The 72,089-nt window shown below is 33.1% G+C and overlaps 3 protein-coding genes and 1 non-coding gene across 5 annotated transcripts; 2 read left to right on the top strand and 2 right to left on the bottom strand.

Annotated features, from left to right (window-relative positions):
- Positions 1–32,964: 32,964 nt before the first annotated feature.
- Positions 32,965–33,507, bottom strand: LOC133310608 (FBD-associated F-box protein At4g10400-like). The gene has a single exon (XM_061511570.1). It carries the CDS (start codon positions 33,505–33,507, stop codon positions 32,965–32,967), a length of 543 nt encoding a protein of 180 aa, XP_061367554.1.
- Positions 33,508–39,826: 6,319 nt separating this feature from the next.
- On the bottom strand, positions 39,827–45,941 carry LOC133310571 (casein kinase 1-like protein HD16). 2 transcript variants are annotated; one of them, XM_061511518.1, is made up of 16 exons: positions 45,157–45,941; positions 43,367–43,498; positions 43,190–43,263; positions 43,029–43,098; positions 42,837–42,892; positions 42,662–42,733; positions 42,342–42,436; positions 42,177–42,243; positions 41,943–42,077; positions 41,656–41,878; positions 41,430–41,563; positions 40,936–41,110; positions 40,683–40,773; positions 40,445–40,602; positions 40,153–40,341; positions 39,827–40,067 (listed from the first exon to the last, which is right to left on the bottom strand). In XM_061511518.1, the coding sequence occupies exons 1-16, from the start codon at positions 45,550–45,552 to the stop codon at positions 40,008–40,010; spliced, it is 2,127 nt and encodes a 708-aa protein (XP_061367502.1). In that variant the 5' UTR covers positions 45,553–45,941; the 3' UTR covers positions 39,827–40,007. The 2 variants fall into 2 exon arrangements, with proteins under 2 accessions (XP_061367502.1, XP_061367501.1); XM_061511517.1 differs by having other exon boundaries at positions 41,656–41,874; positions 41,948–42,077.
- Positions 45,942–48,675: 2,734 nt separating this feature from the next.
- LOC133310607 (uncharacterized) lies at positions 48,676–51,696 on the top strand. The gene is made up of 6 exons (XM_061511569.1): positions 48,676–48,977; positions 49,118–49,316; positions 49,440–49,681; positions 49,796–50,105; positions 50,202–50,369; positions 50,512–51,696. Exons 1-6 carry the CDS (start codon positions 48,676–48,678, stop codon positions 51,694–51,696), a joined length of 2,406 nt encoding a protein of 801 aa, XP_061367553.1.
- Positions 51,697–55,739: 4,043 nt separating this feature from the next.
- On the top strand, positions 55,740–55,812 carry TRNAK-CUU (transfer RNA lysine (anticodon CUU)). Its single transcript has one exon. It is a non-coding gene; the product is annotated as a tRNA-Lys (tRNA).
- The last annotated feature ends 16,277 nt before the right edge of the window (positions 55,813–72,089 follow it).

Here is a 72,089-nt window from a genome sequence, read left to right as displayed (position 1 = left end):
AAAAAAAAATTCCGCCACATTGCACTTTTTTTCCAAAAATGGCAAAATGTTGTACCCACTTAGGTACAACAGTAGTACCAAAGATTTATCCGGTCGATTGGTGGTAATGGCTTACTCTTATACTCCCAGCAAAGTTCTAAAGAGAAAAATATAGGGCTACATTTGGAATGTAATGGATATGATATTTGTTATCTTATTATGTTCATTCCTAACTTGAGTCATTCCTTATGATAGCTTATTCTGTTGTGGACAGGATAAAATAAGCTAAGGGGATAAGCTTATCATATCCTAGTGGTTGCCCAAACAACGGATAAGAGTAAGATATAATAGCCTATCATATATTGTCCTCTTTATCTTGACCACCCCTAAGAATAAAAGGATAGAATAGGAAATTCACTTCATTCTCATTTCAAATATAGTTACATGATTTGTTTTTAAGAACTTTGATGGGTATGTAAGTGTCCCTTGCCACCAACCAGCCATAATCTTCGTAGTCCATTAGCTTTATAACCTATTATCACCGCCATCAGCTATCATACAATCACATGCCTTTATTATGAGCTACCAGTCACAACCGTAGTCACTGGTTACCATCACCCCGACCATTGGGCACAAAACATTGTCGCTTTCAATTAGCCCCTGCAATTACCAGCAATCACCTTCGATGTCGTAACCACTAGCCACCTTCACTTGCCACCTCTACACCAACCACAACCACTAGTAAGTTACAACTATTGACTCGTCACCATTAGACACCACCACCACTATGATATGTGAATATTATTATGCCTGTAATTATCCACATATATTACCCAACTTTTAGTTGAATGGAATGCTTTTTTTTTTGGACAAACGAGTGAAATAAAAATGTTATTTTAATACTAAAATTAATATAATAAAATCAACAAAACAAAAAAAACTAATTAAAATTATAATATCTAACTCAATTAAAAAAATAGTCTAAATATAATTCAAATCTTAATTATAAAGCATAAGAAATATGTAATTATATTTATTTTAATACTAAAATTGAAAATCGGGTTCAACTGCTAATTACAATTTACAAGTTTCACCTTACAACTGCCACCATGCCAATGCTTGCTTGTATTAATAAAGTATTAATTATAATATATAAATATTATATGGGTTTTATAAGAGTTATGTTGTAGGAAAAGTGATTGTGTAATGTTATAGAGATTCCTTTTGCGTGCCTTAATTTTTTATTTATTTTTTTGTTTTAAAAAGTATATTGTGAGAGTAGGAAAGTTTGTTATGTTATGTTAAAGGATAAAACGAAAACCCATATTATATATATTCAATTTGACCGGTTAAACTAATAACTCATTAGGTTTAATAACATTGATACAAACATCCTAGACAAGCATCTATATCCAGAAGTCTTAATGCATAACTATTTGTGTTGGGATCCAGGATTGCCCGATCCAATTGTCGTGCTTATCAAAATATCAGTAAAATTCATTTAAAAACACAAACGACTTATATAATCTAATTCATTCAAGATTATTATCATTGTTATATACTTATATATCAATCTACATTGGTAATTAACCCACCCTTGAGTTTATTTTAATGAGGAAAAGGAGTTAACGAACTCAATACAAAACAACCACATAGTACGTCTATCACTCTCGATCGAAGCCTGAAACAGAGCAACAGGGAGAGCAACCTCAAAATCAAATTAAATCTGATCAAAATCCCGAGACTACTTTGAAACAATAATGCTCCATAAAGGAAATCAAATTCATAGGATAAATATATGCAGCATACTCCTGCTTGCGCCTCAAATCTTAGCTACAATATAAATCGAATAATTCAAAAGGATTCTTTAGGCCCAATGGCGGTTTGGACCCACTTAGCCACTGAGTCGGAGTCCGTAAAGAAAAGACACAAGAGTCGAAACCCTCGAATATCATAACCCTTTCGGATAGCTAGAACCCTATTTACGAAAACAGTAAAATGCTTGAATCCCTCCCATGAATATTTGTGGCAAAAGTCAAGGACTTGAAGATCCTTCCAGGTATGGCGCCACCTACGAGACAAAGTGCTCGTAGTCACGCAGTCTTTAGTTGGAAGGAATGATAGGATGTGGCACAAGACTGCATCAGGCAGATCACTGATCCTGTCCCTGACGACAGCATTTTCTTCTGCTTTCTGCGGCTTTGAGGTTGGTTTATCCATCTTCAGGAGTCGTGGAATGCTGTCTACAACAAATAATGCATTAATATGATACAAAAATCTGCGTATTTACAGAGTTGTTTAGTATTTGACTATTTGTTATTTTTAATAAGGTTTGTTAAATTTTTAATATTTATTTTGCGGAGTATTGTATTTTTTATTTTTGTGGTTGGTGGGTGTTCCTGACAAAAAAAGACGACAAGAGGTAATGAACCTTAAAAAAAAAAAAATGCAGAACCAAACCCTAAAATGATTTTTCTACCTGTGTCACCTCAGACGCGAAAAAAACGGGTGCATTGTAAATGTCTCACTGAGATGAACAAAAAAACCCTAAAATATGATAATGCTGTAAATAGAAAATAAGAAATAGAGCCAAACCTTAAAATGTTTTTTCTACCTCTTTCTCACCTTAAAAGCGAAAAAGCAGGTGCACTCTGAACGTTTTACTGTCAACCCAAAACCCTAAAATTTGAGAATGCAAAGAAAAAATGGGGTGGATGCCACTTTATTCGATCTTATTAACTTATTCATTTCTATCATATATTATGTCCATCAAATGGACCTTAAACCCTGACTTCCATTAGATAATTTATCATTTCGTGAGCCAACAATATAAATTTATCTTTTTATTAGAATTGGACATAATAGTCTATCTCATCCTTTATACATATATATATTTTTTTCTGATTCAAGCTAAATGTAAAAGTAATTATGAAAATTGATAGTCAAATAACTCTTGGTCTCTTCAGTTTTCCCCTTTCTTTCACATTTCTCTTCAACCGTTTGGATAGGCTTTAGAGAAAATGACTTTTTATGGCTTGCTTTTTATTATGAACTTTTTTAAAATTGTTATTTTATGTTTTGATGAACCACAAAAAAATGCTATTAAATAAAAAAGTTATTTAGATGTCAACTTAATAAGTAATTTTTATATATAAAACTACTGAATATGTGATATTAAAGGGGTGGAGTGGTTTGAGTGGGATTGGGGTAAAATCAGATTTTTAAAAAAATATTTAACTTTTTATTTTTGCTTTTTCTATAAGCAATGAATCCTGAATTTTCAAAAAAAATAAATACCATTTTAACTTTTTTTTTAAATTTTATTTTTTAAAAAGTTGTTATCCAAACATATAAAATTCTTCAAAAGGATTTATTTATTTATTTTTTGAAAAAAGCTACTTCTCTAAAAAGATATAATGTCATGATATGATATAAATAGAAAATATATTTCCATAAGATGAACTTAATGTATCTCTTTTGCAACACTTGGTCACTGAGCACAACTTAATATAATTTAATCTCCAAAATAAAATTCATTAGCAAAAATAATAAATATATGGTCGAACCTGCTAATTCTTGACTGATCCATGAACATCACAAATTTACTTGTCTCAAAGAGACGGTAACACTAAAAGTTAGATTGAGCGCAAATGCCAGAAAGATGTGGCCTATTTTCTTCTTCTTTTCATGAACTCTGGAAAAATATCTGTAAATCAAGATAATATTTTTTATTATTTTAGATTTTTTAGAACATAAAACTCATGAAAACAACGTAAACCATTATAATAGAAAGACAGTGCTTCACACCAACGGTAGTGTTATTCTTCAAAGTAAACACCAAAGCCCCCAAAATAAACAAATATTTAGGAGCAATAATAACAAAAATAAACAGTAGAAAATGGGAGTGAATCCTTTCATATTAAAAGATTCAAATGACTTGGTTAAATACAATTTTTTTTTTGTCTATCTCTCTCTTTACATGTATTAAATAGATGGGAAATTAACATTAACGAAGAGATAGACAAATTTTTTTACATGACCAGGTCGTTTAAAATTTTAACACGAGAGAATCTATTCCCGTAAATAATAAAGTTAATTATAATAAGTGGCATGAAATCTCAAAGTTTTTCCTTCAATTTTAGTGAGCAAGTAAATGTGTCATTTTCTTTAATCTTCAAGCTATAAATCAAATACAACCCCTACTATCAAATGGTGGTAGCTCAGTTGGTGCATGGGAGCTGAGCAGGTGGGGAGAGAGCATGTGTTCGAATCCTCCCAGTACCACCTTTGGGAGGGGTTTAAAGCCTTAATCCTAAACCCGCCCCGAATCGGATTAGTTGCGAAGCGATGAACCGATTGGAATATTTCCAAAAAAAGAAGAAGAAAGATACAACCCCTACTAAGGCGAAGGTAGGAAATAATTCATAGGATTAAACTTTTTTTACAATTGCATAATCAGTTATGCTCAAATGCTGACTCAGCAAAATGTGCAGACAATTCTATAACGTAAAATGGTTGTGAAGGAAGCGTTCATTAAAAAAGGGAAAGCATGATAAAAGAAAAAGCAGCTGCGGGGAGAGCCGGATCCCGGAGAGAACATTTTATTGGGATTTGAAGACTTTGGACCGGGAGAGACCAGAAGTTCTCTGATCCTTTGTGGTTAATGTTAGGATTAAAAATTTTCAAAACAGAAAAATTAAAATTGTGCTAAATCTTGTGCTAACAAACACAGTAGTATATACATCAAGAATGATAAGGATCGTTCTCTAGGAATAAGAATTTTAGTTTCTTTTCTATAATCTGTCCTAGTTTCTTGAATCGCAAGAAAACAACTTTTTAAAGCTGGAAATTAAACTAACTAAATTTTCAAACAGAAAAGATTCAACATCTGAAGCACTTATTGGAGTTTTCCAGTTCCAACATCTGAAGCACAGAAATATCGGTTTTCTCACAGAAATTCAACATCTGAATTGCAAGAAATATCGGTTTCACAGAAATATCGGTTTCCTCCCTTCATCCAAACTGCTATATCGGTTTTCTCACAGAAATTCAACATCTGAAGCACTTATTGGAATTGTCCAAACCAAATCAAATCTTTTTCCAAGGTATTTAAATCAGATCTTTAATGTCTAATGATGAATTTCCACTCTGCAGGTTTCAATCAACAAAATATCACAACCCTTATTTTCCAATTACAAAATCATGAAAAAAATGGTTCAAGGTCCACTCCCATGACTTCTTGAACTAAGAATTTTGTTAACCGAATTGCAAGAATCATACATAGTAATATTCTAAAATAAAGGATACTTTCTAATCATTTAGATCCTCAGCTAGGAATTTAGAAATCCATAGCTACAGTGAATGGAAAATAAAATTTGAAACTGAAATTATTGTGCATTAAAACCTGATTCGAAGGTAAAGAGTATTAGAGTACAGACCATAAACTTCAAAATATAAAGGTTCAGAAATGAAAAAAAATGCTTGCAAAGTGGTACTGAAATCACAAACTGCACTTGAGAAAATGGTCTTCTTGAATGCTTCCAAGAAGTTCTCTTATGATGTTCTTGCTTTCAAAGAAAAACACTAAAAATTAAAGACTAAAATTTCTCTAAAACTGGAAAAAAAATGAAAAACTAAAAAGACTCTCTGTGTGACTTCAGCAAAAAATCTATTTAACATGTTGAAAATTCCAAGTCTCTTCTACTTTGCTGTCCATCCAATTAAACTTTCATCCAATGGTCCATAATTCGCCACGTCAGCAATTCCTCACTATTTTTGCTTCCCTGTTATCAAATTGCATAGAAAAATATCAAAAAATTTACAAGTCTGCCAGTATTTACTCAATCACCTTAATGGGCCTATTTTATACACTTCTGTACCTTTTTCACCTGCATGTGAACCATTAACAGCCAAAGAAAACTTAAAATACAATTGCTAAACCATGCAATCGCTACTATCAGTTACTACTTGTTATTCAGTTTTTCGTTCTATTTTCTTTTAACATCCTAAGGAAATTGTCCATGAGACATTGCTGAGAAATGGTATGGGTTATGACAATATTTATCGCAAGGTTAATCAGTTCAGTAGCTCTCATACTCTTAAAAAAGTCTATATTGATGTTATTAAGCAAATTGATAAAAAGCTTAAAGATTCTCTTCAAGCTTATTGTATTTCCAATAGCATAAGAAGCAACTTTGCAAAAATGGAAGAGGAGCGCACAAAGGTCTAATTAATTGTTGTGGAGTATCATGCTCAAATAATTTTCCTTAATACAAGAGCTTTCAAACAGTGGGATCCAGGAGGAGGGTATATGGTGCCTAAACACTTTTACCCAAACCAGTTGGGATCGACAGTCAATGAACTCCAAAAAAAATAAAAAATAAAAAAAGATTTCGGAAAAGGAAAGAAAAAAACAAACAAAATACTGATAATGGTAGTAATAAAAAAATAAAATAAAACTAAACTAAAAAATATAAGAGAAAATTGTTGCAGGACCAAAAACTATAATATTTTTTTTTGGAGGGGGGCAATACTATATTAGGCATTGTCAGAACATAATTTTATCAAAGAAAATTTAGGAACTTTGGGGACATGGAATTATGTAATTCCACCCCAATATAGTTATAAACTTATAAAATGTGGTGATATACATATAAGAACAAAGATACATGTATTTGTGCAAAATAAACCAAATTCTAGTGATCTTTGATTCATTAAGAATCAGAGTTTGGTAAGAAGGAGGGAGAGAGAGAGAGAGAGAGAGAAGAGATCTGAGAGATAACCATTGTATTTACTGTATATTCTGATGTACAATCTAATACACAAAGGCTCTATTTATAGAGCAAGAGCAAGATAAAGACACAGATCTGAGTCAGCAAGTTACAAATAGACTAACTAACTAACAGACTAGAAAACAGAAAAGAACATTTGTGATCTAATACATACAGAAGTACAGTAACATCAACAAAACTAAAGCTAAGTGAACTATATCACTAATAGTAAGCCACTTAGAAGGAGATGTTGAGAGTTCATACCTTAGTAGTGACATTCACCACATGAAAAATTAAGTTGGCACACGCCAGAGCCCCGTGGTATATCATATAATGATTTTCTATGAATATTATGCCACTTTTCCCCAAAGTCCAACAATCTGTCGGTATAAATGTTCATTGCCTTCAAAACAAATCCATATCGTAAAACATAATCAGCAAATTCTAGCTCATCTTCAAGTCCTTGATATCCTTCAAACTGAACAGAGGTCAGGTGTGATCGAAGACAATTAGGAACCGTTGTTGGCTGCGCCCAACTTTGTAAACGTAATGGTTTCGGATTCTGGCGGCAAAAAGGAAAAACAAACACTAATAAATGGAAGCGAAGATTATATTTAATATAGGTCAAAACTTTAAACTTGAAAGCTCAACAAACCCTCGAGTTATGAACTGTAAGAACTTGAAGTACATGACATTTCTGAAGCAAGTTTATCAGAAAACTCGATTTGAAACATGGAAAAGTGATCTCTAGACTACGTAAGTGGCGAAAATTCGGTAAATCTAAAATAGGGGGACAAAGTAGGATCTGCAAGACAGCAAGAAGTTATATAATATATAATATTCATAAAAAAAGAATAAGAAGAATAGTGATAATAAAACTTGACCTCTGTTGATAAAGAACCCAATTTTAGAGATTTTGTTCCGGACAGAGCTCGGATAAGCTTGTGAAAACTGTTGACAGATGCTTTGTCCATTGCTTCCGTATTAAGATTTGCATGCATCATATGCTGTAAATTAGTAACCTTAAAATGAAAGGAGCTATCCATATAGAAGATATTAAGGTACTCAAGACCTGGCGCATCTATATCCAGGTAAGATTCACAACCAGTAGAAAAAACTTGTAACAACAATCTCTTCAAGGAAGAAGGGACGCGGACTTTGGTCAAGCATTCGGGATAAATAGTCAAAGTCAGAGTTTCGAGGGCAGGGCACCCAGAGAGGAGGGTTTCAATAACATCCACGTCTACATCCTCTACACTAAGCACCTTTAGGGATGGCAAACAAACGACTGGAGGCTTTTCTATGCGGATTCCGTAGGACAAAGTCAGTGACACGAGCCTGCTGCAAGTGAAGAGGGTGTGAGGCACCACAAAACCCAATCCATAATGCAGTTCAAGCTGCAGTTCCTCCAGGTTAGGCCCAATGGCGGTTTGGACCCACTTAGCCACTGAGTCGGAGTCTGTGTTGGAGAAATAACGGCAGAGTCGAAACACTCGAATATCATAACCCTTTCGCATAGCTAGAACCCTATTTACTAAAACAGCTAAATGCTCGAATCCCTCGCAATAATGGTCGCAAAAGTCAAGGACTTGAATATCCTTCCAGATATGGCGCCACCTACGAGACAAAATGCTCGTAGTCACGCAGATTTTAATTGGAAGGAATGAGAGGACGTGGCACAAGACTGCATCAGGCAGATCACTGATCCTGTCCCTGCTGACATCATTTTCTTCTGCTTTCTGCCGCATTGAGGTTGGTTTATCCATCTTCAGGAGTCTTGGAATGCTATCTACAATACAATGAATAATGCATTAATATAAATACAAAAATCTGCGAATTTACAGGCTTGTTTAGTATTTGACTATTTGTTAATTTTAATAAGGGCTTTATGTGTACTTTTTTTTTAGTTCAGACACAAAAATCAGGTGTAAAAAAATAATGCTGGAGAAAAATTCCTTCTGCCACGCCAACATGAGACTATGTTCCTGTTTGAATACTGTTTGTAAAAATAGATTTTTGGTTTTCATAAAAAAAAAAAAAAAACTTAATTTAAGGTAGATAAGTTATTTAGTATCATTTCTCAAAACAACTCATTTTATATTCAAAGATTAAAAAATTATTTTTTATTATAATTCTAAAATAAATTATAATTACAAAAAATATCTTGATTTTCGCTTTAAAATGACATCATTTTATTTCAAGATAGATAACTTATCTACATTGACAGTTATAGTAAAAACAAACGAAGAATTTTTTTTTTAGTGAGACCTGTTTTGTAAACAAAAATAAAATTCAAAATTTCCACTATTTTTTATTTTTAAAATCAAATTTAAAAAATATTTTTGAATTGTTTTTGTTTTATATTTTGACTTTTAACTTTATAAAAAAATAAAAAAACCATATATTTTCATAATTATTGTACAAAATAATTTAAAAAAAAAACATAACACGATGAAATAGACACTATATTTTTCATTTTAATAATGTTTGTTAAATTTTTAATATTTGCTTTGGGGAAGAGTGTGAGTGGTTGGTGGGTGTTCTCGACAAAAAAAAAAAAGAGATAATGGAACTTTAAAAAAAAATGCAGAACCAAACCCTAAAATGATTTTTCTACCTGTTTGTCACCTCAGACGCCAAAAAACAGGTGCACTTTCAACGTCTCACTGTGGCAAACGAAAAAACCCTAAAAAAATGAGAATGCTAAAAATAGAAAATGAGAAACAGAGCCAAACCTTAAAAAAAATTAAACTCTTTCTCACCTCAAAAGCGAAAAGCTGGTGCACTTTGAACGTTTCAAAGACCTGAACCCAAAACTCTAAAATTTGAGGATGCTAAGAAAAAAATAGGGTTGATGTCACTTATCATTGTGTATTTGGATGGGCTTTTTCTCTAAAAAATGCACTTTTTCAGAGAAAAATAAAATAAAAACCTCTTGGAAAATTTTATGTATTTTGGAAAGGGTTTGATGTTGGTATTTTTAAAGCACAAAGAGTTGTGTCATTTTAAGAGAGAGAAAGACACAAGTAATGGAAAGTATAGGAGAGAAAATGAGTGTATTTTTAAAAAAAATTAAAAATATTAGTTTGTGTATTTCTTGCACTTAAAATAGGGGAAGGATATTGTAACAACCAAGTTGAGTTACTATCATGTTACTACCAATCAATCTCACCGTAAGATCGATTATGTGAATCAACGATTATATTTATTTCTATCTTTGTATGGTCATGATTTCCCATATTTAAAATGAAAGCATTAAATATGGAAAATCATAATCATACAAAGGTATAAATAAATATAAAGTATTAAATATGGAGAATCATGACCATACAAAGATGGAAATAAATATAACCGTTGGATCAACATAATCGATCTAATTGTGAGATTGATTGGTAGTAACACAAATTGGTTGTCACAATATCCTTCGCCTTATTATTAACTAGTTGATTAAGAAAAAAAATCGGTTTGTTTGTCCCGTAAACGAATTAATAAGAAAATCGGTTTGTTCGTATGACATAAACGTGTAACTTTTAAGGTAGGAACAAAAAAAAATTAATCAAATTTTAATTATTCGATTTAAAGATTAAAATTCGATTTTTAAAAGAATTTATTTTCCCACCATCCATATTTAAATTCAAAATTTTAAACCATTTCAAATTTTGAATTTCAGATCAGACGTCCAATTCCAACATAAAAAGAAATTAAAACACTTGATTATCCAATTAAAATTTCGAATTTCAAAATCATATTTCTTAATTAATTATTCTTTTATATCTGCCACCACAAACGGTCATTTAATTATTCAATTTAAAAATAAAAATTCGATTTTTAAAAGAAATTCTTTTTCCACCATCCATATTTAAATTCAAAATTTTAAACCATTTCAAATTTCGAATTTCAGATCAGACGACCAATTCCAACATATAAAGCAATTAAAACACCTGATTATCTAATTTATTTTATCTGTCAGCTCTCTTGATTCTTGATTGTCATGATATTTGAATCAAATATATAACAAAGATAATGTCTTTGTTATGTCATTATTGTGTATATATTATTTCAAAAATATCCATAACGGAATTGTGAATTGAATGACAATCAGGTCATCCACAATTGTGAAATTTGTTTTTGTTTCTATTGATCTCCATGAATAGAGATCGTGAATGCATGTCCGTGAAAAGAGTTTTCTTTTTATTGAATTTAAAATTTTGAATTTCAGATTGTGCAAAATAAATACATAATTTTGAAATTTAATTGATAAACCATTTAAAATTTCGAATTTCAGATGAGATGACCAATTCGAACATAAAAAGCAATTAAAACAGCTGCTTTCTTTTTGGATACCAATGTGATGGGCAGTGGGACATTAAATTCCTTGACTGCCACCACAAATGGTCATTAAATTATTCGATTTAATTATTAAAATTCGATTTTTAAAAGATATTCTTTTCCCACCATCCATATTTAAATTAAAAATTTTAAACCATTTCAAATTTCGAATTTCAGATCAGACAACCAATTCCAACATAAAAAGCAATTAAAACACCTGATTATCCAATTAAAATTTCGAATTTCAAAACCATATTTATTAATTAATTATTCTTTTATGTCTCCCACCACAAATGGTCATTTAATTATTCGATTTAAAAATTAGAATTTGATTTTTAAAAGAATTTTTTTTCCAACCATCCATATTTAAATTCAAAATTTTAAACCATTTCAAATTTTGAATTTTAGATCAGATGACTAATTTCAACATAAAAAGCAATTAAAACAGCTGATTTCTTTTTGGATACCAATGTGATGGGCAGTGGGACATTCAATGCCTTGTCTGCCACCACAAATGGTCATTAAATTATTCGATTTAAAAAATAAGAATTTGATTTTTAGAAGAAATTTTTTTCCCACCATCCATATTTAAATTCAAAATTTTAAACCATTTCAAATTTCGAATTTTAGATCAGATGACGCATTCCAACATAAAAAGCAATTAAATCAGCTGATTATACAATTAAAATTTCGAATTTTGAAACTTATTAAACAGCTGATTATCCAATTACCGGATTAACCACATATTTATCATTCCAATAACACAATTGAAAATATTGTGGAAAATAACTAATGACAAACAGATAAACTTGTATTCCAGAATATGCATAAACATTACTTTGTCTATAGGAACGCTCCTATTTGAAGTTAAACACGGAGGAAGTGATTACCAAAACACAGCAATAAAAAACTACAATTATATTGTTCAATCCCAAACAATCTCCAAAACAAAAAACAAAAAACTTTCAAGTGACGTTGTTCCAGCTTCCAAGTGACATTGGTCCAGCTACGCGTCTTTCAGAACAGCATCAAATCTAAACAGAAACAAAAAAATAACGACGTATTAATAGACACATCACACTCACGATTATAAATAAAAAAAGCTACACAAAGAAAAAAATAATGGGTAAGTACTCAACTCTTTCTCTAGCTTAATCTTCTTAGGAGGACGGACAACTGATGAATTAAAATCGTCTTGAAGGGGATCATTAGGATTCATTAACGGCGTCAGCATTTATAGCGAAATATCACCAACGTCTGCACTATCACACGTCTGACTTTCCACATCCTTGTCAGAAACAAATATTGTTTGAAATTAACTTATGTTTTGCAATAAAACTGCATGCAACATTTTTTTGATTAATTCATAAGCAATAATTTCGAGATATCGTAGCTCTTTTCGGTTCTGCTGATGCAACGACACTGTCGCAAGCCTTGTCAAATAATCCTTCATCCTGTATTTAAAACAAATATTTTGAAAAAAATCAAATCCATTGAAACGCAGAATGAGAACAGCAAAACCTAAATAGAAACAATAATGTTAATAAAAAAATAACTCACATTCGTATCCACAACAGTCTTAAGGAAGGATGTGATTACAGGTTCGCTTATACATACTTTAGAAATCTGATACCTAGGCTCACTGTATGAGTCCAAATTATTTTTTTTCACATTCACTTTAAACAACATGAATTTATCAATAAGAACATTAAGTTCCTTAGGATAGTGCTCGAAATCATCACCCTGCAAAAAAAATATTAATGAAATTTTAATAAGAACTTTAAATGAATAAAAAAATGAGTGGAATAAGAACACAAACCCTTTTGAAATGCTGCTCACGTAAATCCGCAGCACTCATGCCCAACAAAGCAACACAGTCTCTATCAAACAGAATGAAAGATGCAGAATCAGTGTGATCCACGACTCTCAACTGCACACAAAATCTGCAACACATGACCACCGATTGTGTTATTTATAAATAAAATGAACGATCTAATAATAACAACAACAAAAATAGATATAAAATCTTACTTTGGATAATAATCATCAAAATGTTTTTGGTAGTTTTTACAATACCATCTCTCGAAATCTTCATAAACAGAATATGGACATTTATTACAGGACTTGTACCACCATTTATATTTGCTCTCAATCGATTTTATGGTTCCATAAGTAATGCAAGTAGTTACCTCACTGCAATTCTTAACATCACTGATACACTTCCTTTCCGTCTCTTTCAGGAAATCATTCTCAAAAGAATATGAAGACTGACTTGATAACTGAGACACGTGTAACCGCTGTCAATGACATCAGACGAAAGCCTAAAAAACAATAACATTACAAATAATCAGCGTTCAATAATAAAGAAAAGAGCAGACTAATGGAATAACAACAGCTCGCACCTTTTTTTGAAGTCGACAATCTCTGGTACACTGGGACCGATAATTATCCTCGTCGTATACTTTGTATTTGTTATTCCGATTTTTCCTTTAAAATTTATTATTAATTTCAAAACCATAAGGAGGGAAATAAACTAAAACATTCCATTATGAAATCATAATCAGATATTTATGTGAACTCACCCCTGAAACCCTTTATTTTAGCAAGCTGAACTATCATCACGTTTGGAGGAGATTGATTACTCCCCAAAATTTGTTGCACCTGGTCCACGTAGTCCTCCCAGAGAGTGCACTTGAGCTTGTGACCCCTACTTGCACAGTTTTTGCAACAAATCACAAAATAGAATTTTATATCAAATGAACATAACACATAACAAATAACCAATAGATACCTGAGGTTATCAAGCTCCACGACAACCATTTTTGTCTTCCTACCGGAGATAATATGCTCACGAACTTCCCCTATTCCAGAAACTAAACCGATGACATCTACACATTAAGGATAGTTAGACAGATGATATTGTCACACAAACAACAAAAGCATGACTTAGTGGACAGTTCAAAATCTACAAACCTACTAAATAAGGGGAATCAGAAGACTCTTTCTCTATAACGTCAAAATCTACAAAATCAAATCCATTGGTGGGAATAGCAGAATCAATAGTGGATTTTACATCAGTCCTCAAGTTGAAGGACAAACGATAATCATGCTTAGTTGGCCTGAAACTCCCACTATTCAAACCAACTCCAAAAATTTTTATGAAATAAACTTCTCCTTCGTGAATTTTGTTACGGATATTTAAAGAACCCTTGATAGCAGCGTGGACCCTTCCACCCTACAAAACACATGCATAGATTAGTACATTTTAAAAACATGGACCGCAAACCAACAGTAATATCAAAAATAAAACAAAAACAAATACCTTTTCATCAAACAGAATCATCTCTACGTTGTCGTCAAAAAAATTTTGCTGAAAATTAGGAACTGTAACACCCCGTATATATCTGGGTAATGATATCATTCTATCGTATTAAGCAGCGCTTAATTAAAATGCGGAATATCTTTTTCTTTTCAATTATGATGTCATTCACATTACCAACTTTCTTATTAATCAATTAATAAAACATCGCCTGTATGGAATTGCAATAAAACAGCTAACTGAAATACCTCATAATATAGATAATAAAAGTGTGGCTCTAGTCACGGAACTACAACAACGTAGACCGGACCATCTAACAGTTTATACAACTCCAATCTAAAAGTACTAACATAAAGTGTAATGGACAATCCCCATGCTCACTCAAATAAGGCAACACGCCCAACATCAGTCTCAACAACAACATAATCATAAATAGCGGAAAACATAAACAGCATCCAAATCCAGTCATGGCAGCAATACAACATAATATCATAATCAGCTAAGCTCTGGCCTCCTGCCGCCAGAGGCATCAGTCACCATACTACCTGAACCTGAAATAAGCATTCCCCAAACGTGGGGTGAGATCTCTAAACAAGAAATCTCAGTAAGACAAGGGGTCCTCAAGGATCTTCCACCCCAAGCTCACTTACATGTGCAATATAAGTTCAAAAGCAGTTTATCATCCTCAGTTCTAAAATAGTGCTATGCAGCAGATAATCATGTCATGTGTGTCAATTCTATTCTACTGGCCAGAGAAATGCAGGATTTATATACGCCAAATACCCACACTAGTGCAAGACGCCACTTGCATTCACCCCGGATCACCATATCGTATGACGCCACATACTCAGGCTTATCGTCAATTTGAAACCACACATGCATATTAAAATCCATTACACATAAAGCTCAATAGCATTTCAAATATTCAAGCATGTAACACAGCATGCATATAACCACACCCTTAAGGGACATGGTGGAACCACAACATGGCTAAACCGAGGACACAAAAGCTTACCTTGCAAGCTAACACCCAAAGCCAAGAGTCCACAGCTCAAAGTCCAAACACAGCAGATTCACAATCTGTTATGGACCAATACTATATCAATAATATTGAACCACAAGCATATAACTTAAAGACATCGCCTTTCCTTTACGTTTTACGTCTTAAGGCTCCATACCAAGCCATAAGCCCTCAATCACTTGATTCTGACTTAGTTCATTAATTACAGAAGCTCAACTTCATCAAACTAGGGTCCACAAACCTCCAATAGCCTACTGTACACACAACACAGCTACTGTTCTTCGAAATCCCAGAATATCCGGATATTCCACGGGACATATCCGGATATGCAATATCCGGATATCTCACTGTCCATATCCGGATATCCAGATTCCCATATCCGGATATCCAATATCCGGATATCCAAATCCCATATCCAGATATCACATATCCGGATATTTCTCGAGCAGATATCCGGATATTTCACGACAGAATGCAGAAACTGCATTTCGTGAAGATATCCTTCCAAGGTTGGGTTTTTACTGATTCTAGACACTTAAACATGCATTTCTAGGTGTGCTTGACCAACCCCAACGTTAAGTTATCATCTTTCACTACAAAAAAATGTGTAATTTGTGGAGGTTATTTTGTGGAGGTTTATAAAACCCCCAATAATTATGTAGATTATGATATTTTTAGAAAACGCCACATTCTATTTTTAGTTTTAGTTTTTAGTTTTTATAATTTTATGGCCAGTTTTGACCCCCACAATATTTATACTCTCTAAATTTTTGAACATTTTCTGAGGGATGGCCGTTATAAATTTTTTTTAACAGATAATAAAATTCCCAAAGTTCCCAACAACGAATGGTTGCATCGTCTCTACTTCTTCTTCACACAATGCCTCCTCCTCCTTCGCTTTCTACTCCAATGTAACCTTAACCAAGCTCACACACTCTCTCGTTCGTTCGTGCGTCTGTTATCTTCGTTTTAATCTTCACTCTGTTTTTGCGAATTTGTTGCTTTGAAGGTTCAATTCTGATCCCAACGATCCGGTTCTAGAGAGAAGCAGTAGCTAGAGTTTCAGAGAGAGCTCTGTTTCCAGCGCTTCCAATACTCTTCCTCGCTCACCAATGGAGACAGTGATTCATCGGAGGATGATGAGAGATCAGATCGGGTAGCGTATAGTTCTCTGCAGTTGCTCGTTACCATCAGATGAAGTTCAAGGTTCCTTTTATATATCTTCTCATCGATTCTCTTTTAGAATTTTTCCTTCTTCATTATCTGGAATAATTTGTGGAAGGCTACGAGGGGGTGTTGAATCTCGGATGATGTATGAGATTGAATCAACAATTGATATAGAACTGGTAATTTCACTTGATTTACCATTATGAAACAAAAAATGGTCAAGGTAATCTTCTGAAACAAAACATGTAAAATGTAGATTTATTTAATTAGTCAGGTAATGGATATTCTTATTAGGAAGGCATTGATTGTTTCTATCCCGTTTTCCTTAGCGTTGAATCTGATACAGTTTATGTTAATTGGAGGAAGGAAGTTCAATTTAATTATTAAGCTATTTTGCACTTTTTACTCAAGTTGGCTGGGTTTGTTATTTTACTCATCTCTCTGTCAAACTCTATAGCATTGGATTGAATCATTCAACTTAGTTCAGCTGTGTGTTTAGATTTCGTCAGAGAGTGGGAGAGGTGGGCCATAGGCAGAGACTAGGAGTGTGATTGAAGCAATAGGAGTGTAGACAACAAGGAATGGGTTAAGAACAATTTCACTTATAAATACCGATTTGAAAACTTCTTTCGTGAAGAGACCAAATTAAAAATTAGTGTAATGTATAGGGATAAACTATTTAATTTAACATAACTAGTCAAACACAAGCTAGAGTTACATCATAGTCTATTAGCCACGTAGGAGTAGTTCAAGGAGTTATGACTATCGTAAACATGGGGACTTATGAGATTTTTTTTTTTTCATTTAGGGACCGGAAGAAATTCTGTATACAGATGAGATTTAAAGTGAACGTCAAATATAAGGATACAAATTTTAATTTAACCTTTATTTTTTTTCCTATTTATTTTATTCAAGTTTTATTACTTTTTTTTTACCTTTGTTTAATAAGAGAAACCTTGTTTTATGAGCTTATGATTAACCATAATTATATTTGTATTTGCACTCGTATGTATATATGCAATTGTATGTGTGGTTACTTTGTTAGTAATATTACTTAAAATATTCCAGCATGTATCCCACTCTCTTCATTCTAAATAATATCTCTGCTTTCAATTATCACATATACATATATTAAAAAAACTAATGACAGCATGCATCATTTTGGGCCTATAATGTTTTTATTTTGTCTTAATAGTGTCTTGCACATGCCATTTTGGGTCATGATTACCTCTGTATTCTACTTAAAAGAGATTACTAGCTATAACTAGATGTGCTATTTATCTTGCTATTTATTTTTTATTTTTACTTTTTTGCAGTGTCTGGTCACATTTGGAAGTGAGGACATCCATATATTACATGTATGTATGATGTTGCGTGCACATTCAATGTTGTTATCCCATCAAGAAGGCACTGGCACTCCAGGAATATGTATAAAAGTAGGCCTTACAGTTACAGGTGATCTAAGATTTCACATAACAAGAGGGTTTCAATATCCTCCTAGTGTGGTAGTGCTCAAAGTAATGTACACCACCAGAAAGCCAACACCCTTGCGCTTATTAAGACCTTATAGACTTTCTTGTAGTTTGTGGCGGCAACACCACGAAGGGAAAGTAGATTCTTCTTCCACTCCCTAAAAGTATATCACGGGTAAGTAACTGCTAGTGAGTTAGTTCCTCCAACTTCATTGTTAATACAATCATACTTACCCCTTGTGTGAAAAAATGAAAACTTTGTTCCTACAACAACACCTTTCTGTCCAATGTTTATTCTCTGAGTTTACCCCTTGTTTGACTACAACAGGTATTCGAATTTGCGGTCGGCAGAATGCCTCGTTTTTCTCAAATATTGGAGTTATTTACGCATCATGAAAATAGCTAGTATTTTGGTATGCATTTTAATGATCATTCCATCAGCTAATGCTGTTGACGCTGTCAAAACTTGTGCTTGCTTGCTTAAGGAATGCAGGTATACCATCTTTCTCTCTTTTCATTTTTCTGCCATAATAAAAAGTAATTCAATAGGCCTCCAATTTCTTAATTTTTTTTATCTATGCAGGATAGAACTGGCTAGGTGTCTTTCAAACCCATCATGTGCTGCCAATTATTGAACAGGCATGTACTATATGGAGTGTGTCATTTTCTTTTTCTTTTTCAAACTTTTTATGCAAATCAAATATAGTTATCTACTATCAATGAGTTATGTAAAAAATATAGTTATCTACTCGATGAGTTATGTAAAAAATAAATATTATAATTATGCAAATCTGCTATCGAGAGTGATCAATATTATGCAAATCAAATATAGTTATCTACTCGATGAGTTATGTAAAAAATAAATACGCCACAATAGACTATGTTAAAATGAGGATGGATAAAAAAAGAAAAATGCATACAACTTATTGCTAACTATAACAGCACTAATAAAATCAAGGTAACAAACAGACTAAGCAAATATAGAATTAAAAGATCAGCTTGTACCTATAATAAAAAAACACTATTAATTCAGTGTCATTCTGTAGCAATCATTGGAGGAATGAGTTCAACACATATCAAACATGTGATTTCCTATGTTTATGCATTACCAGGGACATCCTCTTCTACTATCATATTTATGCCTACGATACAAAGTGCAAATACTCATTAAATAAATTACGTTAATATGTTAACACCCAGAAGTAATAATCTAGGAAAAAAAATGAGTTATTTTTTTTTAGAAACCAAAAAGCGTTGTCTGAAAGGGATTTGATTACAAATTAACCAAATAATCATGTATGAGTCATATTTTTTGCTTACATTGGAACAAATGTGTCTAAACAGCATCAAATCAATACACATGCTAAAAACTTGTAACAATATAAAGAACCCGCAATGATAAATTTTTAAAAAACAACAACATACATTTGGGTCCACCAAAGACTTAAAGAATGAGGTGACAATAGCTTCGCTGCTTCAAACAATTGAAATTTAATATCTTGGCTCATTATATGACTCCAAATTATTTTTTTTACGTTGACCTTAAATAACATGGAATTTTCATTAAGAACGTTAAGTTTTCCTGGATAATGATCCAAATCAGAACCCTACATAAAAAAACTCCTTCAAAATTAAGTATAACTCGTGCGATGCACGGGAAAAAAGAAATCTGTTTGCCTGTCTCGTAAAAGTTAATGTAAATCATAAAAATATATCTCTGCATTTTATTTAAACAAATATTGTTAGCTACCTAACTCCAACTTTTTATACATATAGAGTTGGCAAATTTTTGAGTTATTATGTTTAATATAAAATAAGAACAGCAAAATTTTAATTCAATTACAAAAAATTATAGGCGGGTCAGTCCTCCAGACTGACTCCACTTTGCAACCTCTAATTGTCAGCATTATATACCAGCATGTAATAAATTTTTATATTATCCACACGTAAAATTTCTTATATTTGCATCTAAGTTTTTATATTTTATCTTAGAGATGGACTTTCGTTTATTACAATCAGATTTAAAAAAAATAATTATTATTATTTTTTGCAAGGATTTGCGCCGTTTGTATTTGAAATTTTACAAATTTGTATTTACAAAAATTAAAATCACATTTAAGAATTTAATTATAAAAGAAGAAGGATGAAATTTTAATTTAATTATGAAAATGTTTGGTAGGCCGGCCCTCCGGGCCGAGCCCAGTTTGCCACCTATAACTATTAGCATGTAATAGGTTTTTATATTTATTCACAAAAAAACTCTTATTCACAAAAAATAATAAATAGTTATTTTTTTGTAAGAATTTATGTCGTTAATATTTGGAATTTTATAAATTTGTATTTACAAAAATTGAAATATGAATTAGGAATTTAATTATAAAAGAAGAATAGTGGAATTTTAATTTAATTATAAAAATGTGTTGGCAGGCAGGGCGGGCAGGCCCTCTGGGCCAAGTCCAGTTTGCAACATTTAACCATCAACATTTTATGTAAATAATTATTTTTTGCAAGGATTTGCGTCGTTTGTATTTGAAAATTTACAAATTTGTATTTACAAAAATTAAAAACAGATTTAATAATTTAATTATAAAAGAAGAAAAATGAAATTTTAATTTAATTATAAAAATGTTTGGTAGGCCGGCCCTCCGGGCCGAACCCAGTTTGTCACATATAACTATTAGCATGTAATAGGTTTTTATATTTATTCACAAAAAAGGCTCTTATTCCCAAAAAATAATAAATAGTCATTTTTTGTAAGGATTTGTGTCGTTAATATTTAAAATTTTATAAATTTGTATTTACATCCTCATTGAAATATGAATTTAATTATAAAAGAAGAATAGTGAATTTTTAATTTAATTATAAAAATGTGTTGGCAGGCTGGGCGGGCAGGCCCTCTGGGCCAAGTCCAGTTTGCAACCTTTAACCATCAGCATTTTATGTAAATAATTATTTTTTGCAAGGATTTGCGTCGTTTGTATTTGAAATTTTTCAAATTTGTATTTACAAAAATTAAAATCAGATTTAAGTTGTCTCCCATTAGAATATGTTAAATTCTTTTTCCACCAATATCAATTTCAAAATTCAAAATTTAAAAAAGGAGTGGGATATTAATGCACATGTCTGCCACTAACTATTGCTGAACTCTTTTCTTTAGGTCTTTTGGTTTTTCGATAAATATGGAAAAAAACATTCAATGTTTTTCAAAATGAGGGTTAACAATTCCCATGTAGAAAATAGTGAGAATTTAATTTATTTTGTCTATCAGCTCTCTTGATTCTTGATTGTTATGATATTTGAATCATTATATAACAAAGATAATGTCTTTGTTATATCATTATTGTGTATATATTTTTTTAAAAATAACCATAACGAAATTGTGAATTGAATGACGATCTGGTCTTCAGCAATTGTGAAATTTGTTTTTTTTGCTATTGATCTCCATGAATAGAATCGTGAATGCATGTCCGTGAAAAGAGTTTTTTTTTATTGAATTTAAAATTTCGAATTTCAGATTGTGCAAAATAAATACATAATTTCGAAATTTAATTGATAAACCATTTAAAAATTTCAAAAATTCAATTTTTAAAAGAATATTGGTATGATAGTTTATGTGATAGAGTTTTCTTTTTATTGAATTTAAAATTTCGAATTTCAGATTGTGCAAAATAAATACATAATTTCGAAATTTAATTGATAAACCATCTAAAATTTCAAATTTAAGATGAGATAACTAATTCCAACATAAAAAGCAATTAAAACAGCTGCTTTTTTTTTGGATACCAATGTGATGGGCAGTGGGACATTCAATGCCTTGTCTACAACTATTATTCGATTTAAAAATTAAAATTCAATTTTTAAAAGAGTTTTTTTTTCAATTTACCCAATAAAGAAAGTTTGTATATAACCAAATTGTAGAATTAACCAGGGAGTGAAACTTGGCAAAACTTTCCAGCAATGAACTCTCCTTTATATATATATACTAGTGAATTACCCGTGCGATGCCCGGGGAAAAAAGAACAAAATATTTATCGTCCGTCGTGGTTGGTTAATCGCACTGCAAACCTTATACTTACAAAAACCTGTGTTGTTATCTTATTCTATATTTCAGGTGGAAAAAATTACAACATTGATACAGAACTTTGCAAATATCAATCATAAACAAAAATCTGGTATCGAGAGTGATCAATATTATGCAAATCAAATATAGTTATCTACTCCATGAGTTATGTAAAAAATAAATACGCCACAATAGACTATGTTAAAATGAGGATAGATAAAAAAAGAAAAATGCATACAACTTATTGCTAACTATAACAGCACTAATAAAATCAAGGTAACAAACAGACCAAGCAAATATAGAATTAAAAGATCAGCTTGTACCTATAATAAGAAAACACTATTAATTCAGTGTCATTTTGTAGCAATCATTGGAAGAATGAGTTCAACACATATCAAACATGTGATTTCCTATGTTTATGCATTACCAAGGACATCCTCTTCTACTATCATATTTATGCCTACGATACAAAGTACAAATACTCATTAAATAAATTACGTTAATATGTTAACACCCAGAAGTAATAATCTCAGAAAAAAATGAGTTATTTTTTTTTAGAACCCAAAAAACGTTGTCTGAAGGGATTTGAAAGTAAATTAACCAAATAATCATGTATGAGTCATATTTTTTGCTTACATTGGAACAAATGTGTCTAAACAGCATCAAATCAATACACATGCTAAAAAATTGTAACAATATAAAGAACCCACAATGATAAATTTTTAAAAAACAACAACATACATTTGGTTCCACCAAAGACTTAAAGAATGAGGTGACAATAGCTTCCCTGCTTCATGTAAGAACCCACACCGTTAATTAAGGGATTTAATTAATTAATTATGTGAAATTAGGAAATAATTCCATAATTGACCCTAATAATTATTATGAGGCTTTAATAATTATAATTACTGAGTAAGAATGCTGAAAGTCGCTTTTCGGAAGAAAAGTGCAGATACCGGTTCTGCTAGTCGGTATAAATGCACACTGAAAAAGTATCCCAGAAAATTATAATAAGTGCATGATAATTACTAGAATAATATATAGGACTTGTAAAACGAGTTTCAAGTCCAAATAATGAGAACTGGTGCTAGAAACCTGTACTGGCTTTGAAAAGCGCGTACCGGAAAGGTGCTCAGAAAATTATAAGAAAAATATGATAATTCTTGGAAAATTGTGTAGTTTCAGATTGCAAAGTTTGGAATTAAAATGCTAAGCGTAGCAATTAAAGTTAATATTGTGTGTTAATTGGGTAAGTGGTTATAAATACTCTAATCATTAGGCACAAAACCCTAGATCAGATTTCCTACGTGCCTCCATTTTCTGAAACACCTCCAGCCACCCTTTTCCACCTTCTTCTCCTTTGTGGTGAGCCAAGGAGCTTCCTTTCTCTTGGTTTCTTCTCCTCAACACTTGTGGTGAGTGAGAGTGGTCTTTGGGAGTGTGTTGGTGGCATTTTTCTGAGTTGAGGGTGCTGACCTTGGTGGGTGGAGCTGCTGTTTTGGGTTGTTTAGGAGGTTAGAGTCTTGTTCTTGGCTTGTGAGGCTCCAAGTGGTCATCCTTGTGAAGAAAGGAACCACCTTGTTGTGCATTTTCATGCACTCTTCCAAGTCAGAGTTTGGGAGCTGGTTGTGAACTCCAAGAGCAACCCTTGCCTCTGTTTTGAGGCTTGGTGAGTTGTACCTACCTTGAGCTTGTGTTTTAATGGGTTAAAGGTGTGATCTTTGCATGTTTAATGGGTTAATCAAGTAACCAACTGGGGTGTGGACCTTAAGCAGTATAAAGATGCATGCTTTAACGTATTTAAGTGTTAAAAATGGAACCTTGGAAGGATATCTTCACGAAATGCAGTTTCTGCATTCTGTCGTGAAATATCCAGATATGTGCCCGAACAATATCCGGATATGGGTTTTGAGTATCGGGATATTAGATATCCGGATATGGGATTCTGGATATCCGGATATTGTATATCCGGATATGTCCAGTGAGATATCCGGATGTTGCATATCCGGATATGGTCCCGAGGAATATCCGGATATTCTGGGATTTCGTGGAACAGTAGTTGTGCTATGTGTACAGTAGGCTATTGGGGGTTTGTGGACCCTAGTTTGATGAAGTTGAACTTCTGTAATTAATTAACTAAGTCAGAATCGTTGTGATTAAGGACTTATGGCTTGGTATGGAGCTTTAAGACGTAAAACGTAAGGAAAGGCGTTGTCTTTAATTTATATGCTTGTGTTGCATTGTTATTGATATAATATTGGTCCATAACAGATTGTGAATCTGCTCTGTTTGGACTTTGAGCTTTGGACTCTTGGCTTTTGGAGTTAGCTTGCAAGGTAAGCTTTCGTGTCCTCGGTTTAGCCATGTTGTGGTTCCACCATGTCCCGTGGGGGTATGGTTTATGCATGCTGTGTACATGCTTTTGAATATTTGATATGTTGATTGAACTCTACATGTGATGGCTTTTAATATGCATGTGTTGTTTCATCTTGACCGGAAGCCTGAGTATGTAGCGCCATACAAGACGGTGTACCGGGGTGAATGCAAGTGGTACTTGCACGGTGTGTAGGTGATAGACGTATACCTGCACTGTCTCTGGCCAGTAGATTAGTATTAACACACATGGCATGATTATCTGCTGCATTGCACTGTTTTAGAAATGATAAATGATAAATTGCTTTTGAACTTATATTGCACATGTAAGTGAGCTTGGGGTGGAAGATCCTTGAGGACCCCTTGTCTTACTGAGATTTCTTGTTTAGAGATCTCACCCCACGTTTGGGGAATGCTTATTTCAGGTTCAGGTATCATGGTGACTGATGCCTCTGGCGGCAGGAGGCCAGAGCTTAGCTAATTATGATATTATGCTGTATTGCTGCCATGACTGGATTTGGATGTTGTTTATGTTTTCCGCTATGTATGTTTATGTTGTTGTTGAGACTGATGTTGGGTGTGTTGCCTTATTTGAGTGAGCATGGGGATATTCCATGACACTTTATGTTAGTACTTTTAGATTGGACTTGTATAAACTGTTAGATGGTCCGGTCTACGTTGTTGTAGTTCCGTGACTAGAGCCACACTTTTATTATCTATGTTATGAGGTATTTCAGTTAGCTGTTTGATTGCAATTACATACAGGCGATATTTTATTAATTGATTAATAAGCAAGTTGGTAATAATAATGACATCATAATTGGAAAGAAAAAGATATTCCGCACTTTTAATTAAGCGATGCTTAATACGATAGTATGATAACATTACCGGATATATACGGGGTGTTACACTTCCAACACTTGAAATTTAATATCTTGGCTCATTATATGACTCCAAGTTATTTTTTTTACGTTGACCTTAAATAACATGGAATTTTCATTAAGAACGTTAAGTTTTCCTGGATAATGATCCAAATCAGAACCCTACATAAAAAAACTCCTTCAAAATTAAGTATAACTCGTGCGATGCACGGGAAAAAAGAAATATGTTTGTCTGTCTCGTAAAAGTTAATGTAAATCATAAAAATATATCTCTGCATTTTATTTAAATAAATATTGTTAGCTACCTAACTCCAACTTTTTATACATATAGAGTTAGCAAATTTTTGAGTTATTATGTTTAATATAAAATAAGAAAAGCAAAATTTTAATTCAATTACAAAAAATTATAGGCGGGTCAGTCCTCCAGACTGACTCCACTTTGCAACCTCTAATTGTCAGCATTATATACCAGCATGTAATAAATTTTTATATTATCCACACGTAAAAGTTCTTATATTTGCATCTAAGTTTTTATATTTTATCTTAGAGATGGACTTTCGTTTTTGCAAGGATTTGCGCCGTTTGTATTTGAAATTTTACAAATTTGTATTTACAAAAATTAAAATCACATTTAAGAATTTAATTATAAAAGAAGAAGGATGAAATTTTAATTTAATTATGAAAATGTTTGGTAGGCCGGCCCTCCGGGCCAAGCCCAGTTTGCCACCTATAACTATTAGCATGTAATAGGTTTTTATATTTATTCACAAAAAAGTTCTTATTCACAAAAAATAATAAATAGTTATTTTTTGGTAAGAATTTGTGTCGTTAATATTTGGAATTTTGTAAATTTGTATTTACAAAAATTGAAATATGAATTAGGAATTTGATTATAAAAGAAGAATAGTGGAATTTTAATTTAATTATAAAAATGTGTTGGCAGGCAGGGCGAGCAGGCCCTCTGGGCCAAGTCCAGTTTGCAACATTTAACCATCAACATTTTATGTAAATAATTATTTTTTGCAAGGATTTGCGTCGTTTGTATTTGAAACTTTACAAATTTGTACTTACAAAAATAAAAAACAGATTTAATAATTTAATTATAAAAGAAAAAAAATGAAATTTTAATTTAATTATAAAAATATTTGGTAGGCCGGCCCTCCGGGCCGAACCCAGTTTGTCACATCTAACTATTAGCATGTAATAGGTTTTTATATTTATTCACAAAAAAGGCTCTTATTCCCAAAAAATAATAAATAGTCATTTTTTGTAAGGATTTGTGTCGTTAATATTTAAAATTTTATAAATTTGTATTTACATCCTCATTGAAATATGAATTAGGAATTTAATTATAAAAGAAGAATAGTGAAATTTTAATTTAATTATAAAAATGTGTTGGCAGGCTGGGCGGGCAGGCCCTTTGGGCCAAGTCCAGTTTGCAACCTTTAACCATCAGCATTTTATGTAAATAATTATTTTTTGCAAGGATTTGCGTCGTTTGTATTTGAAATTTTACAAATTTGTATTTACAAAAATTAAAATCAGATTTAAGTTGTCTCCCATTAGAAGATGTTAAATTCTTTTTCCACCAATATAAATTTCAAATTTCAAAATTAAAAAAGGAGTGGGATATTAATGCACCTGTCTACCACTAACTATTGCTGAACTCTTTTCTTTAGGTCTTTTGGTTTTTCGATAAATATGGTAAAAAAACATTTAATGTTTTTCAAAATGAGGGTTAACAATTCCCATGTAGAAAATAGTGAGAATTTAATACAGTTGTCTCCCACTAAAAGATGTTAAATTCTTTTCTCACCTATATCAACTTCAAAATTTGAATTTTAAAAAAGAAATGGGATATTAATGCACCTGTCTGCCACTATTTAATGCTGAACTCTTTTCGCATTAACTATTTAGTTTAAATATTTTAAAAAAGAATTAAATATCTATTTTAGAATTTTGAATTAAATAAAATATTTTTCACTCTTCTGTTTTAAAATTCTATATATCCTATGATTGTTTTTCATTCATCTGTTTTAAAATTCTATATCTCGTATAATTATTTCTCATTTTCCATCTTATCATTATGAGCATTGGCAACTCCTATATTTATGAGGATTCCATTCATATATGCATTAACAATTAATACACTTCACCATTACCAATTCAGAAAATAGTGGAGGGAACTTAATTGTTAGGTGACTGATTTCAATTTCAATTAATACACTTCCCACCCATTTCAAATCTCAATTTCGAATTTTGAATTGAGAACATCGTTAATACAGCTGTTTGCCACCAAGTATTTTATAATGATTTAAAAGAAACTCTCCCTCCTTTGTAGAATTTTTTTATTTACGAAATAAAAAATATTTCTTAAAGAAGTAACTTTTCAAACTATCTCCAGTGTGAACACAAAGCTGAGAATTAAGGAGGAAGTGACACGTCAGCAAAGTTTTCAAAGTTTGGTTCTCCTTTCTATATATTATAAGATTGTGTGATGCATATTCAAATAAAAGAAAAAGAAAAAAAGTGAAGCTTCAAAATTGAAAAATCAAAAGAGGATAACCCATATCTTCTTCAGTCTTTCACAGCTTACAACAACAAGTTTAGCTCTTCTCTGAAGATCTGCAAACTCCACATGCGCTTTCAAATAGTATAATAGTTGAAAGTGAACCCACCGTAAGGACGACAATTGTTCACTTGTTTCCTCGCGTTGAACATTGAGGACATATGCTTCCAAGCTCGTTTGCTGAACAAATGATCATCAAATCTACTTCCATGACCAACCCGCTCTAACAAAAGATAAACAAAATACCGATCCATCTCAGGTTCAAGATTGATTGCAAGAGATGAATTGGAAGAATCGAAAGAAAAATGAGAGAGAAGTGGGAAAATAAAAAACCATAACAGATGTAGATATGTAGATCAGATCTAAGAAAAATATCCTATGATTTTACCTTTTAACTGTTTTCACTTTAAAGCCATAACAGATGCAGATCTATCCACGCAAATCTTTGAACGCAAAGCTTCGAACATTATTCAATAAAAAAAAGTTCAGATTCACAAATCCAAAAGGAACAAAGAACAATGAGATGCAGTGAGAAAATTTTGTTACGATTTAAAAAAAAAAAAATCTTACCGCTCACTGAGAAAATGAGATGTGGTGGCAGTATTATGAATCCTTCCATCCTGAAAAATGAATAAATAAGTCAATATAAAATTTATGAAAATGAATTCTAGGGTTTGTTCATAAAGAAACAGAAAAGTATACCAATAGAACAATCCCTACACACATGAACGAAAAAAAAATGCAAGCAAGACAAAAAAAAGAAGCAACACTTCCCTATTTATAGGCAAAGTCGTAATTTATTTATTTAAAAAAAAAATTTAGCTTGTAGAATACACTTCACCATTACCAATGCAGAAAATAGTGGAGGGAACTTAATTGTTAGGTGACTGATTTCAATTTCAATTAATACACTTCCCACCCATTTCAAATTATGAATTGAGAACATCATTAATACAGTTGTTTGCCACCAAGTATTTTATAATGATTTAAAAAAAACTCTCCCTCCTTTGTAGAATTTTTTTATTTACGAAATAAAAAAGATTTCTAAAAAAAGTAACTTTTCAAACTATCCCCAGTGTGAACACAAAGCTGAGAATTAAGGAGGAAGTGACACGTCAGCAAAGTTTTCAAAATTTGGTTCTCCTTTCTATATATTAAGATTAAGATATAGATAGGCTTAACAATTTTCGGTGCATAAAATAGCGATATTATTAATAGGCTTAAAAATTTCCAATGCAGAAAGTAGTGGTAGATTACCAAAAAAAAAAAGAGCAGTGGTAATATTAATAGGCTCAACAATTAACCATGCAGGTGGAATATTAATACAATTGTTTGCCACCCAAGAATGCTGAACTCTTTTTTCACATATCAAGTTTAAAATTCTAATTTAAAAAGTTACTAAAAGAGGAAGAGGCACAATCCTTTGACACAGCTGTCAAATTTTAAAATTTGACACCAAATCCTATTCGTTGATTTTCGTCAATCAATGGTTATCATTTATTGAAAATTAATATTAATTAATAAGTTTGATTGACAGATATCAAATGTTAGGATTTGGTGTCAAATTTCAAAATTTGACACCGGTGTCAAAGACTTCTATGCCAAAGAGAAAACATTTGAAAATGGTTTAAATGTGAACATTTGAAAGTTAATAAATAATTTTTCAATAATTACATGATAAAATAAAAAATTATAACAAAAATATAATGAACAAAGATGAGTTGATGCAGAAAAATGTTATACTTTTATTTGTTATTGTATTGTGAATAATAAATCTCAAAATAATCATTGATTCATTTGTAAACCCAAAAAATTAATTTGGTAGTGACGACTTGCAAATAATAATATTCCGTCAGTAAACAATTATCATTTTTAAATACCATTGTTAAACCATGCAAAATTCACTACTATCAGTTACTACTTGTTATTCAGCTTTTCGTTTACTTTCTTTTCACATCCTAAGGAAATTGTCCATGAGGCATTGCTCAGAAATGGTACGGATTATGTCAATATTTATCGCAAGGTTAATCAGTTCTGTAGCTCTCATACTCTTAAAAGAGTCTATATTGATGTTATCAAGCAAATTGATAAAAAGCTTAAAGATTCTCTTCAAGCTGATTGTAACTTCTTGCCTTTCCTTTTATTTACACGATCTTTTTCTCAACCATTTTGTTAGTAGTAAAATCCGAAGATCAGAATTGTTCTCTGAAATGTAAATGACCAATCTGTTTTTTATTTATAGCAATTTGAAAGAAATTGGTTTGATATGTAAAACTTATTAACTAGAAACTAGAATGATCAATCAACAGTTATCAACAATGATTATATTTCTGGAATTATTGAATCGTGGACTTTCTGCAACAATTACGCATCCCTGCATTTTCACATTGCTAAGGCATTTTCTTTACAGAATTTGCACTATTATAGCTATTTCACTGAAATTTCTCAATTCCATTTTTAATCCTCGAAAGAATCATTTTCCAATGTCTTTTGATTCTTTAGGAATTATGTCAAATACCTACTTGGGTTATCCCTAACCTCAAGAGTTCAATTAACAAAACAAACACAACTTGATTTGTCAATCACAACTTATGCCAAAAATGCTCCAAGATTCATTCCCATGATTTTCTTGTATTTAAAATTGATAGAATTGCTAATCAAATATGAAAAAAGTGAGTTTAGCGGTAGATTAATAAAATGTATTCATCCAGTCATCTTGAGTCCCGCTAAAAGAAAATTAGCTAGCCATTTTAAAGAATGACATTAAAGAGTTTAGAATTAAATACATGCATTATCAAAAACAGAGAGGGAATGAAAAGTTGAGTGCAATAAAGACCAGTAATTCACGGATTGAAAATCCTAAACTATAGCTAGGAAGAAGTAGAGAAATAGAAAGCTTGCATGAAGATCCTTGCGCTCTCTCTCTTGAAGATACATTGTCAATGCTCTTCGATTTCAAGAACTTGGTCAAAACAACAGGTTCAAGAAGACTCTCAAAGAAAAATTCACTTTTTCACAAGCATAACGAACAACCAAAAAAAATAATTCAAATCTGCTTCTACAATCCAAAAAGATACCTGTTAACTAAAAAAACAAAAAAAATAAAATCCAAAATGCTGGCTGTCCATCGCTGCGTCCATCCCATGGTTCATATTTGTTTCCTAGCTTTTAATCTCATTCACGTGGCTTTCCCCTTTTTTTTATCTGAAAGACAAAAATAAGAAGAAACTTGTAAGTGAATTATATTTACTTCTCTCTTCTTATTTTTTCCAACTTGGGTTGTATTGGTTCTTCTTGGGCCATTTACTTGCACTTAAGAACTCTTTTCAGCCCAAATAAAGCAGAAATCAACTCATTAAAATAAGTACAATTCATTTTGTTTCTTTTCAATTCTCTCTCTTCGGGTTTTGGGTTGTAACAAAATCTTTTGAATCTCAACTACCTTTTCAAGCCTTGAAATCTTAAAACAGATATGGTTGCGGGGGCAACGCAACATCAATAACACTTTTACGAAACCAGTTGCGATCGACGGTCAATGAAACCAAAAACAAATAAATAAATAAATAAAAGATTTCTGAAAAGGAAAGAAAAAAATAAATAATGATACTGGTTGTAATAAAAAAACAAAAATAAAACAAAACTAAAAATATATGAGAAAAATGTTGCAGGAGCAAAAACTATAATATTTTTTTTTGGAGGGGGCCAATCCTATATTAGGCATTATCAGAACATAACTTTATCAAAGATAATTTAGGAACTTTGGGGACAAGGAATTATGTAATTCTACCACAATATAGTTATAAAATGTGGTGATATACATATAAGACACGAGATCTGAGAGATAACCTTTGTATTTACTGTATATTCCGATGTACAATATCTAATACACAAAGGCTCTATTTATAAGTCAGAAACAGACTAACTAACTAACTAACAGACTAGAAAACAGAAAAGAACAGTAGTGATCTAATACATACAGAAGTTCAGTAACATCAACAAAGCTAAAGCTAAGTGAACTATATCACTAATAGTAAGCCACTTAGAAGGAGATGTTGAGAGTTCATACCTTAGTAGTGACATTCACCACATGAAAAATTAAGTTGGCACACGCCAGAGCCCCGTGGTATATCATATAATGATTTTCTGTGAATATGCAGTTTTTTCCTAGAGTCCAACAATCTGCGGGTATAAATATTCATTGCCTTCAAAACAAATCCATATCGTGAAATATAATCAGCAAATTCCAGCTCATCTTCAAGTCCTCGTTATCCTTTAAACTGAACAGAGGTCAGGTGTGATCGAAGACAATTAGGAACCATTGTTGGATGCGCCCAACTTTGTAAACGTAATAATGGTTCCTGTCGCTGCAGGCGGCAAAAAGGAAAAACAACACTAATAAATAGAAGCAATTAATGAATATATTCAATATAGGTCAAAACTTTAAACTTGAAAGATCAACAAACCCCCATGTTATGAATTTTGAGAACTTGAAGTACATGACATTTCTGAAGCAAGTTTATCAGAAAACTTGAGTTGAAACGTAGAAAAGTGATCTCGAGATGAAATAAGTGGTGAAAATTCGAGAAATCTATAATTGGGGAACAAAGTAGGGTCTGCAAGACAACAAGAAGTTATATAATATAATATATAATATCAGTACAGAATTCATAAAAAAGAAGAAGAAGAAGAAGAAGAATAGTGATAATAAAACTTGACCTCTGTTAACCAAGAACCCAAATTTAGAGATGTTGTTCCGCAAAGAGCGCGGATAAGCTTATGAAAACTGTTGACAGATGCTTCGTCCTTTGCTTCCATATTAAGATGTGCATCCACCATATGCTGTAAATTGGTAACCTTAAAATCAAAGGAGCTTTTCACATGGACGATAGAAAGGTACTCAAGACCTGGCGCATCTATATCCAGATATGATTCCCAAAGAAGAGAATGAACACTTAACCCCAAACTCTTCAAGGAAGAAGAAAGGACGCGGAATTTGGTTAAGCATGTGGGATGAATACACAAAGTCAGAGTTTCGAGGGCAGGGAACCCAGAGAGGATGGCAAACAAACTGTTGGAGGCTTTTCCATGTGGATTCCGTAGGACAAGAGCCTGCTGCAAGTGAAGAGGGTGTGAGGCACCTCTAAACGAAATTCACTGTTGGAATGCAGTTCAAGCAGCAGTTCCTCCAGGTTAGGCCCAATGGCGGTTTGGACCCACTTAGCCACTGAGCTGGAGTCTGTGTTAGAGTAAGCACACGAGAGTCGAAACCCTCGAATATCATAACCCTTTCGCATAGCTAGAACCCTATTTACGAAAACAGCAAAATGCTTGAATCCCGAACGGTTGAAAAAGTCAAGGACTTGAATATCCTTCCAGATATGGCGCCACCTACGAGACAAAACGCTCGTAGTCACGCAGATTTTAATTGTAAGGAATGATAGGATGTGGCACAAGACTGCATCAGGCAGATCACTGATCCTGTCCCTGACGACATCATTTTCTTCTGCTTTCTGCGGCTTTGAGGTTGGTTTATCCATCTTCAGTAGTAGTCGTCGTGGTTTATCCATCTTCAGCATTTTTAAATAATTATTTTGCGGAAGTGTGTGTGTGTGGTTGGTGGGTGTTCCTGACAAAAAAAAAATAATACGACAAGGGATAATAAACCTTCAAAAAAAAATAACTGCAGAACCAAACCCTATATAAATGATTTTTCTACCACTTTGTCACCTCATATGCGAAAAAACGCACTTTAAAAGCCTCACTGAGACGAACAAAAAAAAAAGCCCTAAAAATTGAGAAAGCTAGAAATAGATAATGAGAAACAAAGCCAAATCTTAAAATATTTTATTTTTTTACCTTTTCTCACCTCAAAAACAAAAAAGCTGGTCCACTTTGAACGTTTCAGTGTCGTGAACCCAAAACCCTAAAATTCGAGGATGCAAAGAAAAAAAATAGGGCGGATGCTCACTTATTATTGTGTATTTGGACGGGCTTTTTCTCTTATTGTTGCTTTTTTTCAGAAAAAAAAAACTCTTGGAAAATTTTATGTATCTTGGAAAGGGGCAGGAATGTAAAATTATGGTAGTTAAAATCGAGATTTTACCTAAAATCGAAAGAAGGATTAAAAATCGTAAAACGTAAAATCCTAACGTAAAAAAAATCGTACAAATGTTTGGAGTTTTTGATGAAATCGTTTTGATTAAAAAATCGTAAAATGCAAATTTAAATTGGGATTTTAACTACCATACAACCAATTAGGGTTACTATCAATCAATTTCACCGTTACATCGATTACATTGATCCAACGGTTATATTTATTTTCATCTTTGTATGTTTATGATTCTCCATATTTAACGATAAAGTACTAAATATGGAAAGTCATAACCATACAAAGGTAAAAATAAATATTAAATATTAAATATGGGGTGGATGCTCACTTATTATTGTGTATTTGGATGGGCTTTTTCTCTTAAAATTGTTGCTTTTTTGCATAAAAAACAAAAGTAAAAACCTTGTGGAAATTTTTTTGTATTTTGGATATCAACTTTTAGAGAGAAAAAATTTAAAAATAAATAAATTATTATATATTATTAAATATTATTTAACTCAGTTAATTTAATATTATTTTTCAGTTTAATGTCAAAATAATAATGTCAATCCATATGTGGTGAGAAGATAATGATGAGAGAGACAAATTTAAAATAGTCAACAAGATAATGTCGTATCGTTGTGGGTCACTCCCCAGTCCCCACCCAACCCTAGTCTCGCAAATGTAGTCAACGATTTCAATTGCATTATAAATAATTTTTTTGATATTCAAGATTTTTTTTTTAAAATCTATTTTATTAAAAAGTAGGAAAAAGTTCATCAATGCCCATGTGGTTTACTCCAGAATCACTTATGCCCCTGTGATTTTTTTCTTATCACACATGTCCCTGTGGTTTGTAAAAGGGAATGTTTTTTATCACATATACCCTTGTGGTTTCTTATTTTTTACAAAGCACAGGGGCATATGTGATAGGAAAAAAATCACAGGGGCATAAATGATTCTGAAGCAAACTACATGGGCATTGGTGAACTTTTCCCTAAAAAGTATTATCTTGTCAAAAAATCAAATACCTTCAATCTATTTTGAATTTTGACAACATTGATACTTACAAAATCTCATACATATCAGTGTAAATAAGTCAGGTAGATTAGAATTACGTAAAATATTTTAAATCTCGTCAAAGAATTTTATCAATATTTTTTTTGAGATAAACAAAGTTTGTCTATTTTTTTGATGAATTTCCATACCCAGAATTTTCCGAGTTGCACCTAAGTCTTTTATTTCAAACTCTGAGTTGAATTGAGATTTCAACTTAGAAATTCCTGAAATATTGTTAGCAGCTATTAATATATTATCAACATATAATAATAGATACAAAAAATAATCATTAGAGAGCTTCTTGAAATACGCACAATCAATATAGTTACTTCTAGAATAACCATGATGGATCATAAAAGAATCAAATCGCTTGTACCACTGCCTTGGTGATTGCTTTAATCCATACAGATATTTATTCAACAAGCAAACATGATCTTCCTTTCCTTGTTCAAAAAAACCTTGAGGCTGATGCATGTAAATCTCTTCTTCTAGCTCACCGTGAAGGAAATCAGTTTCAACATCTCAAGCTTCAAATCATACAAGACAACTATAGTGTAACACCCCGTGTAAACCCGGTTTGTTAACATATCATTGTATTAAGATGCGCTTAATTAAAAATGAGGAATATCTTTTTCTTTTCAATTATGACGTCATTATACTTAACCAAGTTGATTACTTAATCATTTTCATAAAATATCGCCTGTATGTAAATTGCAATAAGACATCTAACTGAAATACCTCAATATATAAATAGAGTGAGTATCTAAAATCACGGATCTACAACTCGTAGCCCGGACAATAATCCTGATACATTATTACAACTCCAAATAAAATAAGACATAACAAGTCTATGTGACATGGACAATCCCCATGCTCACCAAATCAACATCATAACCAGCAAAGTCTCAACATAGTAATTCATGAACTGAAGCTAAAAGCATAAGACAGCAAACTGGATCCAACATCCAATCATAACAGCATAAGCAGCATAAACATGTATCATCTATCAGCTAAGCTCTGGCCTCCTGCCACTAGAGGTCTCAACCCCCGCATTACCTGAACCTGAAATAAGCATTCTCCATACGTGGGGTGAGATCTCTAAACCAGAAATCTCAGTAAGACAAGGGGTCCTCAAGGATCTTCCAACCCAAGCTCACTTACATGTGCAATATAAGTTCTAAAAGCAATAACTCGATATAAGTTCCAAAACTATGCAGTGCAACAGATATTCATGACATGTGTGTTAAAACTATTCTACTGGCCAGAGAAATGCAGGAATACGTCTATCACCTACATATAGTACAAGGAACATCGCTTGCACCTCACCCACAGCCTCGCCATGTTGTATGTACCACATACTCAGGCTTACCGTATAGGTGGAACACCACATGCATATCCAAAAAGGCACTAGCATATAACATCTCAATAGCATTTCCAAAATATCAAAAGCATGTAACACAACATGCATATAACCATACCCCCATAGGACATGGTGGAACCACAACATGGCTAAACCGAGGACACGAAAGCTTACCTTGCAAGCTAGCTATCGAAGCCAAGAGTCCAACACAATCTCAAAGCCCAAACACAACAGTATCACAATCTGTTATGGACCAATAATATATCAATAAACATACTCTACAAGCATACAACTTAAAGACAACGTCTTTCCTTTACGTTTTACGTCTTAAGGCTTCACACAAAGCTGCAAGCCCTTAATTACATGATTCTGACTTAGTTCAATTATTACAGAAGTTCAACTTCATCAATCTAGGGTCCACAAACCCCCCAATAGCCTACTGTATGAGCAGTACAGCTACTGTTCTTCGAAATCCCAGAATATCCGGATATATGTCGGGGACATATCCAGATATCCATATCCGGATATCTCACTGACAATATCCGGATATCAATATCCGGATATTCAGAACCCCATATCCGGATATCAGTATCCGGATACCCATATCCAGATATTCACGACCAAATATCTGGATATTTCGCGACAGAACCTAGATTCTGTATTTCGCGAAAATCCAAACTAAAGGTCCAACTTTTACCGATTAAAGAAGCTTAAACATGCATTTCTAAGTGTGTTAAGCATTACCCAACGTTAGGTTATCATCTTTAGCTCATTACATGCATCAAGGTTCCATTTTTAAACACTTAAACTCAAGTTCAAGGTTGATGATCATACCACAAGCTCCAAACAGGGAATGGAGATGTTCTTGGAGCTCTCCCTACAGCTCCAAAGGTGCAGGCACCAAGGTGAACGAAAATGATGTACAAGGTAGCTCTTTTACTCCACAAGAAAGCTCCTTGGAGCTTCAAAACACCAAAACAAAGGCTCCCTCCTCACCAAAACCAGAAAACAGAACCCTCAACTTCACAAGACAGTAGCCAAACACTGAAAAGAAGTCACTTTCCCACTCACAAGGATTGTTCACACACACCCAAGGTGTTTAAGTGAGAAGAAAATGGAAGAAAATGGCATTTGGCTCTTGAAATGAGAAGAAACCAATGAAACAGTGCATGGAGGGCTGGTCATCCGCAAGCCTTACCTCGAGTTAAGGTTTCTAGGGTTTTGTGCCCAACACAAGAGTATATATAGGCCACTTAAGAATATAACACACAGTATTAACTTTAATTGCTACACTTAGCATTTTAATTCCAAACTCAGGATTCTTAACCTACTCAATTTTACAAGAATTATAATATTTTTATTATATTTTTCTGAGTAACTTTCTGGTACGCGTTTTTCCATAGCCAGTATCAGTTATGGCATCATTTCTCATTATTTTAACTTGAAACTCATTTTACAAGTCCTATATATTATTCTAGTAATATATACTCACTCTTCCTAATTTTCCGGGATACTTTTTCGGTACGCATTTATACCGACTAGCAGAACCGGTATCTGCACTTTTCTTCCGAAAAGCGACTATCAGCATTCTAAATCACTTACTATTTATTTAAACCTCATAATAATTATTAGGATCAATTATGAAATTATTTCCTAATTTCTCATAATTAATCAATTAATTTCCTTAATTAATGGTGCGGGTTCTCTTACATATAGCAAGTAAAATACTTCGTTGAAATCTATTTCTTCTCTTTGACTGTAGCTTTTTGCTACCAAATGTGCCTTTGTCTAGCATCTTTAACTCCAGGAATTCCTTCTTATCTTTTGAAGACTCATTTGCAGCCAATGATCTTTTGATCCTTTGGCAATTTTACTAGTTCCCATGTCTGACTCTTATGAAGACTCAATTTCTTCATTCATAGCAACAATATATTTAGCATATTCTTTGCTTGTAATGGAAGCACGGTAAGTGGAAGGCTCCTCGTCGTCAAAAGATTATGTCATAGTCAAAGCATAAGCAACTAGATATGCATAAACATACCTATAGGGTTGCTTGATTTGCCTGCACTATCTCTAAGCAGGAATAGTGTCCTATTGCGGTGGTAGTGCTTCCTCATGTTGCACCTCCTTCTCAATGAGCTTATCTTTAGTTGCTTCAAGCATCGCCATTGAAGCATCATATTGTAACTCGATGTTTGTCACTTTCACTACAATCTGCATTTGTATCGATTCAATATTTTTTCTAGTGAAACTAAATGATTCATTAAAAGTGTCATCCCTGCTGATTAAAAACTTAGGTGACTTAGAATTAAGACACCATAACTTGTATCCTTTCAGCCCCTATCCACATACAAGAAAAATGCATTTTTTGGCTCTAGGCTTCAATTTCCCTTCGATGACATGAGCATAGGTTGGACATCGAAAATTTCTTAAATAGGAATAATCAGGAGGTTACTTGATCACAGTTCCTTAGGTGTCTTAAACTCAATAGAAGTCAGTGGAGACTTGTTCTCCAAATAAGTTCTGAATGAGTTTGAACATCCAGGTCATATTGACTTTAAGTTCCTTAACAACTCGAATTGTTGCACACCTTAGGTCTTCACTTGTTTGCCTTTAAAGTGTTTGGTCCCACACCTTATTTAATTTTGATAATAATAAACAAATGATGTATAGGAAATAAGATAAATTAAAAAGATTGTTTATGTTCATGTTTTTTAATGTTGAATATGAAGTAAAACAAAGGATTGTGTATTGAAAAATGATAATTGAAAGTGTGCAATTGAGAAAGGAAAGAAAAAATAATGGGGCGTATACAACAAATTTTCTGATTTATAATTCCTTGGAAAGTAAAACAAATTATAACATCAATTGTTAAAAATTCATATTAAATTGTTTATAGTTTATAATTTAAAATTCACATTAGTTTTTAGTTTTCTCGAGCGAATTTTTTTAATAAATTCTTTAAAAAAATATTTGAATCACAACTTATTTTAAACATTACAGAAACTAAACTACACACTTATTACAATACCACCATTCTTAAAAAAAATCCAGTGACTTATTTTTAATATTAAAAGTAATTATAACATTAAATAAAATAATTTTCGTTGTAAAATGAATATATAAAATAAACAAAAATAATAATAAAAAAAGACATCACGGCTAACGAGTCTTCTGAGTTCTGATCTTAAAACACAATAATGGTGAAAACAAAAAATCATTAATCTTAGAAAAAAGAATCCAATAAATTTTCGAAATCCAATAGCTTGTTTTGTTATTAACCATAAAAATGTCAACCAAACTTTGAATTAAGTTACGCTTTACCTGTATATTGGGACACAGATCCTTAACGAGGTAATTAGAAAATTAAGAAGGCGCCTTGTCTTCCATAAACTTAAATAATCATTGACATAGAGACAATTTCCACCCGAATGGAAACTTCCAAGTATTTTAGTTTTACAGAAGACATTCATTTCATTCTGCTACATACAAATAATTAAAGGGCTAGTCATCAAAATTTCTTGGGGGCTGGACCATCATATTCAGCAGAATAGTCATAATCAAGAAACTGTACGTCCATAGCAAACAGAAGCAATGTAGAGGTTCTTTGCCCACTTATCCTGTAAAAACCAATTATGATATGATCAGACTCCAATAAACTGTAATAACAAAGGAGCATAGGCAACAAAAAGAAGTATGACACACCTTGACATGAGTGCTAGGAAATGCAGAAGTCCTAAGTGTTTCTTGAGTTTCATCTGTGGGTCTCCTCCTTGGCATACTCAGGACAAAAGCAGCTTGGTCCCAAGTTGCAGCAGTTGCTGTGATTCGGTACCCACAATCCCAACGCTTGTGAATCCCTTCACTAGGATACAGAAAATCTAGTTCAACCACCTGAAATTCATTCAATACACATGAATGAGGACTGGTTATTTCACGCTAATGAGTTGCATTATGAACTGAAGTAATGGTAGATAAAGCTCAATCCAATGCTGACCTGATCAGAAAATCCAGCACCACGAGACATAACTACTCCCCATCTGGACCCTGAGGTCGCCATTGCAGTCACGTAAAAGCCCTCCCTCCATTTTTTGTTAATCCACTTGAAAGGAAATGAATCGCTAACTTTGTACGATTGCTGCAAATACTGAGTGCCTGAAAAATCCATGAATTGTGTCAGAGGAAAACAAAATTGAAAGTTGCCAAACAGCATAAGTCAATATACTTGAACTAACCCTTAGACATTACTACTAGTGAGCTCCCATTTATAGCCCCAGCAATTGCGCTGATATAGTAACTTTTTTCCCATTGCTCCATGATCCATTCCTTCAAACAAACCAACAAACAAAATCCCTAATTAATAAGCATGTCTTGAAACTATTATGGATTAACAAATCTACAACTTACAAGCATGTATATGGTGCTAAGCAGAAAATTCTAAACAATCCACAAATTTTTAAGAAATTAAGGCAACAGATTGAAGTTTACCTTACTGAGAAAGTGGGGGGAGAGTTCATAAACTTGGGCAGTGAAACCTGTCCCTGCATCCATGATTATGGCCCATAGGTTCTGACATGAGGTAACACTGCTAATAAATAAGCCATCCTCATTTCCTTTCTCAATATGCTGGGCTAGCCTTGAATCTGCTACATTGTAGTGATATCTACAACACAAGACAATAATTTATAATGCATAACAATTCCCTAATATCAATGAGCTTTAAAAAATAGATAATTCTTCGCATCTGATTTCTGTGATTAAAAAATGAAACCCGATAGAAGTCAAACATACAAATCAACAAATACAGACACAAACAATGTGTAAAACAAGATTCACAGAGATGGTATGATAGAAGAATCACCCTCTCCACCCTTAATCTTAGGATGGGAAAATGGATGCCATCCCTTTACATCAAATTTAAAATGCCTGAGCACAGAATAATATGGATGACACAACAAACTTCATGACATAATAGTGTATACCTTTGTTTCATCGGTCTACGAGCATTGTAAACACTTATCCACTGGGTTGCCGGCACACCCATGCGAATCTTCTTTTTGGGTTGTTCATCGTCTTCCTCTCCCATTGCCAACCGGCCTCTCTTATGACCAATGAGCTTCAGACAAAATAAAATTAGAAATATAAAGTGCAGACTACAAACATTGAATGCATGCAGAACAACACCAGAGTACAGGGCTAGCAAGATACCTTTTGTGCACCTTCTGTATTAATTGGCCTAATATCTGGATTTGGACCAACAATCCCATCAAATAGAGAAATGTATTTTGCATAGTTAGGCTCTTCATCAAACTTTAAGTTCACTACATGTTCAACAAACTGTCTAAAAGGTTGGGGACAAAAGCAACATAGGCTCTCTGGAGCTGTTCCCATCTTCTTCTTGCAAACAAGAAATCCCTTGTTCTCTCCCTGAGAAAATAATGTTAAAGACCAGCATTCTAAACAGAAGAATAAACTGAAAAGTTATTTAAATATGCCCAACCTGGAACCCCTGCCAAGGAAGACGGCCTTTTAGAAGAAAAACCAGCGTATAGGCAAGAGATTCCAAATCATCCCTCCTGCTTCCAGTTCTCCCCAAATGTGCATGAACACTAGCATAGCGGACTGTGCCCCTGAAAATATTTTCCATATGATATTAATAACATCAATACAGAGAACTTTGACAAATCATATAAACATTTTTTATATGATCCAAATTCAATTATAACTACCTGAAAACATCTGGCCTTTGGTCATATTCCACGTGCAAACCTGTTGCCCCATCTCGCCATTTAGTAGCTGTAAGGCCAAAATAGCAAAGAAGAGAAGTGAGTAATTGAATTCTACCAGACATGGGAGTATAATAAATAACTAATTAGTCAAGCGCTAAATCATACCTAATCCAAGATCTACAAGGAACAGTTTTTTCTCATCAGGTGTCCCAGGAGGACCAAGCAGAAAATTTTCAGGCTTCACATCCCCATGCACATATCTGCCATATGTTGTAGTCATATAGTTTGAAAAACATAGTTTAAATTATTATAAAATATTATATATACATTACTAATGGCAACAAAAAAATGGATAAAAAGGATCCGGCTTCACAAGAAGTGTCTAGCAAATATTCATAGTTGAAAGGAAATGAATGTAAATAATTATCAAGAATAAAGTTTACGTAGCTCTTGGAAATTGTGTAGTTAAGGTGGTAGGAAATTACCCTCGAGAGTGCATCTTCTCCAATATGGATACTGCTTCAATGGCAATACAAGCAACCATTTCAGTGGACATGCTGGAATATGCAAAAACACATTAGCATAACAACTGAAAGTCAAAATTAGGTACAGGAAATATAATTTTGTACATATCTAACAAATAATTTCCAAAGGACTTACGTGTGAGAGTTATTATTCCAAACATCCCACAAGCTAGGTCCTAGCATATCCATAACCTGCACACATGAATGTCAAAAGTCAAACAGGCAATCTTCAAACAAGGCAAACACAAATAAAAGAAATATTATTCAAAATAATAATAATAGTAAACATAAAGAACAACTAACTCAACAATAAGATCCAATAACGTACCATGACATAATAGTCACCTTGCCTTCCCTTGTAATGTACCTGAGGCACACCATGACTACCACCAAGAGTGCTGTACAAACAGGAATAAAAATGCATGACATACCCCAAAAAAGGAGAGGAAGCAAGGGGAAAATATAAAAACAAGCATGAATAACACTCACTTGTACACTTGCCACTCATAGGGTGGTCCATAGTTACATCCTTTACTACTTCGATGCTCAAATTTTAATGCAACCTGATAAAATACTTCAGAACTAAGAATTTCTGAAATTAAAATACTAAAGCATTTAAAAATAGGAGGTACAACTAATCACCCAATATTGAAAGCATGCATATACCTCTACAGCTCCAGGTCCAGTTCTTTCACTCAAATTTACACCAGAAGCACGCCGACCTACATATACTTGACCAAATCCACCCTTGCCAAGTTTTCTTTCTAATTTATACCAAGGGGAGCCGCCTACTTGAACCTATGGCCAGAAGTGAACAAAATCAGGATATAAGTGTGACCAGAACAAAAGTTATAACGTATATGTGTGCCTCATAATTTACAATATTCAAATTAGGGCAAACAGAACATATATAGCAAGAAATCACATTTATTGACATCCATGACTGAAGGGAGATATGAGAAAATTAACAGGAGAATTTTTTATTTTTTATTTGTAGGAACTACTGTTTGAAAGGGACTGCTGAAGAACTGTGTTTTCAATATGTAAACCTTTTTTTAATTTATTCATCAGTAACTTTTCAAACTGCTGGCGTTGCACAGAAAGCAAAACATGCTCCTTGGTTTACATTCTTAATCTCACACAAACTTTACTCTAAAATAGAAGGAAGTATAATTTGACCAAAAGATTATATACTATTCCTAGAATAAAAATCATATTCATAATGCCATGAAATGTTAACAAATGTTAAAAATGCTTGCAAATGTTCAAGTAGCAGAAAGACAAGTAGTAGGTTTGGCATCATCACGAATATGTAACACAAACAAACACATGCCAGTACACTAAATAGAAATTTTATAGCTTGAAGTAGAATTGCCTCATATGGATGAATAAATTGTGTTGGTCGTGGAATTTTTTATATAAAGACTGGGTTGATGTGAGTGCATGTAAAAACAAAACATACAAACTATGGTGGCATTGTGAGTTGAAAGAAAATCAAGACTGAATGCCCAGATCAACACAAATAAAACCTGTGTTTCTAGAAATCAATAACAGAATGATAAGAGCCTGTTTGGATCCTCTTATTTTTAAGCTAGAAGCTACTTATAAGCTAAAGCTAAAAAAAGAGCTTAAAAAAAGAAGCTAAAAGCTGTTTGGAAACTACATAAAAAATTTAGCTTAAAAATTACTTAAAAGCACATATTTCAAGAAATTTATCTCTCTCTCCCTATTTTTATCACTCTTCATTTAAAAAAAAAACACACAAATCAAGAAAAACAGATTAGAGCTCAAAAAAAAGCTCCTCCTAGAAGTTTTTAGTTTTCAGTTTTTTTCTTCGTTATAAAAAAAGAGTTTTTCGTTATAAGAGTTTTTCCCAAAACTTATTTGGCCTAGCTTACGCTTATAATTAGCTTCTGGCTTAAAAAAAAAAAAAGATCCAAACAGGCACTAAGATAGTTCCCATTCTCTGATCAATCTCAACAAAGTAAGGAAAAATAGAAGAGTGCAACTCTGTACAGAAACAAACTTAGTCAACCATGATTTCAATTTTTATGCGTACACTTTTACCAACTGTATGTCTTGTCCATTTTCAAAAAATGACTCTTGAAGAAATGATAATATGCGATCTTAGACAAAGGAGTCCAGCTCTACAGCTCCACAATCACAATTAAAATATAATAATTGAAAGGCAAATTACTGGACTAGAAACCCATAAAACTGTTCTGACCATCAAACCCAAAATGCAAAATGTCAGCAAAGCTAAAATGGAAATTTTCAAAGAGAATAAATTCCAGTTTTTCATGGCTAGGTTACCAAAACAAGGAAGCCTTTACACCATAACACTGATTTGAAGAACACCCTACAATTGCACCTAAAACAAAATATGATGAAGCATCTGCACCAACACAAATGCAACTAACAAAGTGAATATGCATGAGAATATATAATGATCAAACCTTCTCGGGAAGTGGAGCAGTGCTACCCTCATCTTCACCAGCATTGGCCTTATCATTGCTGCGAGCTCCACTATCAAATTCATCCATCTGTTTCTCCCCTACTTCTTCCTTCTCCCCTCCACCAACACCACCACCACCTACGTCTCCACCGTCACGAACAGCTTCGTCCAGTTCCCGATTCTCTTCTTCCTTCTCCGGAACAACAACTACGTTCTCATTGACCACAGCCTGCTGCTGTTGTTGTTGCTTGTTATTCTTCGGCACTGTAGCCGCCGCCGCAGCCGCCGCACGCCGCCTCCTCGTTCTCGTTGCAATCGCTTCCCCTTCCACCGGACTCTGCTGTTGTTGCTTCGCTGCTGCCCGGCCCCTGCGTACTCCGCTACGCAGCACCGGCATCGTTCATCCTTGAAATCTCATCCTCCTCACAGAAATACCGAAGGCAAAAAAAAAACGAAAAATCAGAAATTTCGACCTCTCCTAAATACCCTTTTGCCTCCCGATCAGAACCCACCAAGCCAAAAACCGCGAAATCCAACGAAAAACTTCGGATAAGTCTTCGGAACTGTGACGATTTAGACGAAAAATGAAAACCGAAAAGGAATCTAGAGAAGCAAAATGTGCCAAATTCAGAAGCTTCCTAGCTTGATATCTAAAACCCTACAATCTGTTTGTGCAGAGATCGTTACAACCGAACTAGGGTTCGAAAACGATCACACGGTGTAAGAAGAAGAAGAAGAAGAAGAAGACGAAGATGAGAAAGGAAGACAGAGAGAGAAAGAAGGCTCTTGAGTATCTGCTCAGAGACACAAAACACGAGGTTTATTATTTATCTGTATATTAATAATTAATAATCATATTAAGTATTTCAATTGTTCGATTTTCTGTATTGGGAAAAAAATGTGTTAGGCTTCGAGAGGCGTTGATTGTGAGGGATTGGACGGTTTGATTTGATTGGGGTTTTTCACAGAAGTCGGGGATTTATTTGAAATTGAAAAGTAATTAAAGAAAAAAATATTTATTCTTCAACATGTTCATTTTAATTAAAATAAATATTTTTTTTAATAAAGAGTAAGAGAGTAAGAAATTGCTATGGCGAACCCTAGCGCCGTAATCCTACCGGAAAATTCGACGGAGCTTTCTTCAGAGGAAGCAAACAACCTTAAGAGGAGCACCAAGAAATACAAAGGAGGTGATGCTGATTTTAATCATGACCAGACCATGGTCCCCAGAGAAGATGCTTGGATGGAGGAACAGACGTCTTTTAAAGAAATGTTGATGAGACACAATGGAGAATGGGAGATGGAAGATGAATATGAGGAAGAAGCATCAGAAGCGGTGGAGGAAGAGCAGCAGGATCCTCAAGCGGGATTAACTGGTGAGCCGAAACCCTCTGAGGTATTCTATCGTATAGATGAGGATGGTAGAACCAATTTCAGTTTATCAGATGCATTTAAGAAGCGTGCATGGAGACCTTGGAAGAAGGTGATTTATGTGAAATTATTAGGGAAGAAGTTGGCGCTTACTGTTATGAAGAAAAGGCTAGAAAATATGTGGGCAAGGGAGGGACAGATTTTTGCCACTGATGTTGAGAATGGGTTTTTCTTAGTGAGGTTCGCAGAGCAAAAGGATTTGAATTATGCCCTTACTGCAGGGCCGTGGGTTTTATTTGATCACTACTTAGCTATAAGGTTTTGGGAACCTGATTTCCATCCGTTCTTTGCTTCAATTAGTCGAATCTTGGCGTGGGTGAGGCTCCCTAGTTTCCCTGTGGAATATGTCAATACAGAGTTGATCAACGAGGTGGGAAATTGGCTTGGCAAATTCATTAAAATGGATGCTGCAACTACTTGTCTAGCGAGAGGTAAATTTGCCAGAATTTGTGTTGAGTTAGATTTGAGTAGACCATTGCAGGCTGAGTATAAAATTGAGGGGAAATTAAAAAAACGTTGAATATGAGGGATTGCATCTTGTTTGTTTTGGATGTGGAAAATATGGTCATCGTCTAGAAAATTGTCCTTTGAAAACTGCCATGGTAAATCCCCAATTAGGGGATGACAATTCTAAGCAAGGAGATGAGGGTGTACCGATTAATCAGTCGAGTAGCTCTACAAATAAAAAGAAAGACAGATTTGGGCCATAAATGCTGGTAACTAAGCAGAGGCGATTCAACAGGAATGTTTCACTTCAGGGGGAGAAGAAAGAAGGTATGACTGGCTTGAATTATTCTCGCAGGGATGCAAAGATGGGGTCTAGGTTCAATGTGTTATATCAATCAGAGGAAGATGTAGGTAAAGATATCACTGGGAGGAAGATGCAATCTGTCAATGAGCAAGAAACATCTGTCAATGAGCAGGAAACAAGTAATTTCCACGGTAATCGGCATAGAGGTAAGTCTCGAGTTAAGTGATTGAAACAGACTCAAACTTTATGTTGATTGATGACAATGTTCGTGAGAAGGGTAAAGAAATTGATAGTGCAGGGTTAGACTTGAATGAAGTTTCAAAAGAGGTTGTCCAAAACAATATTATGAGTTCTTCTAGTAATATGGCAGTGGATGATAATTGTCAGAAGGAAGGCATTGGTTGTAACAGCCCCCCAAACCCTGTAGCATGATATTGTCCGCTTTGCCCCGCGCACAAGCACCGTCGAGCTCACGGTTTTGTTTCTTGGGACACCCCACAAAAGGCCTCACACTAGAAGAGGTATCCACACCCTTTTAAGGCATGCTTCGTTCCCCTCTCCAACCGATGTGGGACATTACATCCTCCCCCACTGGGAATACAGCGTCCCCGTTGTACACACCGGTCCAGGGCCAGGCTCTGATACCAAATGTAACAGCCCCCCAAACCCTGTAGCATGATATTGTCCGCTTTGCCCCGCGCACAAGCACCGTCGAGCTCACGGTTTTGTTTCTTGGGACACCCCACAAAAGGCCTCACACTAGAAGAGGTATCCACACCCTTATAAGGCATGCTTCGTTCCCCTCTCCAACCGATGTGGGACATTACATCCTCCCCCACTGGGAATACAGCGTCCCCGCTGTAAACACCGGTCCAGGGCCAGGCTCTGATACCAAATGTAACAGCCTCAAACCCTGTAGCATGATATTGTCCGCTTTGCCCCGCGCACAAGCACCGTCGAGCTCACGGTTTTGTTTCTTGGGACACCCCACAAAAGGCCTCACACTAGAAGAGGTATCCACACCCTTATAAGGCATGCTTCGTTCCCCTCTCCAACCGATGTGGGACATTACATCGGTGATGTTGATCAAGGAGGTACTGTTTGTGGAAAAGTGGAGGTCTCTTCAATCCAAAATAGCATTCCTTCTTCAACTGTCAGTAAGTATCCCCAACAGGGACATCAGTTACTTGATCAGTTAAAGATGCCAGCGCCTAAATCCCCTGATGCTGCATCTAACAGAAGAAAGCGTCCAGATGGGAAAGGAAGTAATGTTGCTTTGGTTAAAAACCATCAGGTATCGAGTATGGAGAGGAAAGTCCAGCAGGTGCAGTAAAGACTATGGTGGATAATCACAAGGTTTGTGTGGTTGTTCTTATGGAGACCAGAACTAGTAGTGTGGTTTGCAGTAAACTTTTGAAGAAGATTAATTTTGATAAGTTTATTGTTGAGGAAGCCATTGGTTTTGCAGGTGGAATTTGGGTTCTTTGGGACTCTAGAAAAGTAACTGTCAATCTGCTAAGTAGTAAGTCTCAGTTTATTCATATGAAAATGGAGCTTGAGGATAGTAAGAGCTTTTTATGGACTGCGATTTATGCAAATCCTAATGAGGAGATTAGACATGCTATATGGGAGGATATAAGGCAATTAAGTAATTCTATTAATGATCCTTGGATTTTGGGGGGCGATTTTAATGACATAAGGTGCAGTAATGAAAAGAATGGGGATCTAGACCTGATTTAGCTAAGTGCACTAGATTTCAACATTTTTTAGACTCTTGCAGAGTTGAAGAAATTGGTGGTTTGGGATCTAAATTTACAAGGCAGGGTCCTAAATGGCATAATTTATACCGAGTTTTTAAGAAGTTGGATAGAGTGTGTGCCAATGTTAATTGGAGAATTGCTTTTGAGGAAGCTGATGTTCGAATCCTCCATAGAATTTTATCTGATCATAACCCTTTGCTGCTTTCTTTGTCTATTCTTGTAAAGCATTGAACTATTAGACCTTTCAGATTTGTGGCTACTTGGATGGATCACCCTTGTTTTGCTATTTTTATGGAAAACTATTGGCTGTCTGATTTGCCAATAACTAATATGCTGTTGCAGTTGATTTCCCCTCTTCAAAAATGGAACAAAGAGGTTTTTGGTGATATTAATAACCGTAAGTGTGCTTTGATTCAAAAAATTGCTAGCATTCAAGCTCAAAGGGAGGCTCTGGACAGTTCTGGTTTGCAGGAAGTTGAGCACTATCTTCAAGAGCAATTAGATATTACTCTTGGTCAGGAGGAGCTGTTGTGGTACCAGAAATCTAGGCACAAGTGGATAATTGATGGGGATAAAAACACAAGGTATTATCATCTAAAAATTGTCATCCGTAGGTCCCAAAACAGGATTAATAGACTTCGTAATAGTACGAATGGCTAGATTGAGGATCTTGCTGATTTAAAAGCTCATGTTTGAAGTTTATATAAGAAGTTATTTGAAGAGGAGGTGGGGGATAAGAGATGGATTATTTCAGAAAATATGTGGCCAATTTTATCTCAAGAAGATTTGAAGAGGATGGTTATTCCTCCTAGTGATTATGAGATTAAACAGGATATGTTTTCAATGGGTGCTTTTAAAGCCCCTGGTTTTGATGGTTTCCCTGCTGTTTTCTTTCAAAGAAATTGGAACACATTGAAAGTGCAGGTCTGTACTGCAATTAAGAAGATGTGGTTTAATCCAGCTTCAATATCAGAGGTCAATTCTACTCTTCTTGTTCTAATTCCAAAGGTAAAGAATCGAGAGTGTATTTCTCAATTTCGCCTGATTTCTCTTTGCTCGGTTATCTATAAGCTCTGTTCTAAAATTATTGTGTGTCGGCTGAAGCATGTGATGGAAAAGGAGGTGTCTCCTTATCAAGTTAGTTTTGTTCCGAATAGACAAATTCAGTATATTATTTCTATTGTTCAAGAGTTAGTTCATTCGACGAGTAAGATGAGAGGGAAGAAGGCTTATATGGCAATTAAAATTGACCTGGTCAAGGCTTATGACAGGGTGAGTTGGCAATTTTTGCGTAAAACTCTAGAAGAGCTTCACTTGCCTGATGCTTTTGTTAATATTATCACTCATTGTATCTCTTCTACTTACATCAATGTTCTGTGGAATGGGGGTAAAACTGAAGATTTTTTCCTTCTAGAGGTTTGAGGCAGGGGATCCCCTTTCACCGTACCTGTTTGTTTTGGCTATGGAAAAATTGAGTCATATTATTACTACTGCAGTAAATGGGGGTTTGTGGAAGCCTATGTATGTTGGAAAAGGTGGCCCGAAGATATCTCATCTTGCATGTGCAGATGATCTTATGATGTTTATGGAAGCGTCTGAAGAGCAAATTAAGATCCTTCTCAAGTGCCTCAATATCTTTGAGGAGATGTCTGGTCAAAAATTAAGCGTGGAAAAAACTTGTGTGTATTTTTCTAAAAATACCACAATGGAGACTATGGAGAAAGTTGTCCATCTCAGCGGTTTTAAGCGTGCTACTAATGTCAGAAGGTATCTTGGAGCTATGCTGCGTCAAGGTAGAGTTTCTAAGAATCTATATGGAGGGCTGGTGGAAAAAGTAAAGAGTAAGCTTAGTAGTTGGGAGCAACAGTGTCTTTCACAAGTGGGTAGGATTACGCTATCCCAATCTGTTTTGGCTGCAATTCCATCTTACCAAATGCAAAGTTGTAAGCTTCCTTTGATGGTGTGTGAGAACATGGAGAAGCTACAAAGAAATTTTATTTGGGGTGATAAAGAAAATGTTCGTAGATATCATCCCATTAATTGGAACATAGTCACATCCCCTAAACTACATGGTGGGCTCAGGTTGAGAAATTTAGCTAAGATGAATGATGCTTTTTTGGCTAAAAAGGCGTGGAAAATTTATACAGAGCCAGACCAGCTGTGGGTGCAAGTACTTCATGCCAAATACAAGAGCGGTAATAGGATAAACTCCTTATTTGTTGCAAAAAAGGGTGATTCTAGCTTTTGGAAAAATGTTTGCAGGATGTGGCATGTTATGGAGGATAATTTGGTGTGGGAAATTGGCAATGGCAAGGAGGTTAATTTTTGGAAGGACAATTGGTTGTCAGGCTCAATTATTCTGGAAAATTTTGTTGTTAATGAAGTCATTCAACAGTTGGAAAATTTAAAAGTTGCAGATGTTATCAATCAAACAAGTGAGTGGGATTTTAATAAGTTGAATAGCTGGCTGCCTTTAAACATTGTTAAGGTTATTCGTAGTGTTCTACCTCCCATGGTGGAAGATGGAACTGACAAAAGAATTTGGGAGATCCAAAAATCTCATTCTGTTTCTATGGGTGCCATTTATGCTTTTCTGTAAAACAATGATGTTATTGACGATGGTACTATGAAGATTTGGAGTCGGTTGTGGTCTTGGAAGGGACCTCAACATATCAAAATTTTTGCTTGGAAGCTTTTGCACCAGAAACTGTTAACGAATAGTATGATTTCTTCTTGGTATGGTGGAGATGGAATGTGTAATTGTGGAAGTGGAGAGATGGAAACTATTATTCATTCTTTAAGAGATTGTCCCAGGGCTAAAATGGTGTGGGATTGTCTCATTCCAACTTCTCATAGCACTGAATTTTATACTGCTTCAATAGAGCACTGGTTTTTATTTAATTTCGGTGTTGATATCTTTCAGAATGATCATGACAGATGGTTTTTGACTTTTATGGTTGCTTGTTGGAAAATTTGGAGTTGGAGGAACATGCTGAACCATGGCCGAGAGGTACCTCTGATTGGTAGTCGAGTGCAAATAATTAAAAATCTTGTTAAGGATATCGAGTTGGCTGCTGTTCATCAAAATTTAAATAGCTGCAATCCTCACCTCAACAATGTTTCAGTATCTTGGAGTTTTCCTGAGGAAGGTTTTGTAAAGGTGAACAGTGATGGCGCTTATCGTGGTAATCCTGGTTTGACTGCTTGTGGAGGAATAATTAGAGCCTCTCAAGGTATTTGGTTGGATGGCTTTGCTTATAGGTTGGGCTTTTGTTCTTCCTTTAAAGCTGAGTTGTGGGGTATTTTAAGAGGTTTAGAGAGGGCTTGGTGTTGTGGTTATAGGAAAATTATTTTAGAAAGTGATTCGATTATGGCAATCACTGTGCTCACCAATTGTGGTGTGGCAGTCCGTGAGGTGCAATTGGTATCTCGTATACAGATTTAGCTTGGTAAGGATTGACATGTTCGTCTTCAACATACCTTTAGGGAAGGCAACACATGTGCAGACTGGCTAGCTAATTTTATGTTAGATGCTACTGAGCAAGCTGATCATTGTGTTTTTAGCCAACCTCCTTTTGGTATTCATCCTTTATATTTGGGTGATCTTGCTTCTGTTGGTAGGGTTCGTGCTGTGGTACTACCTGGATAATTTCCTTGTATTTTATTTCTTTGTTTTTGGCTTTTAGGCCTTTTATTTATAAAAATAAAAATAAAAATAATAAATGTTTTTTATTTACAATTTAAATTAAAAAATTATTAACTTCTTTTTCATGATTTTTATTGTATATTTTTTTTAATACTAATTTTTTCATGTTAAAAAAAATATGACATGATCATATGCGGGATCATAATCATAAAGTGGACCGATGATGATAAATTAAGAGAAAAAATATTAAAATTAATTGTTATAAAATTATAATTGTTGATTCACCTTTGCATGTCTTCACATATAACTATGTCATTTTAAAAATAAAAATAAAAATAAGATGTTCTATTCCTTTTCTTTTACTTGAAAGGACATAATTTTATATTTTAAAAAAATATAAAAAAAATAAAATAATTCCGATGATCTAACCTCTATTAATTCAGTTGTATAAACTAATCAAAATCAAATAATTATTTAAAAATAATAATAATAAAATCAAATAGTACCCTCTAAATGAAAAGACCATATGGGCCTAGAGCACAATTTTTTTTTTCTTTGGACAACGTCAAACCTTTTAAATGCTCATTAATTAGATGAGAGATTTGACATTACTGAAAAGGGATTAGAGTTGCGATTAACCAATGAAGTGCTACCATGTTTACTAGTGGAATTCTGTAGGAGGGTTGCACTGCACGATTGCCCACTGTTCTTGTTGTGGGGCTGCCATTGTTTTTTAACTTGTACGGTCTTCTGGGTCCCAACCCAAGTCAAGTTCATGTGAGTAAGTTGACTTTGACTATTGACCACATCATTGAGGATTTTCCTTTTTTTAAATAATTTTGGAATGACCATAATTCTTTCATACCTTTTTCTTTTTTTTGGGAGTAATTTGAATTGTTTTTAAACAATCAACACAATTAAGTGTCAGAATTCATAAAATTAAATAATTTATTTTGTAATATTCATTTGTTGACCAGATTTTTGGATTGATTATCTAAAAATTGGACAATTCAATCTTGTTTCACATGGAGAGAAGATAACTCCAGAACAGATTAATTGACGAATGCATTAATTATTTCAGGAAACAAAGATACGATTTATTGTACAATGCCAATGAAGTTATTTCATCTATTTTCTTTCGATTTATCTCATATTTTACATGTTTTTCTCTATTTCTATTTGTTTTTATTACTTTTGCTAGTCTAAACTCTTTTCATATAAAAAATAAAATGACCTCTTAATAATGATAGGTTGAATTATGAGAATAAATAAATAAATAACTCGACAGATTAATTTGTTCTCGACTCGTTGCAATGATAAGAATTTAACAGCTCACTGATCATACTTAATTGAAAGTACATAATATTTTAAAAAAGATTTTTTTTTTTTTTTTTGCAAGAAACCACTAGAATTTAAGAGATTTATATGGATTGTATTAATTTATGTGTTGAATTCTAACTTATATATATATAAAAAAATTCTTGCAAGAAGTTGAATGCTTACACTCACCTACACACACCTCAACACAACAAACAATGACGTTAGTAAGTCATTGCTAATGCATGTGTACTTGATCCAATAATTCCTGAGTTCGAACAACTTGAACTACATTGAACCTATTATTTTTATTTTTAATTTTAGGGGCAAGAATATACTTATCATCAAAAAAATTTATCACCTTTACAATCAACCTAATCATCGTTGATTTTCGTCAATCTAACGGTTATAATTTATTGGATCGTATTTATTAATTAATTATTAATTTCTAATAAATTATAACCATTAGATTGACGAAAATCAACGATGATTAGGTTAGTTGTAAAGGTGATAAATTTTTTTGGTGGTAAGTATATCTTGTACTTTAATTTTATGTTAGGAGATAGTTTCATTCAAATATTATTATTTTTTTAGAAAAATATGGTAGTACTTAATAGGGGTGATGAGCTAATTGAACAGCTTAGTTTGGAGCCAAAGATAAATTAAACTGGAAATTAAAAAAAAAAAGTCAGAGCACATTAGTTTGTGTTTTAAAATGATTCAGGGGCAGAGGGGAATCTCTTTATTTAATGAACATTCCAACGCTACTAGGCCAGTGGAATCCTATTGCAAGTTTGCAACTATGGTTGCAACAACGGAATGGATTAAAGGGAATTATTTCGATCATAGTAATTTCTGTGACAAGCGCTGGTTTTGAAGTGATCAGCAGCAAAATCACAATTTTCTCCCTAAAATCTTAATTTATTCAATTTTTCACCTTCAAAGCACGTAGTGGTCAGGATATTTTTCCCTCTAAGAAATGATCGTGATCATGCTAATTAAAATTGGAATTTTATTTAGAATCAAAAGGAGGATAAAAAATCATAAAACGTAAAATTCTAACGTAAAATATATCATAAAAAATCATAAAAACGAAAAATATTTGAAATTTTGATAAAATTATTTTAATTAAAAAATTATTAAAATACAGGTTTAAATCAGAATTTTAACTACATAACCAATTTCTCAGGGAACAAATAGAATTTAAGACCAATTTTGTCGCAATAATTTTTATAAAGAAAAAGACAAAGGAAAAAAAGATAAACAATGATAAAATAAAATAAAAAAATGAATTTTTCAAAAACTATTTTACAAGAAGAAGAAAAATTAAAAAAAAAACATTTGCTTTCATATAAGTGTTTAAGAAGTTTTTCTTCCGTTGGGAAAAGTGTTTATCATTTTAAATGACATAAAGTTATGTCATTTTAAGAGAGATATAGGCACAGAAAATTTGAATTTTAAATTAAAAAAACCATCCACTTTCTCTCTCCCATGATTTCCATTTTTCTGTGTCTATCTCTCTCCTATAACTTATGTCATTTAAAATGACAAACACCAAACCCTTTAATAATATTTTTTTTTTTCTAAATTGCCCTTGTTCTATTGGTTTTCCATCTCTGAGTCAAGAGACATAAGGACTTTTAGTCAATAAATGCGAACATTACGTTCAGTTAACATATGCCCGTCTAGCTCAGTCGGTAGAGCGCAAGGCTCTTAACCTTGTGGTCGTGGGTTCGAGCCCCACGGTGGGCGTTTATGTTTTTCCATCTTTCTATAAAAATGTTCAGTGGTCTTGTACAAGGAGAAAAGCCCAGTGAACATTGAGATTTTGAAAAAAACATTAAAGAACAGCCCATTAAAAAACTTCCTTACAAGGCCATACAGTGTATAAGCTCTTTTACTTGGGTTGGGTTACTCAACCAAACGGCTGAAGATATTGGAACTGATGGGCTGGGCTTCCTGGGCCCTGCTTTCTCATTTCTGTTATTTGCATTTGCAATGCTTTGATCGTGTTCAGAAGCCCAACGAAAATTGGGCTCGGCTCTTCCTTCATCTCACAGATATTGACATATTGTAACTTTTCTTTATTTCCTGCTTCTATTAAGTTTAGAATAAGTACATTATATAAACGACTAATTATACACATACAAGTACTAACTTAAACCATTAAAATATGTTTAACTAAGCTTTATTCACGCTTTCCTTTTACTTCATTTGATTAATTTTTCAATTTGTGCATAATCACATTAATATGTTAATCCAATAAATCTACACTTATTTATGACCATCCCTTTTCTGATTCTTGTACAAGTAGCATTTATATTAGGAAAATATTTTTAGTACATCAGAAATACCAAATTAGGTATTTTTTTTTAAATTTGGGAAAAAAATTTATTACTTTTGAAATTTTTTGTTTCTTGTCACATTACAAATTTATTCTCTTATATTAGATTATCATATATTCACAAAGGTGTACACAATTATACTGTACTGTTGCAGTGTATAAAAAATAAAATAAAAAAATATTATACTGCTGCATCCAAGTTTAAATATATATATATATTTTTTTGAATTACAATGAGAATCAAACACTACACACCCCACACCATTATGCTAACTCTAGTGATTTTTATAATTTTTCGTTTACTAACGTTATTTCTAGTAGTCTGGTGCTTTTGAATCTCAAAAACTGGACAGCATGCTGGATTTAATAGCATAGCAGCTCCGTGAACAGATGGTATATTATCTCAATTATAATATTTATGAACAAAATTACATTATATAATTAAAATCTTCTCTTCTTTTACGCCATCATAAACTATATGATATTGTTGTCTTTGATTTACTAAACTTTATGTTTTTATGTTAAAATAAAAAACTTATTTGTAGTGGCTCTGATTGTTGGAAATAATATAATTCTGCTTGCCAGTTCTACTGGGCCTAGCAATCTTCTAGCAATTATCATGTTTGCCTCTAAGGACTCGTTTGAATGAATTTTTTTTAGCCAAAATTTATTTCTTTAAAAAAAAAAACCCTTCTATTGCAAAATTGTCTGAATGTTTGCTTTTAAAAAAAGTTAAAAATTTATTTTTTTCAAACTAAAAATTTTAACTTCTAAAAAAAAAAAAGAAGTCAAAAGCCGATTTTTTTTTTTGTGTGTGGAAATAAAGCCGATTTTTCTTTTTTAAAACCCAATTATTTTTATAAAATTCTAAATAATTTTACTTTTTGTAGAAAGTATGTCTAAAATAAACAAAACATAAAAAATATTTTTTTTCATAAACTCATTCAAATGGGCCAGTAAGAGAGACATTCTTAGCGAAGAGTTAATTTCCATGATCTGAAGGCAATAAAGTGTTATTTTATTTTATTTTTTGGTACAATTGTACACGTTATGTCATATTTTATATTATTAACTAAAAATATTGTTTTAAATTTTCAATACATTTTTCCATATACAATTACTATAATTTATTTAATTTTTTCTCAGTAAATTTTGCAGTTTAATTATTGTTTGTTTTAATTTCATTCTTTTGTTTGAAAAATTAGCATAATGTTATTTTATATTTAATATGCACTAATTTTATCAAAAATAAAGTTGGACTTCTCAAGCTGATTTTATAATATACTGTTACTATGAATAAACTTTTTTAGCCAAAACTTACATCCTAATATTGTTTTATTTTTAAATTTAAATAATTCATTATTTTTTAAAAATTAACATGCTCTTAATTGTACTATTAATTACTTCCCATAGCAATTATATGGTATGGTAAGGAACATATATAGAATAATCGAGCTCAAGTTAATTCTATCTAACTAAAAATATTTCATCATTTCCAATATAAAATTACAATTTAATCTTATCAAACTTTAATTTTAAATTCAAATTTCAAAATTTAAGAATGAGATTAATCTTTTTTAGTACATGGTATAATATACGGTGGAGTCATTTTTTAGAAATATTTCAATCAGTTCATTGCTTCGTAATTAATATGATTCAGAGCGGGTTCAGTATTAAAGCTTTAAACCCCTACCAAAAGTAGTATTGGGGAGATTCGATATATGGTGGAGTCATTAAAAAAAACTAATTCAATTCAAAAAATTTAATTATTGGGTGAATATCTTTTTAATAGTTTATATAATTCTATAATAGTTATCGTTACAAATAACGTTTTTTAAACTTAATATTTTCAATCTTTTATGAGAATGCTGTTCACGTACAAACACTTAATTGATTTTCCTTTTTTACTAACTTTTTTTTAGTAGAATTCCTTACCTAACTTTATATAAAATAGAATATTACTTCCATTAGTATAGTAGGGAAGGAAATATTTATCATCAAACAAGTTTACAACCTTTACAATTAATTTAATCACCGTTGATTTCCGTCAATCTAACGATTATAATTTATTGGAAAATATTGGATCCCCTTTATTAATTAATTATTAATTTTCATAAATTATAATCGTTAGATTGACGAAAATCAACGATGATTAAATTAATTGTAAAGATTGTAAATTTTTTTTATGGTAAGTAATCTTTCCCCTATATATATCATATGGGTAGTGGGTAGTGGGTAGGTAGCCAAAAATTTCTCCGAGTCTTGGTAATCTCAAAAACAAATTAATCCGAAATTCAATCAAGAATCAAACGGTCCATAAGCTTGCATTAAGGCGGCCTCCAAAACATACTTAGTTCAGATCTATTGTGTGAATAATGAATTCATGTGTCTTATTCGGCCATATATTCAAATATTAGGTTTGAGTTGCCACCTCTCCAACAAGCTTCCTCTGATGACCATAAGATTTTCCTTAGCCTTCCACTCTTTAAATGAACACTATTTAATTTCCTTCACTTTATGCTTTTAGGGAAACTGAGTAAACAATTAGAAGTGGCCAAAAGCATATGAAGCTAAGCTCTTTATAAGCTTACATTAAATATTCACACACACCTCCAACTTTTTTAGGTATTTTGAGCACTTCTGTTTAAAAAATTACATGCAAACAAAATAAAAATGAGAAAGGGGTTTTTTGTTGGACAAAATAAGTAATATCGCCTATCTAGCTAGGGTATTCCTTTAATATTTGAATATATATTTTCCTAACGAAAATGGTGTTCTAATTTTACTTATAGATATAAATTATGAGAAGAGTTATATTTACAAATTTTTTGTTTACAAACTACACTATGTATTCCTGTAAGAATACTAGGTCGTTACATGTTCTTTCAGGAGTACATAATATAATTTATAAACATTTATAAAAAAAAATTATAAACGAATTCTTCCTCGTAAATTATAATGGTAAAATATACATATTCCTCATTTGATTTGACAACAAGTGCGTGTAATAATCTCTACTTTTATTTTACATTACCTGTCAATCTTATTTTTCTTTATTAAGTGCTTATAGATATTTGCATGGTATCCAGGTGTCACAAATCAAATGGTTTGAAGTCAGCAAATTTGTAATTTAATAACTTTTGTGCGGCATGCATTATATGAATCAAATAAATCTAGAAACTAAATCTATAAAGTTCCACTGAACATAAATAATCACAGGAAGTTATATAAACGTTGTCCGACAAATTGAGCATGCATGGCAAATAGATGAACAAAACTACAAATGCAGAACTGAGGAGTTAAATAATTGAGCACACTTGCCTGCCTTCCAACAACTCTTTTCTTTTTCTTTTTTCTCTGTTTTTCCTTTGATGTCGTTTTCAAGGCTAGAGAAACTAAATTATTTGGTGATACTATTTCAGCTCTTTTGATTTTTTTTTTTTAAATTGTCGTTCAGCATGATTATCTTTTTTTTTTTAAAAAAAAACTTTTTATTAGAGTATTTTACTGAGAATTTTTTTTTGTAAATAATCAATTAAACACAAAACTACTTAAGCTAGCAAGTAATGGCGGACTCATAAAATTTTCTTTATGTCCACATTTTTAGTGGCTGGGGTTCCATAATTTAGTTGCTTATTTGAGAAGTCTCTAGATATTAACTTATTTAAGAATGTCAGACTTGCAATCAATTCTCTCTTTTTATAAAAATGAGAAAGGAAACAAAGGATGAAGAGAGCATAAGAATAGGTACGTGACAGGGGAGAAAGAATAAGTTTTCTCTCTAATCAATTTGTGTTGCTACGTTGTTTTAATCATTTTCGTACGTTGCTACTAGGGGTGTTCGTGGTCTGAATTGGATCGATTTTGGGAGCAAAATTTATCCGATCCAATCTCTTCGGTTTGATCATATAATCATCAATTTGGTTTGGATTTTTTTTCAAATCCGATCCGATCCAATCCAATTTTTTTCGATTTGGATTGGAACATTTTTTGATTTTTTGAAAATCCTCAAATTTATTTAATGATTATTGTGTAAATAACATCTTTTGTATATATTAGCTTTGTAATTTTTTTTTTGAAATACAAAAGAATTAGTAAACTATAATATAGTTTTTTTTTTGGGGCTATGAGATATGAAGCTCTATAAAGATAAAATTTTGTTGATGAGATGTGACTAGATTTATTCTTGGGTTAATGGGTCTTGGGTTTAGAAACTTTTAGGCTATGATTAAGGAAAGACTCAAGTAGGTAGAGAGAAATCAATATATTGGATCGGTTTGGATTGGATCGATTTTCATCAACCCATCCAAAAATCGATCCAATCTAATTAAAATTTGTGGGTTTTTTTCGGTTTTCGGTTTATTCAGTTATCATTTTTTTGGTTCGATTACCGTGGTTTGAATCGGTTAATGAACACCCCTAGTTGCTACGTTGCTAACTAATATAAGAATAAATATTATTTTTGGTTCCTAACAAAAATTCGGTCCCCACTTTAGTCCATTATAAAAAAAATAGTCACCTGGTTGAAATTTAAAGTGGACCCATTTTAGTCTTTTTTAAGGACTAATGTAGGTCTTTTTTGAATTTGTGAGGGACAACGATTTTAACTAAATTGATCCACTTTGAATTTCTTAGGGATCTTAAGACTAATTTTTGATAAGGGACTAAAGTGGGGACCATATTTTTTATTTGAGACTTAAAAGGATATTTACTCGTAATATAAATATTGAACCAAGAGACAAATAAGAACCTACAAGGCTACAACAAAAAAGAAAAAACTAAAATCCAAAACTTTATGTTCGCAATTGCGGACATTTGCGCATGCCTGGGTCCGCAAGTGAATGCCTAACTAATGATTTTATATTATATTAAGCTTTTGGGTTAAACTAGCTATTTATATGATATCACTGCCTAGACTAAATGGTCATGAGTTCGATCCTCACTGCTCCTATTCTATTTTTAAAAATATTTAAATATCGTGGAGTTCCTTAGCACAAATAGGCTGAGCATGATGCATTTTGTACCTTTCGCACCCAATGGATTCTCCTGTAAGGAAGCGTGTTAGAGAAATATAAAACTATTAATGTAACCTACTCAAAGACTTAAGCTTTAAGTTGAATTAGGTCTTAAAAAAAAATTAGACACTATCTCAACTATGAGATCCTTTCGATAAGTGTTTGTATAATAAAGGGTGTAAATAAGCTGAACCGGGTTAGACTTTGGCTTAAATAGGTCAGACCTGTATAAAATACTTTAGGTTTAGTATGGTCTATTTGTTTGCGTCGACCCAAATTATAAGTCTGACATGTTTTATACTTAAAAAATAAAAGTCTTGGCCTAAGTCTGTTAGCCTGTTTAAACCTATTAAACATTCAATAATTAAAATCAATAATTAAAATAATATTACTTTATCATTCAAAATTATTAAAATAATATTTTTTTATTTTATTTAAAATAAATAATATGATATAGGTCGACCTATAGACTTATACACCCGGCATATAAAAAAAAATATGTAATAGACCGAGTTGTAGGCCCCTCCGCCCCTGTTAGGCTAGTTTACCCATTTACACCCATATACGTAATGTAACATTTGAATTTTGATATTCGATTCCTTAATTAAGAGTGCGGGATCTGTAAGTTACTATTTTAGATTTTTCTCTTATTTTCTTCCAAAAAAAAACAAAATTCCTGCCAGTTTATCTTCCAAAATTTCTCTCTCTTAATTTTTCCTTTCACTTTTTCATCCATGCTAGTTAATTATACTTTTTCTCAAACATAACACAAATGTGTAAATTAATTTATCTATACTCAATGACCCATATGATATAATTAATGATGTAAAACTTATTTATAAAATACTTGACTTGAAGTTCAGTCTTGAATGAATTTCGAAATTTACAGTTGGTCCTTCTTTTCTATCACCTCACCATGTTTTAGAAGTTTCCTTTCATAAAATAAATAAACAGAATCATTTTTCTCCGGGATAGGTTATTGTGCCTACTCCTATTTTACCTACTTTTGTCTATCCCTTTCGTTACCGTTCGATTACCATCTCATCCAACGATCTATATTTGTGATATAAAATAAATCTTTTATTCCCTTTCTTTCTTCTCAGTTTCTTCCATGCCCTTTCTCTCTTCCTCTGCCATATACCTTTTTTTTTCCTTTATCGTTAATCTCTGCCCAGGTGAACGGCGCAGAAGCATTTGAAATCAATTACCACAGCATTTGAAATCATCGTCAATATACATTAATCTCTGTTTTTATTATTGTAATATAACTATCAAACTACCAGTGTTAATGGATTGAAAAAAATGTAAAGAGTTCACCAATGAAATATAATATATATAAAAGGTCATTGTTCAAAAAATGCCAAATATCACCCGACAAACAAGGACCATAATCACACATAGCTCTGAGAACTCTTTGACCATGGATGTGATGAAGTGTGATGGTTCCAGAGAATGCCAACATCGCCAATATGGATCGTGATTTACATTTGTTGTGATTTTTCAATCCATTTACGATGATTTCAAATGTTGTGGTAATTGATTTCAAATGCTTCCATGTCGTTCACCTAGGTAGAGATTAACGATAAAGGGGAAAAAATAGGTATATGGCAGAGGAAGACAGAAAGGGGAGGAGAGAGAAAGGGTATGGGAGAAAGTGAGAAGAAAGCAAGGGAATAAAAGGTTTATTTTATATCACAAATATGGATCGTTGGATGAGATGGTAATCGAACGGTAACGAAAGGGGTAGGCAAAAGTAGGTAAAATGGGAGTAGGCACAATAACCTATCTCTTTTTCTCCACATATATTTGGTATTAACATTTCATACTTCTACATATGTAAGACATTGTATAATGTTGCGAAAATCCAGTTGCATGCATATCTTACACATTAATGTTATTGTTAGAGAAATTAAAAAATTATACCAGTTTAAATTTTTAGATAGAATTAGTTGTTTAAATGATATCAAAGCCTTAATGATAAAAAAATCACGAGTTCGATTTCCACCGCCCACTTTCTAGTGGATTTAAATTAACACAACGTAACAACTAAAACATGAGTACGTGCAATACCCACATTTCAAGTCCAACTTAAAGCTTTTACGTGAGGGGATGTATTAAAAAAATTTAAAAATCATTCATGAGTGTTAACTTCCTTTTTAAGAACCAATTCAACCCAAAAGGTTAAGCTGTTGGGTGAGGCTACATTAAGGGTTTTATATATCTCAACATGCCCCCTCACACGAGAGCCCATTGGGCTTGAAGGGTGGACAATGCACAAACCCACCTACCTGTGCGAACAAAGAAATTCCACTTGAAAGAAAGTGGGGGGCGGTGAGGATCGAACCCCGAGACACGAGACTCTGATATCATGTTAAGAACCATTTCAACCCAAAAACTTAAGCGGTTGGGTGAGGCTACATTAATGATTTTATATATCTCAACATTCCTCGATTATGCTTTTAGATAAAATTGTTATTTAGTTGATGCGCATGTTCGCTATGACACATTCTAAATATGTTTCTCATAATGTGAGAAAGTTGTATCATGTGCTTTTCAATTACTTAACACGGATACATATTTGAATATTCTTTTTTTTTTTTTTGAACATCATATATTTGAATATTCTAAATGGGAACGTGGAAGCTCACGAAAACGCGCAGACACATGTTGTTTAGGGTTTTGGTAGTGGGCAGATAGGTGAAAGCTTAACATGAAAGAAAATGAGCTTTTTCTATGCAGCACACGTCTTTTTCCAAGCCAGCTTCTCCACCCTTAAGTCGCATAGATTTTGGAAGCTGTCTTTGTAGCTTCTTACTTGCTAAATGATTGTCTTAATTTTATATTAGAGTAACAAAAGTAAATTTGACTGCTAGATTAATTATTAGTGTGTGTATGCATTATTTAAAAATTAAATGGTCACTTAATGTAAATTTATTTTCTAATCCAAGTACAAATGCAAAATCCAATCATCATAAATGTACGATAACTATTGTGGGTTCAGATTTGTAGTGTCTAACTGTCTATGGCTGTTTTCCAATATAAAAACATAAAATAAAATCACCAAAAAAATAAAAAAAGTAAAATGAAGCTAGTTCTTATTAGCAAACTCTACTTCCTCGCGACTCTTTGAAGAACAAAATCAACAGCAAGCGAACTATCTCAAATTATGACCCTAATTGTTTGATGAATCATAAGATTTAATTCAAGTTAGAAAAATTTTAGTTGAATAATTCAATATTTGGATTAATTTATTTTGAAGTCAACTTTTTTTTTTGGTGATAACTTCTTAAAAGAACTTTACAAATTATTGTTTTGTAAAAAAGTTAGTACCAAACATGCTTATATTCAGTAACATATTTTTTCAAACATTAAAATAAATTAATAATGTAACTTCATCCAACAGCTTAAATTTTTGGGTTGAATTAGATTTTTACATTAATAATTTTGTTGAATATAAGACCATTAATATAGTTTCGCCTAACAACTTTAATAGTTTTATATTTCTCTTGATTTCGACCAATCAACCACTTCCAATTATAGAAGACAAAACAAAGGTAAAAACAAACATTCTAAAAATAACATGAATGCATGTATAATAGGTTCAAAGAATAAAGGGGGGGGGGGGGGGGGGGGAAGTTTCCAATAATTGAATTGTAATCAATTGCTTTGTAAGATTCAGACTGAGTTGTGAACAAAATATCTTAAAGTAAGGTACTACTCGCAGCTGTCAGACATGAAAACAAGTCTCCATTCAATCGGTGCTTAATATATTACTATACATGGATGGAAATTCATCCATCTATACTCAGTTTCAGAGCTAATGTATTTGAGTTTTTCTTCTTCCCTTTTCAAAGCACTATTTTGGCACTGTTGTATTTCAATAGATGAGGTAAATTGCAGAGAGAGAGAGAGTATTTTAAATCAATCAATAATTTATCGTTGGCTTGACTAAAATTATACACTTTTTTCTCTTTCATAAAATAATGATTAACTTCTAGGGATTTATGTTAGAGGTAGCTAGTAACAATCAAATTCATTACTAATAATTCTCTTACAACTAATAATTCTGTTTCAATTTCTCTAAACAGTTTAATTAAACTCATGATTTGGGTGCTAATTAGTATCATAGATCAAATATTTTTTTATTACTTCAAAAACTATATTTATTATAAGACATGTCCTCAAGATTTTTAATTTTATTCGACTTAATTCTTCAATTTAAAGTAATTAGTATTTCTATGATTTGAGCGTTCCTTTAGAACATTAAATAATCAATACGCTAGCTGCCTAAATATAAAAAAATTTGGGGTTGAACCCTAGCTATTAGCTACAAACAAAGTTTTGATACAAAGTATACAATCAAAGTTCTAACATCGATGACAACATAATTGAATCAGCTTTAAACAAAGGTGTGCAGAAAAGAGGCATAAAGCATATCATGTCTGCGTTAAGCTTTTAATTAAGAAGAAATGTGGGTGCTTCGTTTTTCGTCATGTAGAATTTTTAGTTCTGGTCAACTGTTAAAACTTTAACTCCCATCTCATGCTTTTCCGTAGTTCTAAAGGGAGACCAAGCCAGTCACGTTTGAAACAACAAAGTCAAGCGCCCTCTAAATATGTAGATTCCCTTAAAGGTGAATATGCTTATGCGAGCTAGCTGCATGGTTTCAGTTTAGAAAATTGTTAGGTTTCACCGTTTCAGTTTAGAAAATTTATATATATATATATATATATATAGGGTTTTATTTTTCTAATATTGCATGAGACAAGTTGTCTCATAAACACACACAAAATGGGTGGGACCCACTAAAAAGGAAGAAAGAGAAAATAAAGAAGCGGGTCCCACTCATTTTTTGTGTGTTGCATGAGACAACTTGTCTCATGCAACATAAGAAAAATAAAACCCATATATATATATATATATATATATGTACGGGGATTAATGTTCTCATTTTACATGAGAATATTTTCTCATATTACACACACAATACATGAGTGGAGTTCACAAAAAAGTGAGAAAACAAAACAAAAATATGGGTCCCACCTTATAATTGTGAGTGTAATATGAGAAAAAAATTTCATGTAAAATGAGAAAACTATTTCCATATATATATATATATGGGTTTAGTGAGTGTACAGTGACTGGATACAAAATTTGGTCCAGTGCACTAAGTTCTCCTATGAGAGAAGGATCCATCCTTTTGATATATAAATATTTGGGAAAAGGATCAATCTTTTTGAAATAATATATCAATATTTGAGAAAAAGATCCATTTTTTTTAAATAGTTGAGAAAACATGCGACATGTTAGTATTCCAAATCTTGTTTAAATACCTGAAATTCTCGAAAGATCCATCCTTTTAATATTATATATTAATATGTGAGAAAAGGATATATCTTTCTAATAGAGAAAACGGTCCATCTTTAGAGCACGGGCGAAGATCAAGAAAATTGGGCAGCATGTAGCCTTTAAGATGGATGCCCAATTAGATCCAATAGTAAAAAATATGGTCAATTAATTGCTGATTGCGGCTGATTTATTATTCTTAATTGTTGATTACCTCTGGATCAATTATTGTTGATGCAATCAAATTATTTACTGATAGTTGATTGCCTTCTTCATACATTATTAATATGCATTTATTTTTGTGCAAAAATATAATTCTTAGTTGCAGTATTGCGGCCCAAGAGAAACCCCAACTTAGATATGATGATTCCTTTATATTTGATGACTTTGACCATCAAACGTTATGGGCGTAAGAAATGAAGCATGAGCATGAAGCAAACTTTCAAACATGAAATTATACATTGTCTCAATTTTTATTTAAATATTGTCGATCGAGTTGATAGGCTTGCCTTTCTCTTCTTACAGCTTTGACCGATGGATCACCATTAATTTGAACGACAGATAATAGTAAATTAGAGATAAAGTTAAAGAGGAATGTGGAAAGATCCAATCCGGTATAAATAGTAAATCTGAGATAAAGATGAAGTCGGATGTGGAGAGATCCAATCCGAGATAAACATAAATTCGAGATAAAGATGAAGTTGGATGCGGAGAAATCCAATATAGGATAAATAATAAATCCGAGATAAAGTTAAAGATGGATGTGGAGAGATTCAATCTGGGATAAATATAAATCTCATATAAAGATGAAGACAGATGTGGAGAGATCCAATTCAGGATAAATAGTAAATTTGAGATAAAGTTGAAGACAGATGTAGTGAGATCAAATCCGACTTAAATAGAAAATCTAAGATAAAGTTGAAGATGGATGTGGAGAGATTCAATACTGAATAAATATAAATCCGAGATAAAGCTGGAGTCGGATCCAATTCGGGATAAATATGGCTTATTAATTAAAGATCGGCCCTTCGGGATAAAAATGGTTGAATAAATAGAGACCAACCATCCAGGATAAAAATTATTTATTAAAATAGAGACCGACTTTCTGCGATAAAAATGGCTTACAAATCAAAATGATGAAATAAGCCGAAGTCAAAATAAAAATTCAGCATTGTACGAACCTTGGTATGAAGTCGGGTTCGAGTAAAAGCGCAATGCATACACCAGGGTGTTAAGCCGGGTTCAGGGAAAACAAGAAGACGCTTCTGTGATCAAAAATGACTTTAACGAAGTCGATACATGTAAGCTATGGTAAACTTAACTAAGCTAAGATTTAAAAAGCAGAGTGAAACGACACTGATCAAGTCAGCATGATGACATAGAGATTGAAACTCTGGCAAAAAGCCGAGTTAAATATTATGAAACCACGATATACGAAGCAGGGTTAGAAAATAAAAGCGAAAAAATCACATTCATACACTTAGGACTTGCAAGTCAAGTTCATAAAGCCACTGTAAAAGAAGCAGGGGCTCAAATATGAAAGCCAATGCAAAAGACGCAAGACTCAGATATTAGAGCATCGCGGCAAGGTAAGCCGTACTCAGAGAAGTGCATATCGTCAAAATGATTCTGATCAAGCCGAAACCTATGAAGGCCGCGACAGAGAAGTCAGGCTAAAATGGGACGCGATATCACCACGAGTTCTGAAAAAAACCAGCCTAAAATCGATATGACATCGGCATATGAATCCGGGTTAAAGTAAAACGAAGGAACAAATAGATACCTTTGTAAATAGGGCTCTGCACATAAGCTGAGTCCAGATAGCAGGACCTTGGCTAAGTCGAAAATAGAAGCCGCAAATGGAAAATTTGGGCTAAATAGATCAAATGGCAGAAACAACTTTGGAAAATTAAAACTTAAGTGAAAAAGCCGAGTTAAAAATAATCAAAGCTACGGTAGATGAACAGGCTAGATATACACAAGATATTGAACACGTTCGCAATATTAAGACTTAGGTCAATGCTAAGTCAACAATAAGACAAAGATTTCAACATCATGGCATCCGAGCTCATCATGAGTAAGGCTCAAGATGTCATCAAAGTTGGAGTCCTCCTAACTCAAAAGAATCCCGTACATGAAATCGGACGTAAATTGAACAAAGAAGTCAAGCTCAAATAAAAAGGCATGGTGAAAGAAGCTGACCTCAGGTAAAAAAGTCATCGCAAATGAAGCGGGGCCCAAATCAAAAGGTCATCGCGAAAGAGGCAGGGCTCAAATAAAAAGGCCACGGCCAAAGAAGCTGGCCTCAGATAATAAAGTCATTGAGAAAGAAACAGGGCTCGAATAAAGAGGCGAACATCGCCCTCCCGAATACTACAAAATGACTCTGATCAAGTCACAATCAATAAATCACGATATGCTAAGTCGTGCTAAAAATGAAGATGGTGATGCTATCGCGAAATTTTGGCAAGTTAGGCAAGTTCGAATAACCAAACCACTACACAAGAAGTCGAGTTAAAATATATGCAGGAATAACTAGTGCTTTCTGGAACATGACTCAGCAAATAAGTCGAGTTTCAAATAAAATAAAGTCACATTACAAGATGTCAAGCTAATATAAGATCGCGAAATCCACATAATGCAAATAACACGACCAGACCAGGTCAGAATAGAAAGGCACATGACACCAAAGATTAAGGCTTAGGCAAAAAACCAAGTCAACAACTAAAAAGACCCGGTGATCGAAGTTAGGCTATAATCGACAAAACAAGAAGACTCGGACCGAGTCAAAACGGAGAAAACCATGGCAAATGAATGTGAGTTAAAATGAGGAGGTGAAAATATCACCTTTGTAAAAACATCCTACTCAGCCCAAATAAGGATGTGCAGAAGCATGGATAAGACAGCCACCTAATGGAGTCCTCAAATAATAAGGATCCGGACATGACCGGAGCACAAAAATAAAGAAGCCCGACAACCCAAATTTTCAGACTGCCAGACTAGGGGGCAAGTATAGAAACACAACAATCAAAATTGAATAAGGAAAACAGCAATCCTCGTAAGTCAAGATCTCGGTAAGAGGTAAAAAAGATGGTTAACTAGACCGAGCTATGTACCTCAACCAAAAAAGTTGAGGGAGGAATATTGGAATAGCGTACTCGGTACACGACTCATGAAGCCCGACACAAAAGAAAAAGTGAAATAAGAAAGAATATATCCGGAACACAGATCAACAAGAATAAATGGATTCTAGTAAAAACTTCATAGCCCGTGAAGGTCGAGATAACCCCGACAAAGAGGTTAAGGGGAAAATTCCTCCATTTCTAATAGAAACCTCAGTCGCGAAAGTTTGTCCAACAAGATTAATAATTCAGTGTGCTTCACTTCGGACACCCAAGCTACCGGGTAGGGAAGCAAAGGAGGATGTCCGAGGTAAAAATTCTACACAACAAGATAATTGAAGCTATACGAATTGTTAGAAAAAGCTAAAAAAAGCTCAAATCAAGAACATGGTTGACCTCCAAATACTAAGAATATTAAAAATAATCACAAACGCGACCGAATGCGATGGACAACGACCCAGATATACCTGTCAGATAGAACTAAAGTTCGACATAATATACACCCCGGCAGCCCAGATAACCAGACTACTGAGCTAGGGGGCAACTGTTACGGACCTGACAAAGATTCACATTAAAGAAAGCCCAGAAAGGGCTAACGGCTAAAAGGGAATAAAGAAAAAATTTCTTAAATGTACGAATCCTAATACAACAACAATGGATCAAGAATTGGACCCCCAATATTCCTAAAAGACCCTGAAGTCCATTCCTGTCAGGTAACTTATCTATAATAAGCCGTTAAATCAATAATGTACACACACACACACACACACACACACACACACACACACACACACACACACACACACACACACACACACACACACACACACACACACACACACACACACACACACACACACACACACACACACACACACACACACACACACACACACACACACACACACACACACACACACACACACACACACACACTCTCTCAAAGCCCGCTCCCTCTTAGCTGTCACCGTGCACATACCCCACGCTTTGACTTTGTCGTTTGTTATTGTGCACAGTGATCCACATATCATCAAAGGTATCTCATTCATAGATGCCTTAGGAGGGCATATAGATCCAACATAAACATTACCAACCATTAGGTTAGACATCCTGATATATCATATCAAAACAGATACAATTGTCAAAGGATCTTATTCCATATGTTTTATTATCTCTTACACACACATAAAAGTGTATGGAGCCCACATTTTCTTTTTTACTTTTCTTCTAGCATGGCCTCAAATGAATCTCACACACTTTTATATGTGAGTAGAAGATAAAAATATCTCCTACGATATTAGAAATATTATTTATATGTATATATGTATATACATATATATATATATATATATATATATATACATATATATATTGTGCACTTTTTTTACTAATTTCATTTAATATTATATTTTAAATTTTAAATAAATATTATTTATTATTTGTTAAAATAAAATCAATCCTATTACTTTGAAAATTAGTGTTACAAATCGTGATCTTAGAATATATCTTTTTTTTCGGTAAATTTCAGAATATGTCTTTAAATGAACATTATACATCATAAATATATTATATTATTAAAAAATTAAAATGTTAGCCGGTAGACTTTTAGGCCAAACTTTTTAAAGCGGGCTTATATCCTAATTTTTAAATGGAAATTTTTAAAAGCCTAAATCTGCTCTATTTTAAAAATAGAGTAAGACAGGCTTAAGGTAGGACAGGCTGTAACCTCTATAATTCGTCTGGCGTATTTACACCCACTAGATATTTAGCTTGTGAGTCTTGTTCCCATGGAGGCGAGGAAACTTTTTTTCATAGCAACCAGCTTAAGCAGAAGAAAAGTGGGATCTAATAAAACTTGAAAAAGTCATTAAATGCCAAAAGCAAAAGCAAAAGAGGGAAAAAAAGAAGAAGGCCACTGTTGAGAAAGGTAGCAATATTTATGTATGAGAGGGGACAGCTATAGTTTCACTTTGATGTTAGTGGAATCATACAAGACAATGTAGTGGTGGTCTTTCTGTTAAAGCCAATTTAACTTTAAACCAAATCAGGGTCACCAATCACACAATGTGAAAGGTCCAAATCTGTCATAATTCAGGCACAGATACATATTACAATAATTGTCACCAATTGTGGTCATTATACAATTTGGAGCGTGCTATATATATCTACGGCAGGAAAATTAATTCTAGTAAATTAATAAAC

This window comes from Gastrolobium bilobum, unplaced genomic scaffold (genome assembly GCF_033153095.1).
Source record: "Gastrolobium bilobum isolate Gb01-03AN ecotype WA unplaced genomic scaffold, APGP_CSIRO_Gbil_v1 utg9634, whole genome shotgun sequence".
NCBI classification, from domain to species: Eukaryota; Viridiplantae; Streptophyta; class Magnoliopsida; order Fabales; family Fabaceae; genus Gastrolobium; species Gastrolobium bilobum.
The sequence above is the reverse complement of the archived record's forward strand: the minus strand, read 5'-3'. Positions and strand labels throughout refer to the sequence as shown.

Bases quoted from the DNA above. Each gene is read 5' to 3' on its own strand.
- LOC133310608 (XM_061511570.1), bottom strand. From the start codon at position 33,507: ATGGATAAACCACGACGACTACTACTGAAGATGGATAAACCAACCTCA.
- LOC133310571 (XM_061511518.1), bottom strand. From the start codon at position 45,552: ATGCCGGTGCTGCGTAGCGGAGTACGCAGGGGCCGGGCAGCAGCGAAG. The intron at 43,099-43,189 runs GTGAGTGTTATT...CTGTTTGTACAG, and splicing joins TATGAGTGGCAAGTGTACAA to CACTCTTGGTGGTAGTCATG. The intron at 42,244-42,341 runs GTATGATTTAGC...TTGGCCTTACAG, and splicing joins CCTTGTAGATCTTGGATTAG to CTACTAAATGGCGAGATGGG.
- LOC133310607 (XM_061511569.1), top strand. From the start codon at position 48,676: ATGGTGGATAATCACAAGGTTTGTGTGGTTGTTCTTATGGAGACCAGA. The intron at 48,978-49,117 runs GCAATTAAGTAA...AGACTCTTGCAG, and splicing joins GCTATATGGGAGGATATAAG to AGTTGAAGAAATTGGTGGTT. The intron at 50,370-50,511 runs GTGAGTTGGCAA...TTTTCCTTCTAG, and splicing joins TGGTCAAGGCTTATGACAGG to AGGTTTGAGGCAGGGGATCC.